This window comes from Falco rusticolus, chromosome 18 (genome assembly GCF_015220075.1).
Source record: "Falco rusticolus isolate bFalRus1 chromosome 18, bFalRus1.pri, whole genome shotgun sequence".
Taxonomy (NCBI): domain Eukaryota; kingdom Metazoa; phylum Chordata; class Aves; order Falconiformes; family Falconidae; genus Falco; species Falco rusticolus.
The window spans coordinates 4457405-4526508 of record NC_051204.1 but is presented as its reverse complement, the minus strand read 5'-3'; the positions used below and the strand labels follow the sequence as shown (position 1 = coordinate 4526508).

At 51.2% G+C, this 69104-nt stretch overlaps 1 protein-coding gene across 4 annotated transcripts; it reads left to right on the top strand.

Moving 5' to 3' along the window:
- The first annotated feature begins 20328 nt into the window (after nt 1-20328).
- MLLT6 (MLLT6, PHD finger containing) lies at nt 20329-67710 on the top strand. Of its 4 annotated transcripts, none has more exons than XM_037411114.1 (20): nt 20329-20471; nt 24960-25039; nt 29893-29947; nt 31529-31638; nt 32115-32218; nt 32907-33000; nt 34215-34322; nt 43469-43567; nt 51403-51577; nt 52367-52957; nt 54444-54625; nt 55370-55487; nt 59159-59225; nt 59597-59739; nt 60031-60219; nt 60420-60508; nt 60928-61283; nt 61420-61528; nt 63042-63419; nt 64257-67710. In XM_037411114.1, the coding sequence occupies exons 4-20, from the start codon at nt 31591-31593 to the stop codon at nt 64299-64301; spliced, it is 2895 nt and encodes a 964-aa protein (XP_037267011.1). In that variant the 5' UTR covers nt 20329-20471; nt 24960-25039; nt 29893-29947; nt 31529-31590; the 3' UTR covers nt 64302-67710. The 4 variants fall into 4 exon arrangements, with proteins under 4 accessions (XP_037267011.1, XP_037267009.1, XP_037267007.1 ...); XM_037411112.1 differs by lacking the exon at nt 20329-20471 and adding an exon at nt 21018-21170 and having other exon boundaries at nt 34218-34322; XM_037411110.1 differs by lacking the exon at nt 20329-20471 and adding an exon at nt 21018-21170.
- The last annotated feature ends 1394 nt before the right edge of the window (nt 67711-69104 follow it).

The window sequence follows — 69104 nt, the reverse complement described above, 5'->3', positions numbered from 1 at the left end:
TTTGGGATGGGTGTGTGTACGTATATATTTAATAAAGCGTGAAAGATATTACTCTAAGCGAGTTGTTCAAAACGATTGACTCCGCCACAATTCATCCTTCAACCCGGAGTGGAATGCTTATTAATTGCCAATTACTGTATTTATTATCTGGAATGAGCACGGGCTGGAGCGCGCTATCAGCAATAACATCGGCAATATGTGCAAATAAAAGCAATGCAAAGATATTTATATTCCTTTTTACTCACACACGTTCTTTATTCACTTCTCATCTTTTCCTTCCGAACTCTTGCTTTTAAAAAAGGAAAAAAAAAGAAGAAAAAAAAAAAAAGAAGGAAAAAAAAGGAAATTCTTTTGCATGCCTTTGCGCTGCTTAACTTTATTGCAAACTTTTTAAGTCCCGAGATTTCTTCGGTATTTGGTGGCTCGCTCCTGACTTACAGACCAGGCGATGTTTTCCCAAAAGCAGGGTTGCAAATTCCTGTCTCCAAGGGGGGGTGGGGGGGGGGTGTTAAGGAAAAAGCCCCCAAAAGCCCCTACCCAGCCCGCAGCTCCATTGTCCCGTCCCCTCTATTTCTTTCTAAACCTGAAGCTACTTGAGCGAAGTGAGCTTCGAGAGAGGCTGGACCGAGGGATTTTAACTCCCTGCTCAGGAGGCTAATTTTGGGGAAACAGTTACCTCGGAAACCTTCCTGGGGGAAGGGAAGCTGCAGCCCTGCAGCGCATGCTGCTCCCTTTCAAGCTTCGTCTGTCTCCCACATGAAAAAGTTGCTTTTAGCCTTCCTCTGCCTTTTTTTTTTTTTTTTTTTTTTGTGGTTCAAATGGCAAAATCTGAGTAATTTGATAATAATAATTTGTTAAACTCTATGTACGATCAACCGCAAATGATCCCGATTTAGAAACAATCCCAGAGGAGGAGGAGGAGGAAGCGCATTCCTGAGTGTGCGTGTAAAAAAATTTAAAATAACTCCAACATCGCCTTGAATTCGGGAGCGGGGATCACCTGATGTGATCACCGGATCACCCGGCCGACAGGAGGGGGGGCTCCCGGTGCCAGCACCGGTTCTGCTGGGGGCAGGATTGCTGCCGGGGTTCCCCCCTCCCCAGCACCCATGGGCGCACAGCCCCCCGCCCACGCTTGGCCTTGCTGCGGGGGGGGAACACCCCGTTTTCTCCATCTGGCTGCACGAAACCACCACATTTCACCCTCGTTTTCCACAGGCGAGAGTTTCCTGTGAGTAAAGGTCTGCGGCCAACACAAACACCAAATTCCTCTTTGTTTGGGCAGAGGGGAGGGGGGGGGTGTTGCATCGCGATGGACGGAAAGTGGCTACTACAGCTTGTTGCGGTGGCTACCGGCGTGGCTCGCTGCGAGGGACCACTACAAGCCCTTGCCTGCGAGCCAGCCGGGAGTTTCCCTTCGCAAATCGGAGGGAGATCCTGGATATTTCGCTTTCCACATCGAGCCAGAGCCATTTTACCTATAGGCTGAGCTTTGCTCCGTGCCAGACTGGAGGAGGGGAGCGAGGGGTGGAGGGAAGGGGCTGGCAGGGAATAGCCCCGGCCGATGTGGCTGATGCAGCCGCGGAGCTTATTGTGGGGGGGGGGGGGGGGTTAGGGGGTGTGTGTAGGGGGGTCCGGTAAAGAAAATATAAGTTCGAGCAGCGGAATAAACTGTTCCCGATCGCTTGTGGGGCTTTAGAGAGGAGCCGGAGCCCCCTGATCGTCGGCCAGGAGGAAACAGGGCTCAGCAGCCGCGTACAGGGGAATGTATGGATACGTCATTTCCCAGGAAATCTCTGTCAATAGGAGCACAAATAGGCAATATTTTGCCCTATGGATAAAGTTCAATATGGAATAGGCGTGTGTGTGCCTTGACGTCCCCATACGGACGCAGCCAGCTCGACGCAGGACATACAGATACTTTACAAATATATATATATATATATATATATATATATATATCGGTGTCAGGATCCTGGCGGCCAGGGTGGCGGTTCAGAAATGCATTTTAGTGGCACCATAAGCGCTCTGTGTTTCTGCTGTAGGCGCCCTTGCTGCTATAGGGCCCCCCCCGCCAGGCAGGGCGCTGGGCAGGGGGTCTCCGCAGCCCCCCCCCCCGCCTGCCCAATGATGTATAGGCGAGCCGGGTGTTAGTGTCCGGGGGGCTTTACACCTCGGGATGTTTGTTGTTAGGGTGGCTGCAGGCCTGAGGGGGGAATAACAACGGAATGGGACGCTCCATGGGTCCCACGTGAGGGCTGGGGGGCAGGGGGGCTCGCGGGGGGGGGGGAGAGGAGAGGGGCTGCGCCGGTCCCTAGGGATGCTGTGTCAGAAAAGGAGCGCAGCCGAGGGACCTGGCAGAGGCTGGATCTGTATTTCTGTATATTTGTGTATTTGTATATCTGTAGATTTTTGTATTTGTAGATTTGTGTCTTTGTATATTTGTATATCTATACATTTGTGTATTTGTATATCTGTAGATTTTTGTATTTGTAGATTTGTGTATTTGTACATCTATAGATTTGTGTATTTGTATATCTGTACATTTGTGTATTTGTATATCTGTACATTTGTGTATCTGTACATCTGTGTATTTGTATATCTGCATATTCGTGTACTTGTATGTCTTTATATCAGTACATTTGCATATTTCTTTATTTCCCCCTCAGCCCAGCTCCTGCTCCCCAGGGCAGGGGGCGCTTTGCAGCCCCCCCCGGGCGAGAGGACAATAACCCCGGGGTCCCCGCTGCACCCTTCACCCCTGAGGCATCCCCAGGAGTTTTTTCCCTCGTACCTGTCAGAGCTGGTTGTTTCCGCAGGAAGCAATAAAAGTTGTCAGTTATAGGGATATCCCCGTTTCCAGGGGATCCTGGAAGCGCAGGACATACCCCACCCCCCCTTCCTCCTTCCCTCCCCTCTCTGGGGCAGCGGAGGGAGGGGGGTGAGGGCAGCTGGGAGCGAAATAAAAGCCGGGGGGGTTGGGGGGAAGGGGGCACATACTTCTCAGGTTAACCCCCCCCACGCAGTCCTCGAGTGGGCTCAGCTCTAGCGAAGGGGCGGCTTGTGCCTGGCACGGGAGCGCCCACGGGTGCAGGAGGAGGAAGGGGATCCACGCGTGTCTGTGGGATCGGGTGGGACGGGATGGGGGGGTCTGTCTTGCACGGGTCGGGGTCGGATCCGCACCTCCCTGCTGGAGCTGCGGAGATGGAGCGGGAGCCGCTGCAAAACTCCACCGTGGCCATGGGGAGCAGAGCAGATCCCACAGACTCCAGCTGGGGCTTCCCGTGGGATTTCCACATTGGTTTCTCGATGCCTCATTTTTTTGGGGGAGAGGAAAATAAAATAAAGAAAAAAAAATCCAAATAATTTTGGGTTGAGCCATTTAGGAAGAAGCTTTAGGGGCTGGGGGTCCTCTGAGTGGGGCGTACATGAAGGGGGGAGGGGGGGGGCTGGTTTTGCTCCGACACCTCAGATCCCACCGGTGGCTCTTGCCCAAGTTCAGGATCCCTCACAGATAGTGGGCGAGGGGGTATCCGTGAGGAAAAAACAGGTGCCAGCAGGAAAACGGGAGAGATGCTGCTGGTGGGAGCTGGGGCGAGGGCAGGGGGTGAGCAGGGAGGATTCACAGAGCAATCAGCACTTCGGGCGGGTGGGGGGTGGGCATCAGATTTACCATGAAAAAAAGGATCAGATATTGACCCAACTGAATTATTTCGGTTGCAAGGAATCGTTTTATTTAGATTTTTTTCTTGTGAGAAACAAATCCTGGACAATGAGGTGGCCAAAATGATGCTGAGGTCTCTCCGCGCAGAGATCCCTAAAGCAAGGGGCAGCCTGGCCGTGCCCCCACAGAGCAGCCCCCCTTCAGTAAATGCTCCCACAGTAATTCCCATCGGGAAACCTGCGTGGAAAGGCTGCTATTTCCCACCTTCCCACTGTTTGCTGGGGCAGAATGGGCCTAGTGCTCCCACCGGGAGACCCAGGCCCACAGGGGGGATGGAAAAGCCCTTTGGCTCCAGATACACGGGGTGTTTTCAAGGAAAAGAGTGAAATTTTGAAAATTTTTTTTAGTTTGTCAAAGAGCTGCAGGCGGTCCACCGCACTGGGGGGAGCTGAAAGCCACCCAGCACCAGGCACTGGTTAAAACCCCGAATATTTTGATCAGAGGCAGTCGCTCCTGACAGGCACTTAAGCTGTCCGGCACGAAAATATTTCTACAAATCACTCAGTCCACTGACTTTTAAAATGGCTCTGGTACATTTTACAGACAGGGAACTGGAGCAGCAGACCCAAACCCCACCGACCCGGCCTGCAGGACAGATGGATGGACAAGCCAGAGCCAGCCCAGTGGAAAAAAAAATACTTTTTTCACTTTGGGGTGGTGGGTGGCTTTGTAACTGCCCCCTGACCCACCTTTCCACTGCCAGCAGCCAGGGGCTGAGAAAACGTGCTCAAAACCAGAGATATTCCCCATCATTCACATGGGATAGGGTTATTTTTCAGGATTTCTTCCTTATTTTCCAGGATTTCTCTCTTATTTCCCAGGATTTCTGTCTTATTTTCCAGGATTTCCCTCCTTTCTTCTCCATGAGCAATCTGTGGATAATATTCAATGAAACCACTGGAAAATGTCTCTCTGCTCTCAATCTAAACTTCGGGCACAGTGCATCACTAATTAGTAATATTTCAATAAATGCTACTATTCCTAAAATTATTTTTGAATGTATCTATTTATTATTTTTCATATTTATAAGCAGCTTCTGGAAAACCAGTGGCTGGGAAGCAGAGTGGAGCTGTGTATGTGCATGCCCGGGGTTGGGGTAATTTGGAGTGAATCTGTGCTGGGATGCACAGGCCGTTATTAATAGTTATTTGGTTCTTTTTGGATTTTTTGATTCAGGTACTACTCGGGTGCAAACCACAGCGGTATTTAGTGACAATTTATAAAGATGCAAATCCCGCTGCCCCCTCTTTTGTTTCAAAGTACAAAGGCAGATAAGTGGGTTTAGTTTGCAAATAGGTTGGGGCCATGCCTGAGGCTGCTGTGGTTCCCTGTAAAACAACATGGGGTTGGGGGGAAAGAACCACTGAAAAGAACAAACCAACAAACCCAAAAAAACGGAAAATGTGCAATCTGATGAAAACTGCAGGGTTTAAGCTGCCACAGAGGCCTAGGAAGAGCAATAGATTGCATCAGACCAAATGGTGCTGCTCAGAGCACACTTAAAGCGTTTCGAGCCTTGTTTGGGGTAAACCCCAGGGATTTAAAGCAAAGTCAGGGCAGGTCCGAGGGAGCAGATCCCGAAAGGATGGAGGATGAGCGGGTATTTCTTTCTGCAGCTGAGCTGTGCTTGCTCTGGAGCTCCTTTGCGGGGTTTTACTGGTGCGGGAGGAGGGTCCCAGCTCAGGGCATGAAACACGCACCCATCCTTCCACTGCCTTCAACCCCTGCAAAGGTCCCTCATTCAAACTTTCTGCTTTATTTCTCTCTTTCTTAATAAACAGCCTTTCACCATCCTCTAACAAAGAAACCACACTTTCTAGAGAGCAGCTGAAGGAAATTATACAGTCATAAACACTGCCGATTGGGGAAAAAAAATAAAATGTTTGTTTGTTTTCCTAAGCAAATAGAGCTAAATATTTCCAAGAGGGTTTCTTCTCCTGGAGAAATCCTGGCGAAGAGGCTTGGAGGAGTGTCCTGGTAAAGCCGGCAACTTTGAGGGATGCGATGGGAGGCTGGAAGGGGAGAACCTCCATTTTCCTGAGGTCTTCAAACGAGCCTATTTTCCACCCGATTATTGAAAAGATTATTTTTGTGGTGACTGAGAGAAGCGTACGTCTTTAAAACAAAACCCCAAAAAACAACAGACTTCCAACAAAGAGGAAAAACGACTTTGTAGATGGAAGATTTCATGCCTCAGTCTTAAAGCCAGCAGAGAATTTGCATTATTCTTCTGTCGCCTTTTGATGTTTCCCATATTACATTGTGATTTGGTTGTTTTTCCTCTTCTTGCTTAATCCAGGCTCTTACTCCTTTTATACGGGAACAACTACCAATAAAAAAAAAATTGCAGATCGATAAGTGATAAGCTCAGAACATTTTCTCTTTAACAAATTTCATCTGAAGAAATCTTAATTTGTGGTGGTTTATTTCCCCTCTTAAAATCTACCCCAGCTAAACCAGGGGAAAGTCTTTTATTATGTCTAACCCATTGATTTACTACTAACACAGGATTTTGCTCGCTAGTTCGGTTTAGAATTAAAAGAATGCTGGAGAATATTTTTGTTGCTAAGATAAGCTTAAACCAAAACTCTTTCTTGCTGTTCAATAAGCGCTGGTATCAGGAGAAATTAAAGGCAATGCAAGAAAGCCGCAATCTTTCAGCCTTTTTATAAGACAGAGAATGGTCTTGGATATTGCCTTTTCCCTCAAAGAGCATTTTATATTCTTTGGGAAACATTTATCAATTCTTATTTAAATTGCATTCATACCTACAACACTTATTCCTTAACTTTTAAGTGTTATATTTAAAGCAAGTATGATTTAAAGTTCCTCCGTGACAGACAAATACCCTTGGAGCATTTTTAAACTGTGTAAACTTTTATGTTGTCAAACTTTAAAAGGAAAAAAAAATGCTGCTTTTTTTTTTTTTTTTTTACCTTTTACAAAGTATTTCTCCTGCCTGTTATTGATTGACAAGTTTATTATTATTATGAATGGATTCTCCCATTTCCCAGTCCTCTTCAAGGCCTGATGTGGATTGAGAGCCTGACCAGTTGCTTATTGACCCATGATGGCTATACAATGACCCTGCTGCCCCCAGCCTGACCCTGGGACCCCCGAAGGACCCAGCCCAACAGAACAGGGCTCAGATATGCAAAGTTGGAGCTTTATGGGCTTTGGGGAGGGGAGGGGGAGATTGCAAAGTGGGCGAGGGTTTCATTAACAAAAATGTGTTTATCGTAAATAAAAAAGGCCAAGGGGCTGTTTAAAGGGACATGGCCGAAAGGATCCTGGCTACCTCCTGGATGGGGGTTGCTGGAAGCCTTGAAGCCCTTTTTAGACCAACACATGCCTAATTGGCGACAATAAAAGGGGAAAGGCTGACACTCGCTCTGCCGAGTTCCCTGGCTGCCTGGGTGATACTCAGTAAGTACAGCTCGATTCCAAAAAGTAACCGAATTTGCTCAATTCCAAGTTGCTCATTTGAAGTGGCAACATCCTGAAGGGAGGAAAATAGGGAAAGCCGGAGAAAAATAAGGAAAGCCAGCGGAAAGGCCTGCTCCGCCTCGGCTGTTTTCTCTTCCCTCCCTAGGAGCATCCCTGCGTGCGGGGGGCTGCCTGCTGCTGCCATGGGAAGCCGGACCCTGGTTTTGTGCCGAGGTCTGGTGCTCGTACAATGAGAGGAAGCAAGGCCTTCAAGAAGGTAATCAGCAGGGACGAATGAAATAAAAAAAGGGTTAGCGTGGCTATCAGCATTAATATTCCCCTTCGGTCTTTTTTACCCGCTAAGTGAGGAAAGGAAGGGGAAAGGCATCTCCTCCTACGCCTGAAACGCAGCTCCTCTGCTTCCTTACTGTACAGAGGTGGTGGGCGAGCTAATAATTATTGGTGAGAGATGGTATGTGGCCCAGAAAGGGTATGTTTTGTGAAACAGCACTTCGCTTCATTTCAGAAAGTAAGGAGATCTGCTCCCTACCCTCACTCCCCTCATTTAATGGAGATACAGTTGTTTAAATAATTTCCCTCTTCCCAAAACAAATGCAGGAGAATGAGAGCTCATTTTTTATCCTAATTGATGGATAGCTGAAGACAAGCCTTTGAAGAAAACGGCTGTCAACAGTGGGAGATACCCGGAGCATCTGGGTTAGATAGGTATAAAGCAAAGAGTAACCTGCATTCTTTGCGAGGCTGGATGCTCTCAGATTATAAACCACGGCGATTGCTTTTGATTTCACCATAAAAAACAACAGCAGCAGCAGCAGCAAGTTGTTCTGACACTCTCAAAACATCTGGATTGTAAAGTTTGCTGGTTTCTGGCAACAGCAACAATAATAATAAAATCTCATGCCGTACGGGCAGATCCCCAGGGTTTTTTGCCAGGGTTTCGGCAAGACCCGGCCGAGATGTTTGTTCTGCTGCACACAGAAAATGTACATTTATGTGCACATCCCAAACACCACCCCGGCGGTGGCTGCGGGGGATAACACCCCAGAGCTCTGCCAATCCACTGAGAAAAAGCTCTTGCAATTCCTTGTCACGGGGCCCGTGCACCTCAAGGCAAGAAATAGCAGTTCGAGGGGTGGTTATACCCTGTGTGCGTGTTTAAATAGTCTGAATTTTGATTAAAATCTTGGGTTAGGGGAGTGATTTTCACAAACCCTGGGATACAGGGCTACATGGGTGCATCAAACGCTCAAGGGGGACAAGGAGCCGTGCGGAGGTGGCTGTGTGTCCTTGCATGTCCTGGGGCATGGCATGGTCTGTGCACACAGGGGCAGAGGTGTGGGGTCTCCATGCCCAGCACGACCCCGGTAGGAGCTGCTTTACCTGCCACCGAGCTGGATTAAACCCTGGAATTTGTGATAAGAAAAGTCACTGAAGGACTGCGAGTTGTTCCCAAGTACTTTCCGCACCTCGCTCCACGTGCAGGGGAGCAGGTTGCATCTGTTTGTCTCGATTTCATTTTTCTTATTATTTTTTTAACACCGTGGTATGTCCCAGCTGCCAAATGGTTCTTGGTTTGGGAGACGCTGAGACCTAAAGGGAGGAAGGCACCGAGCTGGGAAACGGGAGAAAATATTTGGCATTTCACTCCAAAATGAACATTTCAGCTTCGGTTCCACTTTCGAGGAAGCGCCTGGCAGAAATGTCCCGCTCCGCGGGGAAGGGACAGCAGAGCCGGTGGCTGTCCCTGTGTCCCGTCCACGTCCCGTCGTCCCCCCCCCCCGTCGTCCCCCCCCCAGGCAGCCCCTGCGGCCCCCAGCGCTTCGGGGGCCCCGGGGGGTCTCTCATCCCCAGATAAAGATGAGACAAAGAGATGCCTTCGGGGCCGCTCGCAGGTTGTCATCTGAAAATCGAGGGAACGGATACCGGCAGGGGGGACGGGCACCGGGCCTGGGGGGGGCACAGCGGGCACCGGGGGAGGTGGCTGCACCGGCCGGGGTGAGCGGCGATCGCTCTCGAGCCGCGGGGATGCGCAGGTCAGCGGTGGGGCCGGTGGGTACCGCGGCGGGGGCTGTCAGCGGGGGGGCCGGCTGCCGGGGGTGTGTGTGGGGGTGGCTGCCCGGCTTCAGCCTGGGGGGGGCCGGCGACCGGGGGTGCTGCTGTGGCTGCGGCATCCCAGGATCCGGCTCTGCTCGCCCCGGCTATTCCGCCTCCTTGCACTGAATTTTCCCTTTGGTGCTGGTCAGAAGGGACCCCTTAAAACGCGCCCCCCCCCCTCGCCCCCCGGTTGCTCCAAACACCGTGGCAGGAGGGTGCCAGCCGCCGAGCTCTGGGTGCCGCAGCCCCCTCCTGCCCTCCAGAGCTGGGCGTGAAAAAGGGGTGACAGCGGCGGTCCCCTTCCCCTGGCTCCATCCCTTCGTCCCAGCGCCCCCCTGTCACCCCCCACCCCCGGGCCACCCCCTCCCCAGCCCCGTCCCACGCTCGCACGTCCCGGCACCGGCTCCCGAGCTCAGCCTCGCTGGCAGTTTTCGCCTTTGCCTCCGGCGATGCTTTTTTAATTGCCCCAATAAATAATCAGAGGAGCCCCTGGGCTGTCCCTGTCCTGGGGAGGGTCTGTGCCCGCGGCTGCCCCCGCTCCCGGGGGTGGGAGGCTGAGGGGGCTTTGAGGTGGGAGGATGCGGTGCCGGCGGGTTCTTCCCACGCCGCTGCCGGGCTCCGGCAGCCGGGCACTCCGGGGGACCCCTGCCCCTCTCTTCCCGGGGGATTTGGGGTGGAAGGACCCCAGGGAGCCTCAGCTCCGAGCCGCCCCCTGAGGCAGAGCGAGGTCCCGGGGCGGGTTTTCTCTCCTAAACCCGGAGACCCCCAGGGGAAGCTCCGCTCAGCTCCGGCTGCCGGGATGGAGGGAGACCGGGATGGGGCGGGGGGATTGGACGGGCAGGGGACCCGAGCGGCGGATGGCTGGCAGGATGGCTGGCAGGATGGTTGGCAGGACACACAGCTGAGGAACAGCTCAGCCCCTTCCAGTCATTCCCATTTCCCAGCGGTTTCACACCCCCCCCCGACACAGCGGCCCCCAGCCCTGAGCCCCCCCGCTCGGTCCAGAGCCTGCCCGGGGCTGGTCCCCGTCCCTGCCCGTTCCCCCCGGACGATGCGGGTTTCCGGGCTGGGGGTCGCCCGGCCCAGGGCTCAGCCCCCCACCCTCCCCGGGGGCAGCCTAGGTGGGTGGGGGGCGCCCGGCCCGGCGGAGAAAGGCGGGATGCGGGCGCCGCCCGGAGGTCTCCCCCCGCCAGCCCGGCCGCAGGGCACGCGTTTGGGGGAAAAAAGGGTATTTTTAGGCTTCGCCCAGCAGAGGTCCCCGGCTGCCTTCCCACGAGCAGCCGGGCACCCCGGCCCGGTGCCGCTGCTTGCACCCACCCCGCAACGCCGTGATCCCCCCCTGGCATCTCCCGAGCATCCCCCCCCCCTCCCCCCCCAGCCCTGAGCATCACCGCCCGCCAGCCTCAGACCCTTGGGACCCCGCGGGCTGGCACAGACCCCCCTGCCGGGGCGGGGTTCTCCTCCTCGGGCTTCAGTGGCAAAGCTGCCCGGCAGGAAAACTCCTGGCAAGGGAGAGAGCAACAGAAAATCCCTTTTCCCTCGTGCTCCACGCACAGGTGTGTTGTTATCTCCTGCATCCCAGGGTGCACAGCAACAGCCGGACTTTACACAGATCCTTGGGAGATGATATGACTGAAGTGGGCAGCAAAATTCAGGGCAGGGACCTGGAAACACAGCCGCTCAGCTGGGCAGAGGGTGTTGAAGCCATGCAGGGGACAACGCACTCACCCCGCCACCACAATTCCCCCCGCAGAAAGGGGCCTGGAGGAAAAAGCATCGCTCAAACCTGCCACGTCAGAGCTGACGCTTAGAGAGTCACGTTAGCCCAAGTCTTTCTGCCTCCCTAAGTGACACAGTTCTGTTCAGTGAGTCTCATTTTCAATTTCAGGTCTTCTCACTATTTTTGTAAACCCACTGTCAACGTGCCAAAACCGAGCGAAAGAAAGAAAGAGAACAGAGTGGGTTTGTCTATATTAGGAAATTACTCTAAATATACTCCTGGGTTTGTGCAAAGCTCTCATGTAGACCCACTACTACTTTATACCACGCTTCTGAAAGATTATTTTAATTTAGCAATTAACTAGGTGGAATTAAATTAATACAAGTCTTAATTAAAGCTGGATTTAGTGCACCTGAATAGGTTTTGCACCTGTGAAATTCCTCAGCACAGTCCAGCCAGCACAGCACCAGCCACCTACAGACTTGTTCCAACGTACCCTGTGATGGCCTCACCCTCACAGAGCTTTACGCACCCATTTTTGACTGGTTTGGAAATCATTCCCGTTCCTGTGTCTCTAAAGTTAAGGGCAAAAATATTTGAGCATCAAGATAGATAAATATGAATCAGGGCTAAGCTGATTTATTTCAAATATTACTCATTAATTAGGCTGAGAACATCAGCCTAATTTTGATCCTTTCACTCTCGTCGGGAAGCATTGTGCAGAAGTGGTGCAGGTGACTTTACACATTACTTTGGAGGTAAGCCTCAAGGCTGTCAGAATTTGGCCACCTTTTATTTTCCAAGGGATAAGCTATGACTCACCAGTGACTGTCTAACAGGTTACAGCCTCAAAATTTCTGATGACTAATAGAGTGTGCAAGATCTAACCCATTCCGTAAGTCACTAAATAGGCACATGATTAATAGGATGACCCGAATAACGAGGCAGATTGGCAGAGTCGATGATAAATCACCAAAAGTATCAGTGAAGGAAACAGTTGCTTCCTTTGACAAATACTTAGGACATTTATAGTAAACAGGCATCTCAGAACATCCATGCAAATCTCCTAAGAGCAGTGACGAAGGGCTGAAGGTTTGATTATGTTTTCTTTTCCGTCCTTACAGCTCTTACTAAGAACCAGAGCTACTCACTGGTTTATAAACGTGTGAAGTGCAGCTTGCAGCCGCTCAGCCCCGCAGGCCTGCAGCCACCCTGTCCCCAGGCACCCACCATCCCCAGTCCCACCAGTCCTGTGGGGCGTTCGGGAGGGGCTCAAAGGACATTGTAGGTTTTGTAGTTTTGAGTATGAAGAGATGATAGAATAGCTTGGGTGGGAAGAGGCATTTAAGGGCCATCTGGTCCAGTCCCCCTGCCACAAGCAGGGACATCTCCAGCCAGACCAGGTTGCTCAGACCTCCGTTGAATCTGATCTTGAATGTGCCCAGGGATGGGGCATCAACCACCTCCCCGGGCAACTGTGCCAGGGTCTCACCACCCTCAGCATAAAGAATTTCTTCCTTACACCTAGTCTGAACCTTCCCTCTTCTAGTTTAAAACCATCTCCCCTTGTCCTATGGCTACAGGTCCTACTAAAAAGTCTGTCCCCACCTTCCTGCGAAGCCCCCTTTCCATACCAAAGGGCCGCAGTAAACTCTGCCCCCAGCGTGAACAACCCCAAGTCTCTGAACATTTCCTCAGAGCAGAGGTGTTCCACCTCCCCCATCATTTTTGTGGCTTCCTCCAGACCCGCTCCAACAGGTCTGTGTCTTTCCTGTGCTGAGGACCCCAGAGCTGGGCGCAGTGCCCCAAGGGCAGAATCACCTCCCTTGACCTGCTGGCCACGCTGCTTTGGATGTAGCCCAAGACGACGGGTGGCTTTCTGGGCTGCAAGCACATGTTGCCAGCTCATGGGTGGCTTTTCAACCACCGACGTGCTCAAGTCCTTCTCTGCTCTCGACAGGTAGGTGTGGATGAAGGAAGGGATGCAGGGAGGGATGGAGTGATAGATGCAGAGAGGGATGCAGGGGGATGGATGGAGCTATAGATGCAGGGAGGGATGCAGGGAGGGATGGAGTGATAGATGCAGGGAGGGATGGAGGAAGGGATGCAAGGATGGTTGCAGGGATGGATGCAAGGATGAATGAAGGGATGGATGCAGGGAGGGATGCAGGGATTCAGGGAGGGATGCAAAGAGAGATGGAGGTATGGATGCAGAGAGGGATGGAGGGAGGGCTGCAAGGGTGGATGCAGGGAGGGGTGCAAGGAGGGAGGGATGGAGGGATGGATGCAGAGAGGGATGGTTGGGGTATAGATGCAAGGAGGGCTGGAGGAGGATTTGCAAGGATGGATGGAGGTATAGATGCAGGGAGGGATGGAGGGAGGGATGCAAGGATGGATGGAGGTATAGATGCAGGAAGGGGTGCAAGGATGGACACAGGGATAGATGAAAAGAGGGATGCAAGGAGAGATGGAGGGATGTATGTATGTATAGATGCAAGGAGGGATGCAAGGATGGATGAAGGGAGGGATGCAGGCACAGGCATGCTCCAAGGATGTGCATCACCTCTGCCGTCTGTAGGGTGAGTGAGGGTTGACACAGGGCCCCCTGTGCTCAGGGCTGTCCTGTCCCGGTCCCGGCCCCGGGCTGCTGGCGGCCCCCCCGCGGCCCCCGCTTCCTGCCCGGTTCCCGGGGGGGGGGGGGGGGGGGGGGGGCGGCAGGATGTCGGTGCCTGAACCTCAGCGCTGCAGCTCGCAACCAAAAAAGCCACCGATCGTTTCCTGTCGCTATTCACGGGGCTGTCTCCTCAGCCCCGGGCGGTTCCCAGCCCCGCAGCCCCGGGCATGGTCCGGGCTGGCTCACCGGAGCCGGGCACCGGGCAGCTCCGCCACCAAGCCCCGGTCCCTGCACCGGGGATCCCGGCAGCCCCTCCCGGACCTGCAGCCACCAGCACATCCCCTGGGCTGTCGGTAAAGATTTCTTTTGTAGAAATCTGGGGGAGCAGGAGGGATTTGGGTGGGAGCTGACACCTCTCCCAGCCCTGGGTGCTGTGCCGGGAGGGATGTGCAGCAGCGGCAGAGCTTGTGCAGCTCCGTGAATTACTTTTTCTGTGGCGCTCCGTAATGGATTCTTTTGCACGCTGCAAACCAGCTTGAGAAGTCATTACAGACATATATAAAAAAGTATATATAAAGGCAATTTGGGAAGAAGGGAGAAGAAAGCCTGACCCTGCGCACGTTTAGCACCCTGGACCATTGCTGGCTTGGCAATGGGGCGGTGAGGGATGGTGGCCTTTGCCCACCAGCTACCCCATGCCTTGCAGTGCCGTGTTTTCACCCGTGCTCAGGGTGTTTTCATCCCTGGGGAGATAGCTTCGGCCTGGAACAGCTACTTGGTTTTGTGCAGTCGCTGCAGGGCTGTTACCTTCAGGCTTTTACCTCAGGTTTCCTGTCTTAAAGGCAGTTTCCGACAGCGTAGCCAAGAACTGAACATACAATTGCAAACGAAGCTGCTGCAATGCTCTAAACCAATACAAGGACATCAGAACAAAGCGTTTAATTAAACTGGTTTGTACACCAATTAAATGAGAGCAACCGGTGGGTACAGGCAAAGCTTCAATTACTGCCAAGTGTTTTTTAAAGGCGCTAAAAAAGCAGGAATGTGAGGAAAAAGTCCCAAGGCACAAAGGGAAACAGGTGCCTAACTCCCATTAAAAAAAATCTGTTTGTGGTTATTAATCCCCCCTTTCACATCAAGACCAAGGCTGAAGGCTCAAGGCCTGACTTGATGAAGTACCTAACGCTCTGCCCTGCCAAAGCACCCCAGGAGAGTTTAAACGCTCTCAAAATCCTTGGTCCTGCTTCGTGCACATCAGCAGAGGTTTGGGCACACTGAGGGATGGCAGCAGCTCCAAAAGTTGTTTTGGTTTTAAAGGCAGGGCATCTGTTTAGGTTCCTAAGAATGAACTTGAAAGCCTAAGTAGAGGCTCCTTAAAAATACTCTTGGTTTCTGGACATAGACCACATCACTTACTTCTCTGGTAATTGCTATGTACTTTCACTGCCTAATGTAAATAATAACAACAAAAAAACCAAACAACCCAAACCCCAAAAAACACCAAACACTATTAAGTCCTTGGTTCTGCCTCCCTGTAGGGAATTAGCCTAATTGGTCTCTTGAAGTTCCTTCCAAAGCGATGTTTATGTGATTTTATGACTATCCCATTAGGTTTGTTAAACTGGACTTGTTTTAGAGATGTTCCCCAACTCCACGGTCTGTAGCACATTCTACCTTTTACAGGAAGAAGTGAATAAACGGCTAAAAACTACTTCAACTACCCGACCCATAGGAATCCCTGTTACCCCAGTGGGAGAGGACAGTCAGGTAAGTGGGCTGGAAACTGGTCATAAATATGGGAATGTCACGAAAACGTGGGAGTTTTGGCTTTTAGGGAGAAAAGAGAAATATTCCCACTCTTAAAGCACTAATTTAGTACTAAAATTTGTCATCTTCCTGTACAATGACCTACTATATTCAACAATTTTACTGTTTTGACTGCATCAAACCCATGAAGACAAATATGATCTACTGTCTCGTTTGATTTAAGCTGCTAAAGGAAAAAAAAAAGACAGGCATAGAAGATGTTTCAATCACTACTTTTTTCCTTTATAAGTCATTAATAGCACTGTTTCCTTTTAAAGTTGTTAATGACATCATTTCCTTTCAAAGTCCTTAATAACATTGTTTGATGAATAATAACTTGCACTTCTATAGTGCTTTTTCAGACAAACAACCCAAAAGCGCTCGGCAGTAGGGAACTGGTTGGGCAAAGAGGGAAAATGAGGCACAAAGGGAGGAAGTGACTTGTCCAAGGCCAGAAAATTACTGACAAAGCAAAGCTGGGGCTGTGCGTGTGCTTGGCTCTTGGCTTTCTTTACTCTCCGACTCTTTCTCTGGGTGTTTGCACATCAGAAATGCAGCATTTTGCCCGTAACAGAGCAAGCATGAAGTCACCCGTTGAATAAACTATAAGCCCTGATTCAACAATCTGTTCTGAAAGCTGGTTGTTCCTTTTTCTTTCACAAATATCTGCCCCCAACACAGTTGTTTCTTAAGAAAAGACACCCTGATGAAATCCTTTTCGTGAGGATATGAGCAGGGCAGGGGAAAGACAAAAACTGTGGGGTTTTTTGGTAGGTGTGGTTAATGAAGAAGAGGGGCAAAGGTCTCACTTTCTCTCCCTTGGGAACGACGCGCTGAAGCTCCTGTTTAAACAGGGACTTTGCCTTTGCAGGTCACAGTCCAGACACCCAGCTGCAGGGTACAAGAAGCCTTTGCAGACCTCAGTGGGATTTTTCCTTCCCCAACGATAGGAAAAGAGAGCTAAGAGGCCCTATGTACTGTAAGGAAAATGTGCACCACGGTGCTGACTGATGGCAATTGAGATTTCATTGGATTGGAAGACATGTCCTCTGTCTACGGTGTAGAGAAATATCAAGACCTTGACCCCTTGTCCCTGCTGGCCTGTGAATATGGACCTTTTGTTGCTAGGTAATAAAATCAATTTTTGGTGGAGAGAAAGGGAAAAAGCTTATATCCTTTATAAACCCAGCGCAAAGGCAGCAATGCTCCTGAACTATCTGGTTAGCAGCGTTGTATGTAGGAGAGGCAAAAAATACATTTGGGGAACGTTTTGTGTGTACTGCTGAATCACATTTGATGACTTGTCACTGTCATTACCATCATTCTCATTTTTATTCCTATTACAATTACTATTAATTACAATGGCGGAACATGCAGAGACTCTGAGCACCATCAAGACCCTACTGAACCTGGAACAGTGCAGAAGGTGCGATGCGATGGCATTGCCTCCTCGAAGGTTTAATAATCCAAACAGAGGAGAAGGGAAAAGCAAAATAATTGACCTAAGGTCTTGCAACAGGCCGGTGGCAGAGCTGGGGTCCATCTTTTAAGATTTGCAGAAAAATCCTCTGCCATAGATTATTTACCTCTTCAAAGAGGGACACTTGTTGCCCTTGAATTTTGACAGCTAACATAACCTTTCCCAATGTTTTGAGACGCTATGGATTCCAAAACAAAGGATACAGAGAAAAACATCACAAGAAAAGCTTTAAAGAAAGCTGAACTAAATTATTTTGTTTAAATAATGTGTATAAATAATGTGTGTAGTCTTCTCGCTGTGCTAGTAAGTGTTTACAGAGAGTTGAAGGAGCTCAACGTATATGCGTCGGTGAGAAGGGTGAAAAGTTTGGTCTAAAATGAGAAAACAACTTTCTAAAAGCGATATGGTTTGGAGAGTTCTCCGATTATGTCACATTCTCCCTGCTGACTGCTGCTAACAGAGGATAAGACTTTGCTGCTGCTATCTGTGGAACCGATCCCGCACTTCCAGCCGAGAGATTTATACTTTAAAGTAGCAGTTCTTGCTGGTGACTCGAAGGAATTTGGCTGCCTAGCGAGGATTAGATAGATCTTAAAGGTCTTTTCCAATCTAAATGATTCTCTGATTCTATGGTTACTGCTCTTATCTGTACAATTCCCTCTTCCTCCAGCCTGCCCAAGAGGAATGAGATAAAATCTGATAGAGCAACCAGGTTCATTAAACAGAGGTGCAGATTTGCCTGTCCACAAATAGGCAAGTTTTAGCCCTGCTTGGTCCCAGATAAATTACAGTCTTATTCATGATAATCTCAAGTGACAGTTTCCCCATAAATGAAGGAACGAAGAGACTTCGGTCCCAGGAGAAGCTGTTGGAAAAGGCTGGGATACTGTGCAGAGAGGCAATCTATCACTGCAAGCCATTAAGTATGTACATCCCAGCGTTTCCTTGCATCGACCCTTTGTGTAGGCTAGGCTGTAAGCGCTTCCCTAATAGAAATCAGACTTTAAATTTCCTAAGAGCATGTGGAGTTATCATAAAGCAAGATAAATGTTCCTGCCTTCTTTTGTTGTTGTTGTTCTTTTCTTTAACCTGGGACATATTTATTTTATAGATAAAATAGCTGAAATACGAATAATCTGGGAAATGCAATGATAGGGTCTTACACCCTAGTAAGAGTATTCTATTTATTACGTCTCAAGAATTTCCATGCCAGGCACTGAGATGATAACTAACTTTACGTTCTTTTTAAATACTAATCAAGTAACTGCAAAGGATTCCCTTGAAAATCAAAGATCATCTGTAACAAAGACTCTGCAGACAGCGATAAGGCTAACAGCACCATTCAGGACGTGTGAGCCTGTGGAGAAGCCAGCTCCCTTATCCACAGTTTTCTAGATACAGTAGTAAACAACTAAGTTTAGTAACAAGTTCTGGAAGTTCTGACTGAGACATACAAGGATGGTGGTTCCCATGAGTCAGTAGATATCACTTTAATTTTGCCCGCTTCCTACGAATGGCCACATTTTAAAAACGCAGACTGATAAAATAACACATGAAGGCTATTAATTAAGTATCTCCATGTCTCCGTTTTCACAGTTGTAACTTTCCCCTAAATTTTTCTCAAGAAACCGTAGTGCCCTTTCCTCCCTGGCCTCGTCTTTCCTCACCGCAGGGATTAGTTATGTAAATTGGAACTTAATCCCCTAAAGGCAAATTTGCAGTTCAAGTCCAAGTGTCGGCTAGCACGGCCAACTGGAACCACAGCCGTCAGGGGGATGGCGGATGTTTTGCATTTTGTCCTAGAGCCTAAGACAATCTTAAACCACAAGGATCTCCTTCAGGTTACAAAGGCAACCAGCCAGATTTTCCCTCTTTTCTTTTAAACAAGTTCAAAACATAATAGATAAAAGAAAAAAAAAAAAGGGGGGGGGGGGGAGAGGAGGGGAAACCCTCCCAGAAAAGTGAGCTAAGGCTGAGTGAACTTCCAGCAATGTGGTGAACGTATTGTCTGCCCCTGTGACTCTCAAAGGAATGTAATAAAAGGAAGACAGCAACCCAGCAGGCAGCTTCTCAGGGAGCCGTCTGCCTTCCAGCCCCTTGATGTAACGCTTGAACAGGTGCAGTCTAAAGGATGCTAAACTGGTGATTATTAGGGCTGTTGGAATGGGTTTCCTCTCCGCTCTCTGATGAGAAGATTTTTATTTTTTTTTAAAGAAACTATATGATGGGGTACGCCAACCTTTCAAAGACTACCTGTCGCAAGGGAAAGACTTTGAGCAGGAAGAGGGTCACCGGTCTAAGAGGCATTGACACTGTTTCTGGTCTTATTTAAGTTGCTGGGAACCAGGACTGGTTCCTGCGGAGTCCCTGCAGCAGCAAGGCGCTTGCAGGCGGGAGAGCGGGACCACTGAGCTGGTGTTCCAGGGAGGGCATCTTTCCGCAGAAACTGCGATGGCTTTGAAGACTGGCTTTTGAGTAAAGATACAACCCCCTGGCTACTCATACGTGGCAGCATCTGAAAACAATGTGAAGTGCCTACTCCTGGAAGCAGAGAGAAGAGCTTTTGACTTTTTTTCCCCTCGATGTTTCCTTCACTGCCACGACCATCCCTCTCCAGCACCCGCAACCCATAAAGATTCCAGATAGCTCAGGGATTCCAGGATCCCTGTACATTTTCCCAGCAAGATCAAATGTTCTCTCCTTTTGCTTTAACTTACAGCACTTCTTTTTGAAAACATGAAGGATTTACAGGAACAGAATTGCAAAGCAGTACTGCAAACCAGGCACCTTTAGACACACCTTTTCATCAAAGTTGCTGTGTACCATTCCTCCACCAGCCCCACAAAAAGCCCTCCTTAACAGCACAGAGACTTAAGAGGACATACTTTTCTTTACCAGTGCAGGCCAAAAAGTCTTTGGTGTCACATCTTCTTTGCCCAGTCTGGCATCAGGCACTAGCTTGTTCTCATGAGGACAGCGGGGGGGACTGGGTGAGGACCTCCACGGGAGATCAGGAGACCTGGGCTCTGTCCCTCCGGAGCTGCTCTGTGTCAGGTAGAGCTGGAAGCCATAGGAAAGCATTACATGAATCCTTTGGCTTCCCCCTAGGCCTTTTTTCTAAGATTTAATTATTTTTGTGAGCCATGCTTGGGGTTTCCTCATTTCTCCTTGTCTGTTCTGGGTGAGCCGTCCAAGAAAGGGCTGTTCCTCGAGCAGCCCCACGACACCACAGGGAGTTACGGGACTTGCAGGTGCAATCCCACACACAGAATTACTCCCTGTACTTTAGAATCATTCCTTTGGACTGGTTTCCAGCCGATTTCTGGCCCTTGTCTTGCTGGGCATCAACCTCCAAGGGAGCATTTTTTCCTCCTTCCATGCAAAGACAACAAAACGGGTGTCAAGGGGTTAAAACCTGCTCCCGAGGAGCCCGGGGGAGCGGGACAGGCGGTGGCGCTCGCGGAGCCCCGAGCTGTCAGAGAGGAATTGCGGAGATAATGGGATTTGCGGAACGGTCCCAACTCATCCCTCCGAAGCGATCCATGTTGACTGGCTCGGGCAAGCATCCAGCGGTTTGCACACACGGGTGCACACTCGGATTCCTGCTCGGTTTGCTGGGGAGGGGAACGGGAAAAGGGGAAGGGGGGGGGAAGCGAACAAAACCATCGAGCAAGATGCAGCATAAAGCAGCCGGAGGGGGGGTAAAAAAAAAAAAAAAATTAATCTCACACGCACGGAGAAATGCACCCGACCCAGCCAGCCTGCAATCCTTGAACCTCAAATTTTATAGGAGAGTGCGGGCGGCGCAGCCATGATTGTGTGTGTGTGGGGGGGGGGGGGGGGGGGGGGGCTGGGGGGGGGGGGCTCTGTGTGTGTCTGTGTGTGTGCGTGTGCGTGTGCATGGGCGCGGGGTGAGCGTGCGGGGCGGGGGCGCGCCGCCCCCGGCCCCCCCTCCCCGAGCACCGCCCGGCTCCGCGCCGCCGCCCCGGGGGGTCGGACCCCCCGAGCCCCTTTCGGGGCGGCCGTGTGAAAGGCAGGCTGCGAGCGGGGAGGGGGGAGCGCGGAGGAGGAGAGGAGGAGGAGGAGGAGGAGGAGGGAGGAGGGAGGAGGAGGAGGGAGGAGGGAGGAGTGTGTGCGTAGAGGGAGGCGGGGGGGGAAGGAAACCCTCATGGAAGTATGAAGGAGATGGTGGGAGGCTGCTGTGTCTGTTCTGATGAGCGGGGCTGGGCGGAGAACCCGCTGGTGTACTGCGACGGGCACGGCTGCAATGTGGCGGTGCACCAAGGTAAGCCCCGGCCCGGCCCCGCCGCCAGCCCCGGGGCAGCGCCGGGCCGGGCCCCCCCCCCCCACCCCAGCCGGGAGCCCCGGGGAGGCCGGGGGGGTGCGGGGGCGGCGGGGCTTTGTTTTATCCCTATTGTTCAAAATAACGGTGTCGCCGCTGGCCTGGCTCGGCGGAGGAACCGGGGAGGGGGAGCGGCGCCGGGTGCCGGGGGCGAGGGGGGGGAGCGGAGTTGGCCATCAGCTGCACCCCCCGGGGCGGGGGGGAGGGCACGCACCTCCCGGGGCTCGGGGGGGGGGTGCCCGTTACCGGCAGTCGGTAGGGACCGTCGGCTGCTTCCTTCCGCGGCGGGGACGGGGGAGGGTCGCCCGTTTGCCACCCCCCCACACACTCCGGTGGCCCGGGAAGGGCGGGCTGGCGAGCCCCGGGCCGAGCTGAGGACCCCGTAACCGCCCCCGGGGGTCCGGTGCCCTCGGCTCGGCCCGGCGCCGCACATGGCCCCGGGTAACCCCCCGGGGGCGGCGGGGCCCGAAGCTGCCCCCCCGGCGGGGAGGAAGGCAGCCTTCGCCTCCCAGAGAGACGGGCTATTTACATTTTAAATGACTTGGAGCACGCCCCTACCGCACGGTATCGGGCTGGAAAGTTTGTCCTCGGGTCTTCGAACAACAAGAAAAAATTAAAAAAAAAATTAAAAAAAAATTAAAGATGTATTTGCTTTCATTCGCATCCAGCAGAAGGGCCCGGTGGTTATCCTGGTTGGTTTGTTTTGAATAACACGAAGGTTTCTGGTCTCATCTGGCATGTCTGTTTTTCCATCTATTATTATCCCTCCATCTCCCAGCACATCTCCAGCCTCTTCCTGCACAATCCCTCCCTCGGTGTCTCCATCCACACTCCCGGCTCCAGCTGCCAATGTCCCCGCTCTGCCTGCTGTCAGGCGCAGGGCTGGCTTTTTGCTTTTCGGATGTTCGGTGTCTCCGTACTCAGTTTTAGTAAGGAGTCGCTTCCAACCAGGTGACTAAAGGGGAGTTACAGTGAGGAGGTGAAGCTCGCAGGGGGGTTCTCTTCGGTGGAGGTGATGCTTGGGTGGCTCCTGTCATCAGGCAACCTCTCCAGTGTGCCTTGGAGGGACCTGGCAGGGTGAGGGTCTCTCTGGAAGGATGCTGCTCGCTATTTTAATTTTCCTGCTTGATGTCTTCCCTTCTTCCCATTATCTATCAACCCCCATGCTCGAGAATCGGTTTCTTCATCGCTCTCTTGTTTGGAGAGAAAGGGCATAGGCATCCGTATGCTCGCTCCCAAGATTATTATAAACACTTCTGTTTGCTGGCAAGAACAATTTCAAACGTGGATTGCTTTTATTCTTTTAGGGTGCCTCGTTTTAGACCCGGGCAGGTACGGAGGCTGGATGTGTTTGCTGCAGCAACCGGGAAGCGGGCGTGTAGCGTTGTTTTGGTAGAGCTGGAATATGTTATCAAAGTCTCCAAGAGGGCACTGCTCGTGTGTTTGGAAAACACAACTGTCTATTTAGGTCTTGTAAGAGTCCTTTGGGATGTAATAATTCATAAGGAGCGTAGCAGTGTGTAGTAGATGTTCTTCACCCCGCTTTTTAAAGCCTGCTCAGAAACCTAGCACTAGTGTGGTGCTTTGGTAGGCTTTTATTTCTTAAATAGAAACAAACCACTGTAGGGGATCATCTGGGTCATCTAGGCTCATTCTGTGCAATCACACACTGGGTTTGGTATCTCTTTGCACTGCTTGAATATCCACAAAACCAAAGTTACCTTTTGAAATGATTGTACAGGTGAACAAACCCTGTATTTTTTTTGAAGTTACATTACAGCTGCACATTAGGGCTGGTGCTTAGGAATATCAGTACCGTTACTGTGACGATGCTTAGAAATCTTACCTTTCCAGTAAAAACCTCAAAATGTTAACCAAGACATCTAGTTGGGAATGGAGAGTCTGATAACATAGTTAAGAACATTTACAAATCATGTTTTCAACTCTGCCATGCTTATGTTCTGTTTTCTTCCTTGTTTTCTTCCTTGTTTTCTTCCTTGTTTTCTTCCTTGTTTTCTTCCTTGTTTTCTTCCTTGTTTTCTTCCTTGTTTTCTTCCTTGTTTTCTTCCTTGTTTTCTTCCTTGTTTTCTTCCTTGTTTTCTTCCTTGTTTTCTTCCTTGTTTTCTTCCTTGTTTTTCCTTGTTTTCCCTTTCTTCCTGTTTTCTCCTTGTTTTCTTCCTTGTTTTCTTCCTTGTTTCTTCCTTGTTTTCTTTCTTCCTTGTTTTCTTCCTTGTTTTCTTCCTTGTTTTCTTCCTTGTTTTCTTTTTCTTCCTTGTTTTCTTCCTTGTTTTCTTCCTTGTTTTCTTCCTTGTTTTCTTCCTTGTTTTCTTCCTTGTTTTCTTCCTTGTTTTCTTCCTTGTTTTCTTCCTTGTTTTCTTCCTTGTTTTCTTCCTTGTTTTCTTCCTTGTTTTCTTCCTTGTTTTCTTCCTTGTTTTCTTCCTTGTTTCTCCTTGTTTCTTCCTTGTTTCTTCCATGTTTCCCTTGTTTTCTTCCTTGTTTTCTTCCTTGTTTTCTTCCTTGTTTTCTTCCTTGTTTTCTTCCTTGTTTTCTTCCTTGTTTTCTTCCTTGTTTTCTTCCTTGTTTTCTTCCTTGTTTTCTTCCTTGTTTTCTTCCTTTTTGAAGCAGTGGGCACAGGAGCTCGCGCTGGCTCCAGCTGAGTGCTTGCTTTTGGCCCTAAGCCCACTGCTAAAGATGGACCCAAGGCAGGCTCCTCAGTCATTGCTTTCATGTAGTTTCTATTTTCTTATGCGTATGCCTTGGCTCATCTTGCAGTCAGCTCTTTCCGTTTAACTCTACAATTGCTTTTGTTTTCCTGGCTGATGTGGAATAATAGACATTAGAGAGATGGAAAGAACCTATTGCGGGTCGTGTCTGGTCCATCCCCCAGGGAACATCACAGGATTGCTTCCAGCAGGATATTTTCAGATGCTTTGTCCAACCTAGTTTCAAATGTCTGGAGTGACTGGGATTCCATTCCAACCGCCAGCTTGCATTTGAAGGTGGAATTAGGAAGATACAATTTGTTCTTTCCTAGGAGACTCCTATACCCTCATCTGAGATGCATAGTGTTACTTCTTACCCCTATCTTTACCATCCTCTGTTGTTTTAAAGCTGCCTGCATGGTGGCTAAGAGCCCTTTCAGGGTCAGAAGTGCTTCATTTGGAGCTCACAAAGACTATCCTTGGACAGTTAGAGGGAGAATATTGCCGAAGGTGGTGAATAGTCTTCAAGCAATATTGCCCCATCAGAGAAGGAGGCTAATTTTTAAGAAGTGGGAGCTTCAGCTTGCAGAGGGAGACCCTGAGAGCATCAGTAGTGATGTAGAAAGTAAGAGGGATGCAGGGGATAGCTGGATAAACCCAGCAGTTTTGTTGGGTTATCAGCTGGAGATTTGTATTAACACAGAAACTGTTCCCAGGACTAGTCCAAAAAAGCCTGAATTCACTGGTCTTGGAAGCTTTTCTTCCAGATTTTCACAGCAATTTTTCATACCAGGCATGAGCTTGTTTGAAAACTTGAGTAAATACGTCACACCAGACCTCTTGTGAAAGGCTGTCTGCTGTTGCTAGTTATGGAAACTAGAAAGGGGAATAAAATGCGGTGTAGATGTAATTTTTGGTTTTGTCACCTGTCTCTAACCGACAACAGCTCTGGCAAACTTCTATATATACCTGAGAAGTGAAACAGTCGATTTAAGGATGGTCTAATGAACTCTCTTTGCTTTTCTTCCAGCTTGCTATGGAATTGTCCAGGTTCCCACCGGACCCTGGTTCTGTCGGAAATGTGAATCCCAAGAGAGAGCCGCCAGGGTGGTGAGTACGCAGCACACTTGTGTTTACACTAGATAGGTTTGTTGGATGCCCTTTGTGCCTGTGCTGGAACCAGTGTCATCCCCTGTCAAAAGTGACAGAACCTGGCATTTCAGCACTACTGTGATTGCAGTCCCAGCTCTGCCTGTAACCTGCTGTATCTTGTTTATACAATAGGAATAATTGTACCAAATAGCATTTTATACAATGCTAGTAGCATTCGATGAGAATGCTGCCAGAGGTGCTTTTAAGCAAGTTATCAGTGTGAAAATTTTTGAGTCTAGAGACCTCAATCTTCTTAAAAAAACCTTGGCATTCTTCTAAGAGGTGGTTTCCCTGCTGCTTTTTCTATTCAGCTCCTCGGGAAGTTTTGGAGTGGGGGAAAGCTGGCATCACCTGAGATGCTGCTGTGCTGTCAAACTCCCCGTGCTGACTGACAGGATGGATTGGCATTCGTACCTCGCTGGCAGCAGCAGCCTCCTGCATAAAGTCCTCTGAGTTTATAAAATGGCAGAGAAAATGACAGGAAGGTGGATCAGGGTTTAGTTTCTGTCTAAGTAGGAATTTAGCGGTATAGAACACTTTACAAATGTTCTTAATTAATTCTGGCATTTCCCGGTGAAGCAGGAAAGTGGAAACAAGCAGGCCAGCACTGCCTCTTAGGTCTGTGTGGCAGCGTTATTTGTGCAGTAAACTAGGCTGTGAGTTTATAGCACACTAGCTACTCTGCAGTAACTTCCCAGGTCAGCCCTTATCAGATAGGGCTGCACCAACCAGCTGCTGAGGCACTGGGGTGTAGATCCTTAATGTGTTAGTTATGCCATGAATGCCGCTTTTACTGTGCGGTAAATCTGGGATAGCTTCCCCCCCCCTTTTGCTTCTTTAAAGATGGGTTTAAATTAAACTTGGGCTTTCTTTACATGCAGGTGACCTCAGGCAGCACAAACAATATCTATTAGTGCCTGCACCGCCTTCTGAACTGGTTTAGCTAAACCTTTTGTAAAGTACACACCTAGCAAAGCTGGTGTAGGTGACCTCTGAATCTGCAGATCTGTGCAGGCCTGAGCAAATGGCGTGCTCCTTCTCAGCTGGGCGCTCCGCGTGCGGCAGTACAAAAGTTTAATCTGTTTCACAGATGGGCGAAGAGCTTGGCAAAGATGAGCGAATGGGGGAATTAGGTATCTGTACCATGCTTTCTACATTGCATTAACTCATTCCTCCTTGGAAGTGGGAGTGTAAACAAGACCAGACTTTCAGACCTGAGCTCTTTTCCCATTGTACGATGCTGCTTTTATGTGCACTGCAGTAAAGAAGATCAAATGTGTCTTTGAGCAGTTTTACATCCTGCAGATAGTTTTGTAGCAAAGACAGGAATTTGGATTTCATGGGCCTCCTTCCCCCGGCTCTCCCAACCATGCAGGCAGAGAGAAACTCTTCAGCCTCAGCTACGGTTCAGTGTAAGCTGTAGTAATACATGTACGCACAAGTCCTCCTCACCTGTGCTCCTTGCAAGGACTGTAGCTTTTCACTTGCACATTTCATGCTCCAAACTGCCTCCAAGGTATCAAGAAAACAATACCCCCGCAGGTGGCTCCGTACTTAACTCGCCTTCAGTGAAATCTGGTAGACAATGCGTGGTGGGCTTCAGTCATGCCATTCAGTTCTGTGGCATTCAGCCCTGCTACTATAATAACTGAACAGTGATAATCTTCCTTCCTAAGCAGAGCTGGGGGTGATTTCCTATCTAAATCCCTCACCTTTTCAGTTAAACACCAGCAGTCATAGCAACAGACACGCAGATGGGTAAATACTTAAAAAGAATCTAGTTCTTTGATGTAGGGAACAGCATGATCAGAGTAAGGGAAATGAGTCAGGTCTTGCGAGATCTGTGCATGGCTCTGCTACTAAAGCACTTTGGATTTGGGGTCTCTGGTCCAGTGAGGCTGGAGGGTATGACTCTTCCACTGCCCTGGGGTTTCACTGCACCTCTCTGCCTGGCTTTCTCCAGCTGTAAAAAGGGCATTATCAGCCTGCAGACACTGTCTTGAGGATCTTGGAAGGAGAGATGCTGCTATTTGAGTTCAAAATACATTGACAACAGCAGCAGGATGAATTGATATTTGTATTTCTTTCATAATGACTGCGTGGCAAACTCCTTTGAAAAACAGCAATGCTTCCCACATCTGCCTTCACAGAAGAATCTTAAACCAGTTTGCAAGCTTTGTCCATAACAAATATATTTGTTGGCTAAATATTGATAGTTTTGCTTTGAAAGTGAGATTTGGAGGCACGGAGCTTACAGCGCTCCTTAGTGGGTGCTTTAAAACACGGTTTCCTGATTTCTGTGCCTCTTCTCTGGAGAAATGGACTCCATCCCCTCTTCAGCGATGGAAAGAGAGCTCAGGACTCCTCGCTTTCAGTCGGCAGGTGTAGTCACTTGGTGGTGGATCCTGAAGTTAGAAGCCCCAGGAGGTCAGGAGCTCTAACCTTACCCATCACAACCTGGTTTAAATCAACCGAGCTCTGCTGTTTTTCCAGAGTTGAAATAAAAATCCTGGAGACTGCCTGGGCCCGTGCAGGTTGAATAAAAGGCAGAGGTAGGGCTAATCCCTGCTCTAACCCCTCCTCAGATGCTCAGGTCCCTAAAGGATGCTGTGGACGCTATTGTGCTTAGAGTAAGCAACTGAAAGCCCCTCCACTTTGTAATCAAATTGTCTAGGAAGCCCGGTGAGCTGCAATGGCCAGAGGGCACTCATGTGAGGGATCATGTGAAGGCTTTAGCTGTCATTTCGAGGCAGGGCTATTAAAAGTCTTGTGTGGGGCCGATGGAGCTGTTAACCCCTCTTGTTACAATCAGAGCTTTGCTAATCGCATGGTGGGAGAGCCGCTTTGATCTGAGGGGTGGAGGGGAGAGCGGAGGGGCCTTTTCAAGTGCAAATTTCTTATTACAGTGTCTGGGTTAACCCAGTTCTTCTGTCTCGGCTCTGCCGGGCTTTCCACAGTAATTGGGAGAGCAGCTCTCCAGCCCTCCGGCAGCTTGGACCTAACCAGGAGCAGTGGGAAACCTCCTGCGGTCGTCCATCCGTATTTCCAACGAAGTTGCCGGGAAAGTGAGATGGGCTTTGTCCCCTCATCTCTTATTTATACGTTATCACAGGGATTTTGTGCTTGCCGAAGGTGCCCGTTTGACAGCCCGGCACGCTCGACTCCCAGGAAAAGCTCCGGAGCATCGGGCCGAGCCTCCCTGCTGCCCGTGGCATTGCAATCCTATTTATTAAGCCCGTTGGCCCAGGAGGCAACATTTCAGCAGAGGAAATCTTGCTGGAGGAAAACCGCCTTTGTTGGAAGGTCCTGGGGGGCTGTTTGGTGGCAGGCGCTTTTGCTTGTGGCCAGTTTTTGCTCGATACGTCGGTGTTTTTCACAGCGTGGGGCACCTGCCCCTGAAGTGCAGGCTCATGGCAGCGCATCTTGCTTTCACACCAGGCACCTCATCTCAAAACTTTCTGGCGAAGCAGGTTTTTCACAGAAAATCAGGGGGTGGGGGTGTTGGTTTTTTGTTTTGTTGTTTGGGGTTTTTAACAAAACAGTAGTTTCCACCAGGGAGGGAAAAGGATTGTGCCTCCTGGATTCTCAGGCCTTTTTTAAAATCAAAGAAAACAAAAAGCATGTAGATGTTTTTCCCTGAGTGATGCTATGAGAAGGCAGCGACTGTTTTTGGGCAGCTGGGCCCGGGGGGAGCCCTTGGGGCTGGAGTGTGTTCCCCCACGTGTGAGGTGCCCCCGCGCCCACACCCCATCTTTCCCCAGCACTTCACAAGGGCGTTGTGGCCAGGGCAGAGCCGGTGAGGCTGGGCAAGGCTGACATTAGGTGACATTTGTGAGGTGAGGAACGGCACCAAGGGCCATTCTGTGTTACCCCGGCTCTTGCCGCCCTGCCTGGCCAGACCCTCCGCATGCCTCTCCCTCCCCGGGTGTCATGGCGGGGGGTAAGGCCTGTTCCCGCCATGAGGGAGGCCCCTTGGCAGGTTTGGGCTGCCGCTGGCCTTGCAGGCCTCGCTGCCCTTGGGCCCTGGCGTGAGAGGGCTTGTCTCCCATTGCCCTGTGGCCGCTGGCCCCCGCTGGAGGAGGCAGCGTGTCCCCCCTCATGGTTTTCCCCAAAAGCAGCCATTAGTGACTGGGCATGGCAAGGCCCATCATGGCACCAGGCCTGCAGCCTCCTGCCCAACATGATGGTGCTGAGGGAGCTTCTCCATCCTTCTGGATGGCAGGGGCTTGCCGGTGCAAATGCTCCCCTCATGCCTTCTCCATCATACCTCAGCCACCCCCAAGCTGGGGCTGGGAGCAGGCAGGGTGCCCACTGACCAGTGCCGGCCATTAGGGCCAGGCTAGCCATGACCCCACACGCCCCACCAGCAAAAACGTCACGGCAGCCTCACCTGCCTCTCATGAGACTGGAAAAAATATCGCAAGAGAAAAAGAGAAGGAAGGACGGAAAGAGGCAAAGATAGATAATGGCTTCATTTTATTTGCCTTCTGCTCTCTGAGTCATGGTTTTCAGTCTTACTCCCCAACCGCAAAGTCTAAAACTTTTATCTTAAAAAGCCCCGTGAAAGTCAAAGTTCGCTTGTAGTCCTGTGGCTCTTGGGCTGAGGCTTTAAATACATCCCCTCAAACAGGACGATATTGAGCTGTGTCAGAGTATCTTTTTTGCACCCAAGCCGCTCTCAGCCCTTCTTCCACTTCCTCTCTTTGAACGCAGCTCCATCTTTCATAACCATGTTGTAAATGAATCATCTCTTTTCTGGCCCTGTGCCCCTGGGAATTAGATTAAACTTGTTGTTTCTGCTTAATTTCAAGAGATGTGAACTGTGTCCCCACAAAGATGGAGCCCTGAAACGGACCGACAACGGAGGTGAGTACCTCTGCGCAGAGCCGGGTATGTCATGCAGAGCCTCTGGGGACTCGGCAACCGTCCCAGGAGTAAAATAATTCATTTCTGAGCCTATGTCACCAGAAAGGGAAGGCTGGAGGCTCCAGAGGAATGAAAACACTTTGCCTGTTTCTTAGAAAACTTCACTCTCTGCACCCCCCGTGGTGAGAAGACCTTTCCTTGTGAGGGGGGAACCTGCCTGTCCTCTGGCTGGCATCAAAGCAGCCCCTGAAATGTGCAGTTTCTTGAGTTTAACCTCGCAGCAGTTGGTGCATGATCTGGCATTGTTTACAGAAATGTGGAAGTTGCAGAGTTACTTGCTGCGCGCTTGCACAGCAGCAGTGTGATCCTCAAGTTAACAGAGCCTCAGCCTTGTGATCTCATCTGAGGGCAGGGACCAGGATGCAGTCAAGATGTTTTTCTCTGCAGGACTTATCTGCTCATCATTGATGGTTCTCAGCCTCTGGTGCTGTGAAGTACTGTGGAGGCTGATTTCAGTTGTCAGAGCCTGTAGCTATTGATGCTGCTGGCTGTATAGATCAAAACCTTATTTTTCATAAAGGCTTCTGTACCTACCTGCCACTTACCTTAATACAGAAAGAGTTAAATTAGGCAAGGAGGTCTTTATTCTGATAGATCCCCTGTCTAGAGAAGATACACTAAGTCCAGGATATTTTGTAGAAGCATCTGTTAGAGCTGGTCTTAAAGTGCCAAGAGCCTTAGTGCAATATGGGCAAACATTGTGTTGGGGGATTGTTTTATAATAACATAGCATTTTTCCAGACGTGTTATTACATGGTTTGGTCAGGTCTGTGTAGACAAGCACAAGAAATGTTACAGCCAAGCCACTGTACAGAATTACATGGCCCAAGCACTAACAATGCTGCATCATTCTGTAAGCACAGAGTTTGGTTCTGCCTGCCCAGGTGAATCCATCCTAATTCTAGCTAAATCCTTCCAGTGCAGTATCTTTACCGGTATGGATCAGCACCCAAAGGCTCCTGACCTTCAAACTTTCTCAGTTCTGTCCTGACCAGATGGAATTTCAACTTACACATTTGATTTGGGAAGTGTCTTGGTGGACTTAGATTTTAATCTAACTTGGCTTGCTGAAAAAGAGCCCTCTTTAGCCGTTGATAACAGCCAATAAAGGGAGCTTTGTTTCCAGTGGCATGGGACTACACGTCAAACCTGTCCCATCAGCATCATTTACTGCTTGGATGTTTTTCATGGGCTTGGTTAGGTCTTCAACTCTGGGTCTCAAGTCCTGAGGGGGTGCTTTTAAGAGCAGTGAGCGTTGTACAGTTCTCTTCCCAAAGAACTATCTGCTTTCTTATTTAATGTGGAGGTGGTATCTGTCTATCTTTCACCCACAAAGGATTTGATTCCTAACCAAGTTACAACAAGCAGTATTTCAAATCTAAGATCTACCTTAAGTTGGCTCCCTTCCTGTGCTCTCTTCCTTCTCTCCCTCCCATGCTTGCCTGCAGCCCTGTCTGAGTTTAAGACTCTTTTGGGTCGCACCATGTGAATATCCACTCTCTGTCTGGTTTGCTTCCCCAGGGTGGGCCCATGTCGTCTGTGCTTTATACATCCCAGAGGTGCAGTTTGCCAACGTGCTCACCATGGAGCCAATTGTCCTGCAGTATGTACCCCATGACCGCTTCAACAAGGTGAGGCCACGTCTTTCTCATGCTGTCACTTGCCTTGGCTTTTTTGGGTCATCTTATTCTACCACATCTCCTGTTGAAATTATTTTAATGTTCAGGTACTCGGGTTCCTTTAAAAATAACTAACAAAGTACATCCCTGTTCTTGCAAATAACTTTTTGGTCCTCCGTTTCTCTCTTCCCCAACTCCCTGCAACTTGGGCAATCTCCACCTTGGAGCTGCATGTCGATTACTGCACATTTTGATCTGGCACAGTTGTTATTTGGGGAGAAAAACAAGATGTATGAGTTCTGTGCATGCCACTGAGAAATAACCCAGAGCTCTTGTTATAGGAGGGAGATGACTGGACACAGAGTTATTAGTTCTTGAAGGCTTTGCCTCCTGGTGAACAGTGAAAGCAAAGTAGATATTTTGTCTGCCTCTTTGAGTGAGCACTTTCCCTTTTGTGTTTTTGTTGTTGTTTTTTTTTTATTTTGCAGACCTGCTACATCTGTGAAGAGCAGGGCAGGGAGAGCAAAGCAGCCTCTGGAGCATGCATGGCCTGTAACCGACACGGCTGCCGACAAGCTTTCCATGTCACCTGGTGAGTTCCCCACAGCATCACCCCAAGAATAACCCCCGCTGTTGGTTTTTGTGCTATGGTTTTGAGATTGCATTAAATGGGTGATGTGGGGAGTTGGGCTAATCACCCTGGTTTTATTTTGTGCAAGGGGTATCTCATCCTTGCTCAGTTTGTGGGGGGAACTTCCCCAGCAGTGAGCCTTCCCTGCTGGGAACTAAGGCTGGGGATTTCCCTAAGACTGTGTGGAATCCAAGAAGAGAAGAGATGAGTCACAACCCAGGAATGTTCCTTCTCCAGCAGAGCACAAGCAAGAGTATCATCTAGATGATGTGTTTTTAAGGGCTGATATCCTTGCAGCCTGAAAACAACATCACCTATTGGCACAACAGGGAGATTCCCAGCTTCACATAGGTTCCTTGCTCATGATACATCTTTTGTGGGAATTGTTACTCGTCTCTCAGGCCTCCCTTAATTAAAATAAAAATTGCAAGACAATCTGGGAGAAAAGTACTGACAATTTTATAGATCTTAATGTGATTTAAAAATAGTCTGAACTTTTTTCCTCTCTCTGTGCATACTATGTGCCAAGCAGAATAGGAAACTTCAAGACCCTGCCTGGGTATCCTGAACTATTCTTTTTCCCTTCGATGGGATATGTGGTCTGGCTGTACAGTTTGCTTTATCCTCCTTCTAATTGCATGTATTTCAGTGCCCAGATGGCCGGCCTCTTATGTGAAGAGGAAGTCCTAGAAGTTGACAATGTCAAATACTGTGGCTACTGCAAGTACCACTTCAATAAAATGGTGAGTTTCTTCATCCCTGCAATGGAGATTTTTTGTCACATGAAAGGCGTTGTCTTCATCCTAGGCTGTGCCTGTGCTCAGAGCGGTAAGAAATGCCAAGAAGACAAAATCAAGGTCTGCAGCCTGATTCCGTTTTCAGCCATTCGGTCAGAGTCACTTAGAAATAAAGATTCATTTCTATTTTGCATTTCTGTAGCATCTTTTTTTTTTCATTTTCAAAACTAGGGGTTGAATTCTTCCCATCTGTTTTGGCTTCCCTGTACAGCTGAAAGATAAGTCCCAAGAAAGGGGAGCAGCCATGGTGTTCAGTGCTCCAGGGAGTCAGGGGTATAGCTCAGGCACCCTGGGGAGCAGGGTAACACAGAGCAGCCAGACCTTCTGCCTGAGGACAGAGGTAGCCCAGAAGAGACATGGAGTCATTCACTGTTTGAGGAATATTTGGGGCAAAGGACTTCCCCCTATTAATTACAGTACTGAGAGGAAAGAGAGGAACCCTTTTCCTGTTCTGCATAATTAGTAGACACCTGCTCTCCCCCCTCCAGCAAAAAGGAAACTTGATCCTCTAGCTACAGCTTTATGTCTCAGTGGCTCCTTTGTTGCTGGCCTTTTCCACTTTCCTTCCTGCTTATCAGTGCTGTCACATACAGTGACTGATGTCTTGAGCTTCCCATCAAAGTCAAACTGGAGGACACCTTCCCTGCCCTTCAGGTACCCTCAGTATCTGACACAAGCGTAGCTCTGTATCAAGTTTTACTGATGCTGAGATAAATAGCAGGACTTCTGCTGGTGCCTGGAGCCTGAGAACAGGGCATCCTTCCACGCCCCACGCAGAACTGAGAGCTGGACAGTGCTGTTCAGGAGGACTGAACCACATTGCTGCTACCATTTATCTTGTGTACAGAATGATCTCTTAGCAGCTGTGCCTTTCTTGTACAAGTGTCAGTAAGCATGGGCCACCAAGAGCCAAGGATTTGGGGAGTTAGATCTACATGCTGTTCGTAAGCCCACTCATACGGTATCCACTGGGGTTGGCATGTTAGGAATCAGGCTGGGCATCGGGTACAAGAAGTGTTTGGTTCTGCATGTGGTAGACAAACTATTTACTGTTAACTTTGCTCACTGTAACAGTGAAAGCTGAACTCTGTAACACTGTTTCCTCTCTCTCTTTCTCTCTCCGGTTCTCCAACTACTGTCCCCTTCCCCACTTACCTCAGAAGACCTCACGTCACTCTGGAGGTAGCTCCTTCATCGCTGGAAGAAGGAGTCGATCCACATCCCCTGCTCAAGAGAAGCATGTATCCCACCACGAAAGGCCAAAGAAGGTAAGATTTGCGCAGAGTTTGTCAATCCAGAGAGGCACAGTCATGTGGGATGGAGGTGAGAGGGGGAAGAGTGTGCAGAGAGCACCGATGGCTCTTCAGGTGAGCCCTGACTCTGCAAAGAGTTTCGCAGTCAGAGATCTGAATAGCAGCTGCGTTTGTAGCCAGGCCTGTGGAAACGTGTATGCAAATAGAGCAGCACAGCCATGGGGAGCGTGAGGCCAAGTTTGCATGTTCAGCTTATGCCAGAGGAGTCCTGGCAGGACATGCCTGTGAAACGTGCAACTTTCCCCTTTCTGTCCTGTGGCAAGCCCACTCTGAGGATGACATTGTGCTACAGTTTCCAGCTCCTGACTTGAGCTGTGTGAAAGTAGTTTGAGCTGTAGTTTTAAGCGCAGCAGCTCAAGAACATAAACTGAAGGTCGTTGTCCTCAGATCCCAGAGTCCAAGTTTTAAAAGGCAAAAAGATTCTGATTAGTAATCTGCATTGTGGCCAGCAGGTTAATTGTAGGCAAGAACAGTAATTGGTATAAATTAAGTAATATTACTTTGTTAGGCAGATTAACCAGCCACAGGGATTCCACCTGCTTCAAGTCTACCTGTGAAAATAGTTTATCTTCATTAAACAATTCTTTAGAAGAACATTGCATGCCAGATCTGACTGGTACGGTAGTTATTTATCTAACTCTGCTGGCTAAGATGTACTCATCAAAACTGCTGCAGTGTTACAGGACATGTTAACAGCACACCAAGGTTCATAATTAACTAATTGACTCACGTGACAAATGCTCATATTTCACGGAAAAGCAGCAGTGAACCTGTAAGGCAGAATCCCAGCAGACTCCTGGGTTCTGACAGGGGTGCATGTGCCAGTGGGAAGGGTCTGTACCAAAAGAAATGAGGAGGCCAGGGGCTTGTGAAGTACTTGTTGTTTATAACAGTAAATAGCCCTAAAAGGCAGGAAACGCTTGTTCTGGAGGATTCAGGTTCTAAGGCAAGTGGCAGGAGAATAAGAAATCTTTCCTACCCCTTGATGGATACAGCTTCTGCAATACCAGGAATCCACAACAGCGTACTGCCAGCCTCCTTTGCACCCTGTCCAAAGCAGTGGAGTAGGTTTGGAAGCAGAAATAACTTATATAGGGATACTGTCAGCATGGTCAGATAGTTTTTAAGACTTTATGGGCCACATCCTGGTTTTTGTTAGCAGAAATCCAGAATTACTCTACCAAGCAACCTCTGGATATATTCCAGTGTAGTCAAAAGCTAAATTGACCTTGTTGTATAAACACAATTGATGATACCCCTGCAAATTGTGGCGTGAGTCTTTTAAGTCTTGCCATAGGTGTTTGGCTGTTTACTTCTTTTTTGTTTGTTTTTGCCTTGTTGCAGTAGGCATCCTCACAATGCATAAATGAATTTGCATGGTTAATGATAGTGACCCATATCCAGAAACAGCCTGATGACACTCCGGTGGGTTATGTGGCCTAAGTCTGATGGACCTCAGCCCAGTCTCCAGAGGACAAGGGCATCCAGGCGTTCAAAAGCAGTATGGCCATCAGTTAATACTGACTGACACCCTCCTGGCATGCCCAGCTGAGAGTCCATAAATTCTGTGGGCAGGAAAGACATCTCCTTCTTTATTTAAGGAGGTTATCCCGCAATATCCAGTTTGGAACGCTGCCCGCCGTGTCCGTTAGGTGTTTGGGAAGCTTGCCTAAACCATACCTGATACATGGGCAAACAAGGCAAACCTCGCTCACAAAGTGGTGCCTACCCAGCTGCCGGCACCAAGGCAGTAAATTTCCTACTGCCGACAAGGCTGAAGTGTCCGGGGAGTATTTACGCCTCTTGTGTGTTCAGCTGCTGCGAGCAGAGGAGGTGGCGGGAGGGAGAAAGAGCATCTGTGCCATGGACGGGGGAGCGAGCGCTTGGCACAAGGTGAAGGGCTGTACTGGAACGTGCTATTTTTAGCCAACAAGCAGGCAAAGGGGGTGGGGGAGAGGGCAGGATCGGGGTGATTGACGGCAGCTTTGGAGAGCTCAGCTGTAATTATAACTGACAGACTGCGCGAGTCCAAGGCTGGGGACTGTACGAGGGTTTCTGTATTTGTACAGCTTTTTTGGGGGCAGGGGGGGGGGAGCGTCATGTGCCTGGCAGGTAGGAGCCGGGGTGGTGCTGCTTCCCAGCTTTGGTTGGGAAAGCAGGTCAGCACCAGGGGGAGAGCGAAAACAGAAGGAATATGGATTTATTTATAGCCCTCTCAGTGGCACTTGCCACTATTGTTAGCCTCTGGGTTCCTCAGAAACGTGCAGGGACTCCGTCTCGCTGCTGCCTCACCACTCTCCCCTCCTGATGGCTCATCGGGTTTACAAGCAGCAGATCCGATGGAGGCCCCTTCCAGGGCCGGGATCGCTTGGCACAGCCGCAGCACAAGTGCAAAATCAAGTCCTTCCACTTAGAGAGCACGGAAAGGGGGCCGAGGTGTGCAAAGCAGCTGAGAAGGGCAGGGTTAAGAAAGGCACTCCAGGCTTCCAGGGGTGTTCCCTAGTTTACAGGCCTGGGAGCAGCTGTGAAGTGCCAGGAGGAAGGACTGGGTTTGGGGTGGTGTGGGAGCAGAGACTTTTCGAAGGGGTACCCGAAGAGGGGGTTGATCTGTTCCTTCCCACATGGTTTTGGAGTACGTGACTAGCAGTGCATGATCTAACTGCACATGTTTCAGAGGAACTGGGTGTGCTGCTGCGCTGACCTGAAGTAGAACAGCTTTTTTTTGAGCCTGTCCAGCTGTGCAGCTGGCTGGTCCCTTCCTCCCAGAGCCGGAGGCGTTGCAGGGGAGCTGATCACTCGGCGGCAGAGTGGAGCGTGTGTGAGTCCCTGGGTTGCAGGTGCTCCTGGCTCTCCGCTCCAGAAGGAGCTCAGTGCCTGACAGCTCCCTTCCAGTGCAGGGCTGTGGCTGTTTACTTAGGCTTTACAGAGCAAAACTCTGGCTGAGTTAACGACTAAGTGAGGGGCACAGGCTTTAACCCAGTGGCTTCAGTAAGACAGCAAAGACTTGGGATTTGGATTCCTAAGCCCTGCTGTAAAACAGTTCAGCATTTGTGAAGAGTCTTGTTCTCTGTGGAACAAGGGACAATTGTGATGTGGACTGCAAGCCAGCATCGGCATCCCCTGCCTCTTGCAGGCACAAATGATACCAGCCCAAGCATTTCCTTCGGTGCTGTCCTGAAAATGGGAAAGCTCCAGGCTTTGGTTTTTCCTCAGAACATACCAGGCCTTAGCAAAACCGGCCCCATTTATTTCTTTGGGGTTGGTATAGCAATGTGTGTGCTCTACCCTGTGGGAGCCTTTGCGGGGTTTGTTTGTTTAAAAAAAGAAAGAAAAAAGAAAGAAAGAAAACAATAGCTAAATACCAAGAAAATGCTGGATGACGCACAGGGGTTGAATGAAGTACAGATGTTCTGTCACCTATATTGTCTGCTTGAAATGCATAGAAAAAAATTACCATGCTCTGTGGAATGAAATTTGTCACACCAGGAGCAGACAGGAGCACATGCACTACAACATTTTTAGGCGTATACACCATGGAGGGAGATGCTTGTCCAGTGTTACTTTTAGTGAACACCTGGAACCCATAAGCAAGATCAGGGAACTTTTAATTTGGATATGGGACGTTGTTCTGAGAGGCACGGTCCCTGCCCTGTGACACAGGAAAGTGAGGCAGGCACTTGGAGCAAATAAGCCTACCTGCAGCTGTTCCTCCAGTCTAGGTACAGAGGCAGTTCTCCACAATCCTAACACACCTTTGGCTCCCGAACTGCTTCCCTAGGCATGGCAGGGGACAGCTTTATTGGGGTACAGGGACTGTGTGTGTCCTGTCCCCCTGAGCACCAGCCAGGGTAGTGTACGAGCCCCCGGTCCCGTGACGTCTGAGCAGATGCATGGCAGAGCCTGCCTCCAAGCTGCCATTGCCTGTCCATCTAGACCTGGTGCCAGTGGAGGAAACGAGCCAGGGATCCGGCCTGGCAGATCCAGCACACTGGACAAATTGTACTGGGCTGAAATACAAACCCGGTGGGTCTGTGTGGGGCTTTGTGTTTGCATTCGAGTTGGTGATGGCGGTGTGCATCTTGGAGTTTTGTGTCCACGCAGGCATCGATGGGCAAAGTGGAAGTTTTTTTCAAGTGATATGCAGGTGGCTGCTTGCAAGACCAGCACAGATTTATTTTTTTGGGAGGGGAAGGCGTACTGAGTCTAAATCTCCTCTAATCTAGCCAGAATAGCCTTGTTTCACAGCATCCTTGGCTGGCATTCTGTGGCCTCTTGTTACGTGGGTGTTTAACCGCCCCCAGCAAATCCTTCCATTAGCAGGGGGTGCAGCAATAATTTGAGAGCGCACAAAGCCCAGCCAGGGCTCTCTGTCTGTCCTTGTGTAAAAACCCTCCTGCGCTCAGAGGGTGTCTCAAGGCAAACCCACGAAATCCCCAGCACGGCCCCGGTGTGAGTGAGGTTGCAGGCAGGGACTCAGTGTCCCTCTGTCCGGTGCTGCCTTCCTCCTCGCTGCGGCTGCCATGGCTGCAGCCCAAAGCCAGGCCTCCTTCTCCGGGTGAGGGAGTTCAGAGAGCCTGGGAAAGAGGGAGGGAGCAGCAGAGCCCACTTGGCTCTTCCCAGCTCTTCCCTCCCTCCTTCCCCTGCCCAATCTACTTTTAATGATCCAATTGCTGGTGTCCAGCAGATTAAAAGAGGGGGCTCGTGGAAGGGGAGATGGCAGTGGGGGGGAACAGGAGGAGCTGTGTACAACCCTTTTTGGCAGCGAGAGATCCCGTTTCGTTCCTCCAGCGCTGGGGAGCTCGAAGGGAGATTGTGTCGCCGGCACGCCCCCCCTGGTGCAGCCGCGCTCCCCCCCGCCGCAGGCCTGGCCTGCTCCGTGCCCACATGCCAAGCCCCAGCTGCTCAGTCCTGCATGGAGAGAGTTTGTTTTCCGTGAAGTTTGTTGCTGGGGGCAGGTTCACGTTCCCTGCAGACCAAGCCAGCCAGCCTGCTGCAGGGAGCGCCGAGCGGCTGCAAGGTAGGGCTCGGCTTTTGCTTGCAAAGATGGGATGGGGGTGTTGAAAGCTTTCCGGCTCTCACAGTGCATCCTCCCTCCCTCCCCTTCCCCTGACTCCAGCTTCGTGGCACAGCCAGGGAGGTCTCTGTGGGCAGGCTGGGCCGGTGGTAGCAGCTATATTGGCTGTGAAGTTTCCTGGAAGGAGGCTCTGCAGAGGAGAGTGCCTCTGTGCTGGGGAGATGAAGTGCTGGATGCAGAAGAGCCAGGTGGGGAGGGGACATTTCAGAGACAGGGGACCAAGTGCTGTTTTCCCCCTCTCCCCTTGCCCTGCCCTCCCTTTGCACCCTGCGGCTCTTGCAGGAAGCATTTGGAGCCTTCCGGTTCCTGGAGAGAACCCACACGTTTAAAAAGCCTGTGGTGCAAGTTGGGGAACGCCCTGGGTTGTCTGAGGGCCTGTCAACACAGGCAAGATAGCCAGGAGTGACTGAGCACCCTGACTCTCTCAGGACCTTGGTCTCTGCGGGCAGTCGGCATAACCTTGCCAGCAGTGCCTTGATGTGGGGGCAGCCTGCCCCATCTGCAAAGTGTCCGTGGGGTAACCTAGTTAATCGTCCTGCCTGTTTAGCGCAGGGCACCGCATTTCCCCCGTAATATTGAAGAAGATGTCAGATCCTATTGCCTTTTTGCGTACCCAGAAGTATTAGAGAGTAACTGGAGGGTGGGGAGGTGGGAGAGGTGGGAAGGCGGCAAACACCCAGGCTGTGCAAAGCTGAAGGGCTGCAGCCCAGAGAGCTCCTGGGCGTCCTGTCCTGTGGGCTTCTGCTCTGCCTGGGCAGAAGCAGCACAGAGAGCATGTAGAGGATGTGTGGGACAGGCAGACGTTCTTGGTGAGCACACCGGAGGAGCAAGGTGTGCTTGTGGGCATGGCCTGGCACTGTGCGCAGGGACACGGAGCACAAGTGCAGCTGAGCTCCTTGTCAGGCTGTGGTGGTTCTGGTTTCAATGCAGTCCTGGTCTGTGCGGGACAGATTTTCTAAATAGTTAAAAGAGTGCAGTTGCTCAGCACATGTAGTCAGGGCCAGATCTTCAAAAGAGCTCAATACCCAGTGTTTAGCTTTTTGGAAAACCTGACCGTTTATTCAAGCATCTAAATAGGATCTGAAACATTCCAGAAATCTGGTCCCTATTGTGCAGGCAGGGTTCTTGCTGAATATGTACATATGTATGCACTCCTACATATAACCAGAGGACTGCTCAGTTAGCTGTTGTAGTCTCTGCGCTGCCGACAGCAAAGGGAGATTTTTCCGACAGGAGACAGCCAGGATGTTGAAGCTGGAGGATGTGAGTTTGGTGGTTGCCATCGCAATGCAGTTGTGGGAGGTTTTGTGGTTTACTGTGGCAATAGTCAGGACATTTCTGCCTTTCCCCACGCATGTGCATGTGTGTATGTATGTAGGTGTGTAGGTTCATTGTCATTAGCCAAAATGACTTGGCTCTGCCTTGTCTCGTCTTGACCATGATACATGAAATTAAATCATTATAGTGCTGTCTCACTGGCATTTGCAGCAGTGTATCTTATTCCCTCTTGTTGCAACTTGATGATTGAAATGCATTTGGGATCTGAAAATGAGAGAACAAGCGTTGTGGTATTCAGAAAGTGTAAGGAACAGGGTTTGTGCAGTTATTTGGCAAAATGTATTGTAATGAGGTGTCTGGCCCCTGTTTTCCATTTCTGGCTTCCGTGAGTGGCACTCGCAGCATCTGTAAGTAGGTGAGTGTGTGTCCAGGTAGGGTGGAGATTCCTGACTTTTCTTTCTGAATTTATGGATGACTTTCTGTGAAATATCAGCACGTTCTCATCCTGTGTGCCCTGGTTTCCCCATTTGTAAAATGAGATGTAGATATTAAAAACCTCTCTTCAGCTCGTTGAAACTCTCTGCTGTGTGCTATTGAGTGCGAAGTGTTACTACTATTGCAATAATGAACACTGATGTGCACATGGTCTGTGACAAGCTACTTAGCTAACTGGGCCACGGTTTCCACATCTTCCTGTCCTAGAAGACCCATGAGACTTAGAATTTATAGCACGAGAAGCCCCCAAGTATTTAAAACATTATGAGATTTAGTAAAGATTTAATTTTAATTTGTCTTTCGGCACTTAGTCTGTAGAAATAACATTTTCAAGTTTTCCTTGTTCACTGCCAAAGCTGGAAATGTGTGTTAAAGAAAGGGGAAAAAAAGAAAACAGAGATTCTTGTAAAATCCTGTAGCTCTAGGAACAGAGAGGCTTTAACAGATATGCCAAATGCCAGGAGTCTTGTGATAAAATGATGGATGTTGGCAGTGTTGGTTGGGCACTCAGCAACTGCAGTGAAACCCTAGGCTGGATTTGCCTCCTTTCTTCACCAGCTCATCCCAGTGGAAACTTCTGTGGCATTGTGGCAGGTTTACATTGGCAGGGTCCCTGGTGGCTGCAGCGTGGGCCGCCTTCTCAAGTGCAATGAAAATTCAGCCAAACCCACACTGGAAGGTGCTGGTTTCTGGAGCACTTTTGCTTCACCTCTGCTTTGCTTCATGCCTGCCTTCTCCAGCCTTTTCCTCCCACCCTGCCTTCTTCCTGCCCCTTTTTTTCCCCATTTAATGTGTTGTTTCCTAAGCTAATTATTCCACTCTCTTCTCTCCTCCCCCAAAACACACAGTGAAGCTCATATATTTGCTGCAATTGCATCTTCCCCTGACAGCATCCCAACTTTGGCATGTGCTGGCAGCTGTAGCCTCAGGGCTTTGCCTGCATGAGGAAGCAGTCGGCATCTTTCTGGAGAGTCAATGAATTTTGATGTGACTGTTCTGTTCTCAACACACCTTTGGTCCAGACTGAGGACTTCAGCTTCTAGAATAAAATGCCTATGCAATGGGGTTGTACCAGCACAGGCATTCTCTCCCACAAAAAGGTCTCGGAGAAAGGAGGATGGATTTTTCTAAGCCCTGCACACATCTGACAGCAGCTCTCAGTCCACACACCAGTGATGACACTGGGAAGTTTGGAACAGAGCAAAGTTTCTGCAGCTTCAGTGAAGAAGGCCTCATCTTTAGCTGACATCAGTAGCATGGAGAAGCTCCTGTAGTCAGCTGAGTCTGTTCCCATGGGAGCATGCACCTGAGGAAGACAAGGAGGAAGCAGGAGTGTGTAATGGAGCATGATCTTCTGTCTGTCCATCCATCTATCCTGTATCCCAGCTGGCCTGCGCATCCTCCAGCCCCCCTGACTTGGTGTCGCGTAGGCCTACATTTTCAGTCCTTTCGCTGAAAACGTGTCTGGTTTAGCATAAACATCCAGATAACACTATGTAAGAGTAACCTCCTTGGTTACAGTCCATTCCCCAAGAGAATATAAAATCAGGGTAGGCAGGACTCAGTGTTTCTCAGGACATGATTTTTCCTTGGTTTGCAATTTGAAGAATCCCGTGTTTCTGGGGTTTTAGTGAGGGCAAGAAACAGGATGAAGAAATCAGTCTGAAGAAAAATGGTCTGTCTCCTGTTAGCAGAGATGGACCCAGACCAGCTGTCTCTGTTGGGAGGGGAGATGTGAGGGACCTCTAGGTTAGGTTCAAGCCTAGGCTCTGAGATCTCCACGGACTGTTCTCTTTACCTGTGTGTCTGCAACACGTGCTGAAATCAAGATTCTCTCATTGTCTGTGCAGGGTGGATTTGAGAAACCCTTGAAGGAGGTAGAGAGTGAGGGGAAGGGGGCACAGAGTCCCTTTGGGGAAATAGCAAGAGGAAAGCTCACGTTTCTTGAAATCAGCCAGAGCTTGTTAAGTCCTTCCCTATCATCTTACCATAAACTGATTTGGGGGCTTCTGTTGATACTCTGCACTCCAGATGTTGGCTGCAGCTGGGGTAGAGATAGCAGGACGCTCCCAGCCAGGAGCTGGGATGTGGGGGAAGGAATACTGGGCTTGTGTGGATGGGTGGAGAAGGAAAGAGGAATATGAATGTATGGTTGTAAATCCACCCCTACACACCCTCCTTTCTTTTCCCTTACAACTGCTATTCTCAGCAGAAGAAAAGTTAGCCTTCCAGTACTCTCTGATTTCTTTTGCAGAGTCGGAAGGACAAAGAAAGACCTAAACAGAAGCACAAAAAACGTCCGGAGTCTCCCACCAGCCTTACCCCATCCTCGGTGTCCGTCGCTGCAGAGAAGGTACCAAACAACAGGGTGTGAGTGTGTGAATGCAGACCTGGGCCGGGGGGGGGGGGGGGGGGGGGGCGCGCAGTGGGAAACCATTGACTCTGACTTTCCTGGGAAGTGGGGAGGACAGGGCAGAAGAGCAGAGAAAGGGCTTTTGTCCATTTATTTCGATTCCTGATTCGTCACATTCTCGTTCTCTCTGCCTGCCTCCCCACCTTGATGCCCACCTTGGGAATTTTAACATGGCAGCTGTCTTGATTTCTGTCAGCACTGACGACACTATCATGGAGCTAAACTCCCAGGTGACTGAGCTGTAAGTGCCAGCCTGGTTTGCAGCAGATGTTCAGATTTGAAGCTCTTGCAGAATAGATAAATATCCACACTTTGGCCTTTGCTGCTGCCACATCGTAAAAAGCTCAGGCAGGTAGATAAGCAAGGTAAAGCTTGTGGGAGGTGTTATCCTTTATTAGGCAAACTGATGCAGCTGAGGGGAAAAAAAAATAGACAATCTTAGAAGCTCGTAAGATCTTCAAAGTGCATAATAGAGGCAGCTTTTCTATGTGAGACAATGGGAGGCTGGTTTCTATTTAGTTTCTCCATTTCAGGAAAATTCAGGCAGAGGGGCACAGTGTGGTGGCCTGTTTTGCACCTGAGGTGTAGAAGCAGTCTAGTTTCCTGCTGGGAAGATGTCACTTGTGTGGGTTTATCTTCTCAGCACCCAGGGCTGGTGGGGCGCAGTCAGGATGTCGGTGTATTTCTGCTCTTCGCTGCTGAAGTCGTGCTGCTGACATGGACTCTTGCACCTGGCTGTAAATCAGGATAGCCCTGAGTTTTCTGTAATTTGTGCCAGCCCCAAACACCAGTAATGCAGAGTAGACAAAGTTGAACTTGCCTCGAGCTTGCATGCAACAAGGTGAAGGCCAAGTTTGCAGTTGTTTAGGGTCGGGGAACAAGTGAGGTTACTCTAGCGCCTGGACCTTTGGAGTTGCGCTCTCCTCTGTAGTGGGAATGTAAATTAATGCAATTCCTTAGCAGGGCTGTTCTGGTATAAGTGAGAGTAGGACTAGGGCCAAGCTCCTGCTAGAACAAATAAACAACATGTTGCAGGAATGTCCTTTTGCGCACAGAAATGCTACTTGGAAAGGCTTGGGTGTCCTTTACGTGGCAGGACTGCCTTGTGAAAATGAAAATTCACAGGCTAGCAGTGTCTGCATATGTGACAAGCACTGCAGGGGCAGTCTGGAAGAGCGAAAGCTCCTGCCAGTCAGCCCAGGGTTGCTTTGGGTTAGGGCTGAAGAGGATTTTCTATGTTCTGTGCAAGGCCGAGCCTGGAAGCAGGGAGTAGATGTAGGTCAGAGCTGAAATGGCAAAGCTGGTCTCATGGTTCTCAGGCTGGGAGAAGCAGAAAGTTACAGCGGGACGGAGCGGAGGAACAGCCTCTGAGTGGCAATCACTCTTGATTCACCTGTACTCATGTTAGGGCAGCGCAGCTCTGGCTTTTGGGAACAGCAGATTCACCCAGTTAACAGAGCTGTCAGGACCTGATGGCCTAAGAAGATTATTTTCAAGCTGAACTGAAATCCAAAACCTGACTCTTGGCCAGCTAGAGTGGTTGTTAGACAATTACCCACTGTCTCCTCCAAAGCCCTGCCAGACCTTTATAAATAAGGAGGGAAGGGTGCAATTCAGTTTTACAGGCAGCTTTCAACTCTTTGTAAGCTAAAATTCAGGAGATCCTAATTACTGTAGCTGTAGTTGAGTGACAGGGTTTTAGTGTTTCCCTAGGGAGTTATTATTAATCCTCATAACAGAGAGTATATTTCCCTTGCTTTTTTGTGCATAGATCCCAAAGCATTGTTCAGACTCTGTTACCGGAGGTACTCGCTCCAGATCACATTTAAGAGTGGCTTAGCAGCCTGCTACAACCCTGCAGAAACCCCTCAGGGGTGGTTGTATGAGGCTGTCTGGATAGTTGCACCAGTGTAACATTGCACAGGCCAGACTAGTGTAAAACCTTGAGACCCATTAATGTAGCATGTCCAAACAGGTTTCCTCTTGGAAGCCAAAACCATCTTTGTCCTTTCTGGATCTTAGATTAGTACAGCTTATCCCAGTAGAGTGTACTGGGGAGCAGGTAGGGTAGATGCAGCAAGCCAAACGCTAACGGTGTGGCTACACAGAAGAGCATTGCTGGTCCCTGATGGGCCATGGCTAGAGTCTGAAGAGCCCTGGGGTCTCTTCCTCTCTACCATTTGCATGATCTTGGGCAAATAGTTATTGCCTCCGTTGTCTTCTCCAAGTTACCCAATGAACAGAGCATAAAATCCCGAGGGATAATCCCTGCAGGTGACACAGCTCCTAGTCTTTCGTGGGGAGCAGCTGGGTGAGAGCAGATCTTAATGACATGCAGCAGTGAGGGCAGATGGTCATGTCCAGGCTCCTGGGAGAAGGACAGTGGTCCCGAGCAGCCGTGCAGAGCCGCAGGAGGCTGGTGCAGCCCTTGATGTCCACGCCAGACCTGTGCTGCCGGCTCACTGCGCTGCTTGCACCGTAGCCAAAGCGGCACCACACGCGGTGAGTCCCAGGCTCCCGTCATGGTGCGCAGGCTGGGCTGGAACAGGGTTGGGACTGGAGGCACTGAGCATCGCCAGTGGTTTGGAGCCAGCAATGAAGAGCAGGAGCATGAGTCAGGCGAATCAGCAGAAGGGTCCTGGCACTGTTTGCCCCTTGGGCACCGGGGCTGTGGGCAGACCTTAGCGTGGCACCAGCCACCAGGCCAGGGAGAGGTGTTACTAGTACCTGAAGCCATGCTCCAGTCTGCACCCGGTTTGCTTAGCCTAAATGGAGCCTGGGGCAACAGACATCTGAGCCCCAGCATCTGATGTTGCCACCAAAGTCCTCTGGAACTTTCAGCAACCCTTTAAAAATGGATTTTGAGAGCTATAGTTCTCTATAGTAGCACTTTTTAAGCTACTTCACCACGTTAGGCTGACAGCACTGTAACTATGTTTTGGAGGAACGGTGGTATATTCTACTTCCTTGTTCCCTCAGGCAGCCTGGCCTCTGGCTTCACATTTTTCTTTAATTTTGCAATCCAGATTTATTTTTCAGTTCCAATTTTCACCTAATATATAGTCCACCATGTGCTCCCCTCTTGAACCATTTAGTTATGAAGAGGATCCTTTGATGTGGTTTCAGTCTTCCTCTGGAAATCAATTGTGCTAGACCTCTGACTTCTGCCAGATTTTTTAACATCTTACTGAGTGCTTCCCTGCATCTCCTAGGAATCTGAACACCATTAATATCTGACACTTGGACTCTGCCAGTCCTCTGTGTCCTGTCTGTGCAGTGACAAGCTCTCACTGCCTCACTCCGGTTTAGCGGATAAACATACTGAAAACACAGTGGTGGCCTCAGCTCCCATCTACACCGGAAAGTGAAACTAGGGTGTGAATTCACAGCATGCAAATGACTCTTCATAATACCTCTTCCGAGCTCATCTCCTGCCTCTGAAAAGTGTCTTTGGGCGATGCAATTCTCATCGCTCTTGAAGAGGGGCAGGAGACCTTGCTCGTGGGGCACAGGAGTATTCCTGCCAGAGAGCCGGCGGAGCAGCTGACCTGGTGAAAATCCCCCGGTGGGGCTCCAGAGCTTTTGGGTGGATTGGGGGGGATTGTAGAGAGTGAATTTGTGCTGGATATAGGCTCTCATTCATTGTCATGCTGGCTACTTGGAGCTCCTACAGACTTTTGGGGGAGTGGGAAGGAGGCAGAAAACATCCCCTCTGGGTCAGGGTTTCTGGTTGTAACAGTTTCTGGCTATTTCACGGGGTCTATCCAAAACTACCAAAATGCTGCCAACCAGTAACGCTTTTGAACAGCCTGTTGGAAAGATGGCATTCATGGAGCGGGCCTGCAGTAGGGGAGGGTTTCTTGCCAGGGCAGGAGCAATGAGTCTCACCAGTAAGTCTTGGCAGCCAGGGCTGCTCCGTCTCTGTCATCACACACACCGCCAGACAAATTCAGGAGGCAGTTTCTGTGCTCGGGATCTCTCCGTGTAGCTGGTGCCTGGTGCTGGGCTCTTGGTTTGTGAGCAGCCGAACAGCAAGCAGCCTGCCTCTCCCCTCCCCCTGCAAATGCCCCTGGGGAGCCATCCTGCCACTCTCTGTTGCACTTGCAGTAAATCTGCAGGATTGCAAGCCACCCCAGCTGCCTTCTTCTGCCAGCTGCAGACATCATGATCACTTGTTGACACACACTCACACATGCTACGTGTTTTGGGCTGCAACATCTGGCTTGCTCTGGGTTTTGTAATCTAAACCGTAGATGCCAAGGCCTCCCCGCACCCACCCGCTCCTGGTCAGGTGCTGGAGAGGGAGCGCAGCAGAGCAAAGAGCTCACGATTGCAGACGCCACCGGAGGCAGGGAGACTTTCCAGGTTTCCCACTGTTATTTGAGCTCTCGGCATCTACCCAGGACTGGCCTAGAGCTGACAGATCCTGGGAACCTCTGCACTGTGCCTGGCTCAGGCAGATTCACAGTCACTGCGATGGGGTAGGGGTTTGTGGGAGAAGGCTGATGATTATTACCCTTTTTAATCAAAGCATGTCTCAGCATGGATATTTGTGGTAAGAATCCCTGAGCGTTTTAGCATCCCTTGTCCTGACCCGAGTGGGAATTTGCCAGTGACATCAGGGACTTAAAAAGATGGTCTTCAGCCCATCTCTGTGTCCTATCCCCACCTAGAAAGAACAGCAGCACAGTGCTGCCTGATCTTGAGGTTGAGGGAAGGGACGTGGTGAAGGCTGAGAGTGGCTCAGACGCAGACGTGCTGTAGCCTGTGCCCAGAGCTCCTGATGGAGACGGGTCTGACCTGGCGTGGAGAGGCAGCTGATGCTTACAGCTTGCCTGGGTGGCTGCTTCAGCACATCACTCTGTGGTGCGTGGGCTGGAGGAGCTCCTGCTCCCCTTGCATTGTTCCTCATTCGCATCCTCCCTGCTTCCCCTCACCAGTAGTTTAATCCAGGGCAAAGCTGCTCCGTGTTTCTGACGCGGAGGCACCAGCCTCCCCCACCCCTTCTGTATTTTGTCAGTGGTTCCCTCTAGGAGCTCGTCCCGCCAATCAGGAGGCAAAGTGATGCTCTTCTGATTTCCCATAAATAAATTAATGAATGAAGAGCTTGGGTGCTGCACAGTGTCACAGAGGGGCCAGGAAACAGGTACAGCCCCTTGGGGGATGGCGAGTGCGGGGGGCGGGGGGGGGGGGGAGCGGCGGGGGGGGGGAGAAGAGATGCATGCCTACCCGTGCTTGGGTGCCTGCGCGACTTCGTCTCACTTCTCCTGGCTCCAGGTTTGAGGCAGGAGTTTCCCCATCAGACTGTCACCTCCAGCTGGGGCAGCAGATTTATTCTGGTGACATTTTTCACTTGGTTGCTTTAAATAGACCTTCAAAATGTAGCTGCTGCCTCATTTTGAAAGAGAGCTCTCACTTCCTCGGTGGTTCCCTATGTTTTTTTTCCTCTGCAGCATGCCCTCCCCCCCTACACCTGTTTGCAGCACACAAAATATCAGTGTTTCTGCACACACACACACACACACACACACACGTGGATTTCCATGCTAGAGAAAAGCCGATGATCCAGAGATTGAAACCTCTGTTTATGCACAAGCGGCAGACATGCAGCTTTCTCCAGTCCTGCTCCCTCTAGGCAGCAGCCCTGCGCTGGAGAATCTCCTTCGTTAGGGAGGCAATGGGACTGCAGCTCTCATTACTGTTATTAATATTGGCATTATGATAGGAGACCCCTCCCCTTTCAGATCAAGGCCGTGTTGTGCTTGGCAGTCCACGTGTGTCTCCTGGAAGGCTCCGCTGCCACACAGAGCTTGCAGGCTCCATGGAGCAGAGTGGGAAAGAAATAGAGGCTCAGAGAGGGGAAGTGATTTTGTGTGGTTTCAGTTTCCCTCTCTTTGCTCCTCGGCTGCAATGCTTGGGCCTTTGCCCCAAATTCAGGCTCTCTGGAATGGCTGCTAGAGAAGGGCCTTTTGTGGTGGGGAAGGAGGGCTTGTGGTAGTGCCATACAGATCTGTCTGCCATGACCTGTTTGGCAAGCAGTATCTGGGATAGCATTTGGCAGGAGGTGGGAAAAGCCTGCTCTGAAAATCTCTGGGAGTCTCTCAGGGAGGTCTGTGGGGTCAGATCAGCCCCACAGGTGAGTGTCTGTCCGTTCACTGCCTTCAACTGAGCCAGCTCAGCCTCTCTTACCTTCTTTTTTTTAATTTTTTTTCCTTTAATTTTGCAATTAAGATTTATTTGCCAGCTCAGATTTCCCTCTTCCACCCTGCACTAATTCATTACTTGCCCTGCACTCCCTTCCTGACACTCTGGATTTAGAACAGGTCTTCTCATGTGGTTTCCCCCTGCCCTTCTGTGGCCTCGTGCACCTTGTGCGGAGCTCCGAAGAGGTGAATTTATGGGAGGAAAACTCGGGGTTTTGCATTTCTGCTGAGACATGAGCCATCTCGTTCCTGCGACTTTGTGAGCAGTCTCAGGACTTCCCATAGCCCCCAGACACTGCTCTCCTTTCCCTCCCCAGGCAGATGTGGAAAGTCGGAAAGATTTTCATGCTCCCTCTGAGCTCATAAATCAAGAAGGCTTAATCTCCTACATCCAGGAGTCTGTGATGAGAAAATACAGATTCCCCCTCCTCTCCCCCCTAATTTCCACCACTCCCTTCCTCCTGTCTTTCATATTCCCAGCACATCTGGTGTGTGTTAGGCTGCCAGCTGTTGCATTGTGCAGAGTGATTAAACCATGTGGGAGGAATGGGGAAAGATTTTTATCTGGGCATTCATGAGTCTGCATTACAAGCCCTTTTTTCTTTAGCTCTCCCCAAGAAGAGGTCATCTGGAGTCAGGGATAGTGGAATGTAAGAAAGGTATTGTGCTTCTCTGTGTCTTCCTTGTATCTACTCAGTAAGAAATACAAGGTGTTTGCACTAACGTACAGGTGTTATATTTTGGGCTGTAGCCATCACGTTAGAGTTATATCTATAATATTGATTGGTTGCAGTAATACCTCGCAAGAAGCGATCTTTGAACACTGCTAGTTTGGCTTTGAAGTGACTTGAAGGTGAAGGTTTCATATCCTAGCACGGGTGCCCCGGGGGATCTGGTTTTCAGTTCATTCCACTCTCCCCCTGCTAAACTCCCACACTTCTCTCTCTCGTCCCAGGCTCCTGGATTTCCTAGCATCTGGCCAGCCTCTTCATCCCGCTTGCTCTCCCTGTCTCCTGCAGGCTTATATGGGGTTTGGATAGCATCTGTCGCTGCATGGGCAGATGCTGCTTTAACAGTGTCACTGTGAAATATTTACTGCAGTAGATTTGGAAAGCCCTGGGCTGGCAGTGGAGCTGCTTTAGGGAACCCGGGGAAGCTCCTGCCACAGCACAAGGATGAGCAAGTTCCCCCAGGTGGATTGACCTTGCTGAGAACAGCACACCTGAGAGATGCAGCTGAAATAGATGTTTGAATCACAGCCAAAATCAGATTTTACTTGGGCTGAATAACCCTCTGAGGTGCTCACCTCTGCTGATGATGCGGGGAATCTCTGTCTGTGCCCTGTTTAATTTCCTGCGGTTAGATGGGATGAGTATAATCCCCAAGAGTATAAAGCCCGGTGCCACCAAGCAGCAGTAGAAGAAAATGTTGCTTTTCTCTCCTGAGTAACATGACCTGGCCATCGCTTTGTGGGCAGAGGGGGCAATTACTTCTCTTAAGGGGAAATTGGTAAAAAGAGCCCCTGCTGTGGCCACATCTGGCCTGAGTCACCTTTGTGTTTGCTGCTGCCAGGGCTCTACCAGCCACCATGAGGGGAGCAAAGAGGCCTCGGAGGTCGGCAGGTCGGAGGTGAAAGGCAGGAAGTCCTCAAGCCATGGCAGCAGCCACAAGGGGAAAAAGACAGGGAGCGGGAAAAGCTCAGTTGGCTTCAGCTCAGCTTCATCCAGCGGGACCTTCCAGCCTGCAGGTAAGGGGTGAAGGAGGAGGAAGAGAGGCGGGGAGAAGGGGGGTGGTGTTTTGCTTTGCCCCTCGTTGATGCCTCTGTGTCTGTAAAGGTACCCATTCAGCAGCTAGTGCTGGGAAAGTTTTGCTCATGGCTATTTCTTTAACCCCTTGAAGAGAAAAGGAAAGGTCTTATTGCTACTAACTGCAGGCACGGAGGGAAGAACTGAGTTGGATGAGTGTTACAGATCCCCTCCTGTGCAGGCCTGCTGCACTGCAAGGAAAAACAGATCCAGATGTCTGAGGGGAGGGAGGAGGGAAAGGATACGGTGCACAAGCAATATGGGCAGCACCTGCCCTCTCCTCCGTAGGTGGTACTGTCTGCAGCAGTGTTTTAAGGAGTACTAGTGGAGAGACCCGAGCCAAAACCTGATATCCAGGCTCCCCTGAGCTTTGAGTCAAAGCCTTGCAGGGCTCCCATCTGCTCCGACCTTGCTCAGTTCTTTTTTGAGCGGTTGTCTTGATGGCTAGCACGTTCCATCTCCTAGGAGCCTGAGCAGGGCTGGGGGGGCAGCGGTGATGCAGGGCCTGGGGGAGCAGGCACGTGCACGTTTTTGGGGGGTGTGAAGCTGCTGGTTGTGTGCACATCTCGTGCTTGCTAGAGAGCATCAAAGCAACGGGCTGGGAGGTGACAGGGATGGCCTTTGGCTCCATAACGAGCCTGTGCTAGAGGACCTGTGTTGTGACTGTGCTCCAGTTGCCTTATGGGCTGCAGCACTGCTATCACGAGCTTTCCTATATCTGCTTTCCCCAGGTACCTCCTGCAGCAACTTGCAGTGCTCCCAGGACTTTGTGACATTCCCCAAGCTTGAGCAGGACGACGAGAAGTATCGGAAGCCTGTCTCTTCCTCTTCTTCTTCCCACTGCTCCCCTCTGTATGAAGGCCAGAAGGGGGACATCTTTGAGCAGAAGGTGATCTTCTCGGGCTTTGGGTCTATCATGCGCTTCTCCACCTCCACGGTGAGCCAGCAGAGAGGCCGTGATGCTTCCCCCGTGGACTATAAGGCCTCGAACCCTGTCAGCGGTCCTTCGGTGGGGACCAGTGGAACCAGCGGAGGCAGCAGCAGCCACAAGCGCATGCCATCCCTCAGCATGGAGGAGGGAGAGGTGCTGAAGGAGAAGAAGCACAAGGGTAGCAAGAAAAACAAGCATGGGCCCGGAAGGCCAAAAGGGGGCAAAAGCAAAGAGATTTTGGGTGCCCAGCTGGCTGGGTCCACGTCAACTTCCTCGTCACCCTTCTCCGGGGGCTCCCTTGTTAGCTCCAGCATCGGCAGCTCTTCACGGTCCTTCAGCCACACGGGGAATCTGCCCAGCCTCAGCATGGAGTCGCCGCTGCTGGGTTCAGGTATGTTCCCCCTTAGGGCTCCAGGTGTGCACGGTTCCTCCCAGCTGTGCTGTCTTTTTCATCACATTTGGCTGGTGTCTGGACCTGTCTGCACAGAGTCCAGTCCCTTTAATTTAGTCCCAGGAGCTATAAAAATCCACATCTGGGTCTCCCCTTCCCATCTTGGCCTTCATCCTAGAATCTCCTCCAGCTCAGCTTCTTTATCATTGGTGCTGGGCTACAGATCTGAGCTGGGGGGCATTTCAAACCCTTTTTGCCCAAGTGCTGGAAAACCTCAGCTAGCCAGAGCTTAATTTCCAAAGCTATAGAGAGGGATATTCACAAATGAAACTGCAACAATCACAATCTGACCCTAAATGAGGGACTCTCACAAGTAGTCCGAGTTTAACCCCTCTTTTAAAAGCAGAACCTCTCATCCTGATTTTACCACATCCATGTAGGGTTGGGAGACTGGCATGCCACTAACTCTGCTGAGAGGCTTACAGCTGTTCCCAGCCCGAGTCCTCTTCCTTGGCCTGGCAGGGATGAGGGCAGCCGGGCCATGTGGCAGGAAAGGGTTAAGGCAGCAGGCAGAGGAGGGGCCTGCTGCTCTGGGCTGAGGTTTGACACTGTTCTGGCAGCAGAACTTGTCATCGGTCTATTGTGGGTTGTTTGCAGATGCTCCAATTTAGGTCAGATTGCAAGGGAGGGAGGGGGAGGAAGGTATAATTTTGTGTGTGCCTGGGAGCCCTGGCCCATTTGTCTGTGCTGCCTGAGAGGGGAGGGGAGCTGCAAGAATTGATGCAACTTCCATAATCACAACCTTAGGCCAATTTTTTTTTTTTTTTGCCTCCCCTCTGGAACAACAAAGGGATGTTTCAAAGAGGAGGAGGCTGCCAGGCCCCGCTCTCCTGCCTGCTTGTTCTCCCATTCTTTTCTTGCGGAGAGATGTTGGCAGGGCTCTGAAGGACCCAGCTTTGAGCACTGTCTCTGCTGTGTGCATGAGCCAAGGGGAAGTCAGATGGGTTCCCTCCCTCAGCAGCAGTTCTCTCCTCACCCTTTCTTCCTCATGTATCTGTCCATGCCCCACCGTGGTCCCTGGGCATCACAGAAGCAGACAGGTTAGCTCAGGAAGAGTTTGGTCTCTTGGCTAGCAAGGGCAGCAGAGAGTGTGACTCTTTTGAGTCTACCACCCGCTTCTGCCACTGACTCGTGCCTTCGGTGAGTCACTATATGCTGTTATTTCTCTGTCAAGATTGCGTTGGGGTGCGAGGAGCAAAGGAGGGGGGAGGAGGCAAGGCTGGAAAACTCGGTGCTACCTTTTGGTAGAAGGATTGTGGCCACCCTTGCTGCATGCCAGGCCATGAGAAGCTGGAAGTGCATGTTATACTTGGTCTTGTGCATTGGTGCCACCCTCCCTTCCTGAGATGGAGCCCTGCAGAAAGCCAGCTGCTTCCAGGCCATCGGAGGGGAGTGTGGCTCTCTAACACGTCTCCTCCCCTTGCAGGGATCTACACCAGTAACAAGGACCCTATTTCCCACGGGGGCGGAGTGCTCCGAGCTGTGTGCAGTACACCCCTCTCCTCCAGCCTGCTGGCACACCAGGGTACGTCGTCTCTCCCACAGCTCAACCGGTCTCCCTTTGCTAGCACCATCCCAGCTTCCTCCTCCTCGGTCTCCACCACGCAGGTAAGAACATCAGGACCAGGAGAGGGACTGTAGTTCAGGAGATCGTTGGACAGAGCAGGGCCAGTTTGTGGGCACAGAGGAGTTGCTTTTTCCACTTGGGAACAGCTACTCTTCCTTCACTTTGGAGAGGAGCTGCCAACTGCAGCTTCCCTTCGAGTCAGTAGAAAGAAGTAGACAATTTTGTGTCGCAGCCCACGCGGCTTCTTTTGGGGTGGGAGGAATTGCAACCTAAAAGGACACATTGCTTTTCCTTGACCGTAAGGGGAGCACAGACGGTGCCCAGGTAGCGGAGGCCTGGCTGTTGGCGTGTGCTGTGTCCGTGCTGCTCATCCCCTGCTGCTCGACTGGATCGTGCCGCCAGTGCCAGCCCTACCTTTGCTCTGCAGCACAGATAACTTGGTGGGAGGGCTCGCACGTCCCAGCTGGGTGGGCTGAGCGTGTGCCAGGAGACGGAGCCATGGCCTTTGTCGGGAGCTCACTGTGAGAGGTGTTTTGCAGGGAGAAGAGAGTTAGTTTTACAGCCTCCGTGTTAACATGGCTCAGTCAGACCTCTTGGCTCTGAGATGGGGCTGGGAAGATTTCAACTGTCTAGTGAGACTTCCAAGGAGATATTTTTAACACTCTCTCTCATGAGCAAGCTGGGTTCAGCAGTCAGGAAGAGATGGAATAATGAAGTTACTTTCCTCTTGCCTTTTTCAGAAGTCGTTTTTCTCTCTCCCCACCCCTCCTTGTTTTGCCGTGTAGGTGTTCTCACTGGCAGGTTCAACATTTAGCCTCCCTTCCTCACATATTTTTGGAAGCCCCCTCACATCTGGGCTATCAATCAACCCGCTCTTAAATCAGTCGGAAAGCAGCCGGGCAGGTACGTGAATCAGAAGGTATGTGAGTTTGGACTTCCAAAGGGGTCTCCCTGGAAGAGTCGAGACAACTGCATCCATAGTTCTCCAGCTGCCCTTCCTGCTTGCTCCCATCCTATGCGTGTGAGAGCCAGGGGCTAGGAGAGAGGGACAGTGGCTTTTTCCCCAGGGCAGGGGGTGCTTGTGTTTGCCTTAATGAAGCGCTGGCTTGCAATCCTGTAAAAGCACATCTGCTGGTGCGTCCGCTGGATAACGTGTGTCCCTGGATGTGCACTAGAAAAGTGCAAGGATATTAAGTCCTTCCCTGCAGAGAGCTGTTGTCTTTTTACACACTAAAGCTGTACAAAGCGAGCAAAAACTACTGTGAGCTTTTGCTTGCTCAAAATTAGTTAAAAGTATTTCTTGGGGTTTTGTTTTCTGTGTTTCTTTTTAAATGAGAGAGAACCCACACTCTTAATTTTCATCTTCCATTTCTGTTTTGAGTTACTTTCTGCCCTTCCCCTTTGGCTTTGTCATGAATGCAACAAAATCTACTGTTTTCAACTTCCAAACGTGAATGTGCCAACACTGAATTACTTACAACTGCTCATTTTTTCCCACCAAGGCAAATTCATTTTTCTTGGAAAATTGCCTGGTTAATAAGCAGGAAACTTGAAGTATCGTACAATTTCTTTTTTCCCCAAACAGAGTGGGCCTGATTTTTGATTTGCACCAGTAGTTAAACAAAAGCACCCTCCTGATTTTCAGATGTTGCAGTTAGCGGTGCAACTGTCTCATGCTCCCCTAGCCCAGAAATGCTGGCAGCTCAGCATGCTGGATGCTGAACTCCTGGGAGGTGAAACTCTGCCCAGCGTCACACTGAGTGACAAGCACTTTAAAACACACAGTCCTCGTTCGAGGCGGCTCTGAGTTTTCCAGATAATCTGACACCAGTGTGCCCTTACTTGCCTTAACAAGTGTGCATGCCTGCATGTAAAGCATGAATGACCACGTATGCTTATTTAGGACCTTTGCAAGCTCATGGAAGGTGCCTGTCTGTCTCTCCGTGTGTCCCTGGCAGTATTTTGTCTGTGTGCCCCCCACAGCAGTTTGCGTCTGCTTGAGTGCGATGGGAAGGGAACTGCGCCGCTGACCCCAGTGGGAGTCAAGGCCGTTGCACGGGAGCTGTGAGTCAGGAGTGATTCAGTCACCTGAAATTAAGGAAAGAATGGGACGATTCAAAGAGTTATTCTTTCCTCGTGGCAATCAGCAAGAGAGATGACCCACTGCCACTTCCCCTTGGCTGTTATTTTGGCAAGGTGCTGACAAGGGAAGGAAGAGAGTGAACTGTCAGGAATAGCCCTGTGGTTCAGGCACAACACGGAGGCTTGGCAGTCTGGGTGCTGTTCCAGCCCTGCGGCTACTAATGGATGAATCATGGAGGCAAAATCCAACATCCAAAGTGCTCAAAAAAGCTTGATCCTTAGTTTCCATTTCCAAGATTGCTCTTTTTGTTTGACTGGGATCTTCTAAGCTTCAGGACATGGGGGTTTTTTTCCCGTTCCAGGCAGCCTTCACAACAGCTTCTGGGTTTTGTCACGTTTAAGGTTTGTCCATCACTATCTCCTGCTGGAGCTGGTGGCCCAGAGGGTGTTAAGCCAAATTCACTTTTTTTTTTTTTCCAGGGGGATTAATTAAGATGCATTAAACTTCCTGCGTGGGGCCATTTTCACTTAAAAGCCTGGTAACTGTTTTAATCCCAGGTCATTAACGGGGCGTTGTGAAGTTTTAAGTAATCCTGCCTTTTCTGTAATTCAGATTACTTTTCCTGAGAGTGTCTGTGTAGACAGATCCCATGGAGACATAGCTTTCATTGCAGTAATATTTGAGCTTTTCACAATTTTAACGTGATCCAGGGAAATGGTGTTACCCTGTCTTACAGGTGGGGGAACTGAGAAACTGTTATCACTGATGCAGGTTGATACCAGGGTGCCTTTGGCAGTACGAAAAGTCTGATTCTTATCTTCCCACTCCCTTGGCTACTGTCTAGTTCTTCCTCCCACAGCTTGTCCTGGATCCTGCCTCATTATGATGACAGACCAAATGTATTTATCTTCTCTAGTTGTCTTCAAGCCTCTTTTTTCATACTTGCTGCCTTGGAAAGTGCTGTCTCTGTGTGATAACTCAGTCGTCTCCCCGTTCTGTAGACAACAGGGTGGTGTTGGCCAGGAGATAACTGAATACGGAGCCTGGTACTGTTTCAAAAAGCCAGAATTGTATAGATGTGTGCAGTCTCCCTGGGCTGCAGGCGAACAACGTGACGGTAACAAGCAGGCGGTCAAAGCTTAACTGAATGTTTATTGGGTTGCAAGTTCAAACAGTTGCGGCAGAGCTGCACACGGTGGGCTGCGAATGTTTTTCAAAGGGTTTAGGTGGTCTTTGGGTGGAAACGATGCTGAGAAGCAGTGCTGTGGTCTGACCGTTCCCAGCCTTCTGGTAGCTTGATCCTGGTTGGAGAACTTAGGAAGATTTCATGCCTTGTGGTGTTCCCTGAAATCAAGATTTGTCTCCACGTGGCATCTTATATTGGGAGGCTGCTGTTGACTGGCAACCACTGGTCACCTCCAGAAAGCAGTGGCTTCTCCCCAGAGGGGTGGACCGGTTGTAATTGATGGTCAGAAGGATGTCCCCGTGGGGATGAAGGAGTGAGGATCCCACTCGTACCTGTCTGTAGGAGCTGCCGAACAACAGCTGCGTTTGCTTGTTCTCAGCAGTAGAAAATACCCTGCTCGGGGCATTACACTGTAAATCACAGCGTTCCCTGCAGGAGACTTCCTGGATTCTTGCACATAAGAAATGTCTCTTATTGTGTGAAGAAGAGGAGGGGCAAGTCAGCCAGCTGGTGCAGGCTGTAGTCACAACATCTGACATGTCCCAGAGCGAGGGGAACGTGTGTTTATGGCCTGGCAGGCTCTGGGGGTGGAAAGCAAATGGCAGATAAATATACTTCCCTTCTTGATTACTCTTTGGACGGGAGATCTCCGCACGTGTGCACGCGCGCAGCGGCTCTGTCGCCAGCACTGTCGTGTCCCAGCTCCCTGGGACAGAGGGATGGGGGGGGGGGGGGGGGGGGGGGGGGGGGGGGGCGCCGCTTCTGGACACTGAAGTTTTTTAGAAAGGAGCTGAGAATCTGGAAACTTTGGAGGACCCCAGCTGGGTTTCGGGAAAGATCCTGGAAGCACAGGGGTGCAGCGGGGCTGTGTGCGGGGTTGGTTCATCCCCGCAGGCTCAGCAGAGCGCCTTCCACCCCCGCAGCTTTACAGCTGAAGGCGAACCCGCTTTCTGCGGCTGGGGGTGGGGGGGCGCGGGTCCGGGGCTGCCCCTCGCCCCACGGCCCCGCGTTGCCCCTTCGCCCGGCCGCTGCCGAGAGTGGGGGGTGGGGGGTGGCGGGGGTGACCTTGCCAGGGTGACATCCCCCCCCCCCCCCCCCCGCTCCCAGCGGCGGTGTGACACAGGGTGACACGCAGTGCCACCAGCCCCTCCCCCGGCGGGCGGGGCCCTCCGCAGTGGCGGGGCGCTGCGCTGCTCGGTGCTGCCATCTAGCGGGGAGCGGCGCCGCCGCCCCCGGGGACACCGGGGCACCTGCCGGGGCTGGCGCCTATGAACACGGGGCCTCTCTGTCCCTCTCCCCACCCAGAGCCGGACCTGGAGGACTGCAGTTTTGGCTGCCGAGGGACGTCGCCCCAGGAGAGCCTCTCATCCATGTGAGTGTCCTTCAGGAGCCCTCCCCTGCTGCCTCCGCACCCGCGGGGGCACGGCGGTACCCCGGGAAGCGTTGGGATGACATAGCAAGGAAAGGGAAGAAGACCGGGGGGCTGGGGGGGGGAAAGCAGGGCCAGCTGCTTCCCTCCTCTTTGGGGCTGGGAATGGGGTGGGATGAGGCAGGTTTGCTTTTTAATACCAGCCAGGGCTGCTAACAGGAGCAGAGGGCTCTCCTGACGTGCAGCGGAGGAGGCTGAAGCTGGGAGGGATGCAGGCGCTCCCGGTGTGAGGCAGAGATGTGGGGAGAAGGGAGCAGAGGAGCGCAGGTGGAGACTGGGGAAGCATCTCTGACGTCTCCTCAACCCTTCCCCAGGTCCCCCATCAGCAGCCTGCCGACCCTCTTTGACCAGACGGTGTCCTGTAGCAGCAGTGGGCAGCTGGAGAATGTTCCCCAGGCTACTCCAAACATTGAGCAGCTCCTGGAGAAGCAGGGCAACGGGGAAGCCGGCGTAAACAGTGAGTCACTTGGGGCTCACTCGGGGCACGGGCTGTGGGAAGAGGTCCTTGTGCATGTTTCTTTGGGAGCCAGCTGGGATTTTGCCCACAGGCAAAGGAGCCGGGTGGGGTACAAAGCACTAGTCTGTGCAGTGGGGGAGTAGCTGGCAGTGGGACTGTGACCTGGGGCCAGTCTCCATCCCCAGTGTGGTCTGATTGTGGTACCTCCTGTGGATCCCCTTCTCCTCTTTCCTCCATCCCCCATTCTCTCCTCCAACCCTGTCCCCCTTCCCCTCCTTCCGTTCCCTGCAGTTGTAGAAATGCTCAAAGCCCTGCACTCGCTGCAGAAGGAGAATCAGCGGCTCCAGGAGCAGATCATGACACTGACAGCCAAGAAGGAGCGTTTGCAGCTCCTCAATGTCCAGCTCTCCGTCCCTTTCCCCGTGGTGACCAGCAGCAACGGCTCAGGCAGCCAGGCCCAGTACATCCTGCCTCCCAACGGTGAGGGGACCGGTGGGATGCATCGCCCTGCGCCCTTTCATGGTGGTGCCCTGGGGTGGGCAGGAGGGGGTCACAGTGGGGAGGATCTGACCCATTTATCTCTCTGTAGCCACTGGCAGTATGCACTGTCCCCTGCTATTGCTGTGGCAACATCAGGCTCCACCCCTGACTCTGCATCCTTACTTCTTTCCTCTGTACAGTCTGCAACAACGATTCCCTGAGCATCAGCAAGAGCCCCCCGTGCAAGAACAGCTTCGGGATCGAGAACTCGCTCTCCACTTCCTCTGAGGTACACTGGCCACCGCATCCGCCAGCCAGCTGGGGAAGGGACCTGGGGAGGGAACAGAGCAGTGCAGTCCCAGTACTTGTGACTTGATAGCCAGCTCCTAAAGCTTTGTAGTCCAGGCCCAGAAATCAGGTTTCTTTCCCTGGAGTTCCCGTTCTTCAGTTCATCTCAGTGCTGAGGGTCTGAGTAGAGTAGCTGAGTCTGCGGGCGTGAGATGAGAATGCTTCTAGGTTATTCTGGCTGCACTTCTAGACATCCAGCAAAGCCTGGCTGAGTTCTGGGACCCCTCTGAGCGTACACCTGCACTTGCACTTACAGTCCCCCTTCCCACCTCCAGCTCCTGCCCAAAGCACCCTCAGAGCTGAGCTGACCTTTCACAAGCTGCCCCAAGTCCGATGCTCTTATGTCCGTTTCTCCCCCAGGACCCTCATTCAGGTTGCCCCAGCAGGAGCAGCTCTTCCCTGTCCTTCCACAGCACTCCTCCACCCCTGCCCATGCTGCAGCAGAGTCCTGCCTCGCTACCCCTGCCCGGGGTGCAGCAGGTGAATGGCCTGGCCAGGGTGGCAGGCAGCGGGCTGGGGGGAGGCACCACTGCCAGCCACAGCCTCTCCACGGTGCCCATGGTGGACGGCCTGATGGGGACCCTGGCAGGAGGCCAGCAGATGCCCATCAACGGGATCCTGGGGAATCTGAACGGAGCTCAGGCCGCCCAGCCTCCAAGCGCGCTGACGCAGGCGAGCGGGCCTCCGACCTTGCAGCTCTCCACCAGCCTGAGCAGGTGAGGATGGGGAGCCCGCGGGGACAGCCCTGCCCTCTCCAGCAGAAGCCTAGCACCGGGAGGGAGGGAGGGAGGCCCTGTGCATGCAGGACCAAGACGGGCTGTGCTGACATTCCCTGCCCTGCTCCCCTTGCAGCATGCCCAGCCTGAGTCCCCTGACAGAGCAGCAGCGGCACGTCTTGCACCAACACGAACAGCAGCTCCAACAGCTTCAGCAGCTCCTAACTTCCCAGCCGCTTAATCCGGTAAGCGTGCCTGCTGGCACCTTTTATCTGATGAACTGTTTAATGGGAAAGCCTCAGAGCAGAGACCAAAACACCGGGCTCGCTCCTTCACATGAATCCCCTGCCCACAGGGCTGCAGAGCCATGTGCCTTTTCCGTGGTTCCCGGCTGCTGTGGGTGGAGTGAGGAGAAAGGCTTTAGGCAGGAAGGTGCGGCACCTCCTGGAGGAGAGGAGATGGGGATTTGAACTTCTTTGTACAAAGGAAAAAATTTAATCTGCGTTTCCCACATCCTGAGGGTGTGAGAACATGGTAACGCTAAGCCACTGTAAAATCGGGAGTGCTGTTACCTCCTCCAGCCATCTTTGAATGCAAATCGTGTCTGCTCCTGCTGCCGCGAGCACCCTGGTCTCTGGGCTTGCAGATGTGCTGAGGCCCACAGAAGAAGAGGAACTCGCTTGAAGCCACTGCTTGAGGTTAGAAAGAGATAAGCACCAAATTGTTCAGTCCTGAGGCAAGTGAGCTGTGTCTGGGCACATTGACACGGAGAACTGGAGATGCCAGGGGGACTGTGTGGGTGGCTGAGGACTTCGGGGTCAGAAAAAGGATCAGGCAGCTGTTCTGAGGATCTTGGCTCTCTGCCTGCATCCTCTTGGGTAAAACAGCAGCCCCGTCCCAGGCTGTTGTGGGAATGGCTGCGTGGATCGATGGTAAACAAGCCCCCGAGTGTGTAAGAACCACATTCATTTGCCCAGCAGAAGCCTGTTTGGTGTCCCTCCCCTGCGGTGAGTTGCACGGGAGCGCTAACAGTTCCCGTCAATGAAGCTGTGTTCGTTTATGTCTCCCATGAACTTGGCCCGTTGCTTTGGATAGATTTCTGGGTCAGGCTATTTATAACCCAGGAAAAGCAAATTTCAAAGGGCTGCTTTTTACAGCAGCTGATGTCACCGTGTCATCAGCTGCATCCCTGTGGGTACGGGCACAATGTCAGCTCTCAGCCTGCCGCATTGGTCGATGGTTGCTATAGTGATTTCCGCAGTTTGCTTGGATTCGAGGGCATCCCTCGGGGTGCAGGTGAGCTGTGGCCCTCATCCCCCCCGAGGCCGAGGCCGGCTCACCTACGCTGACCCTGCGGGTCAGGGCTGAGCTGTGAAGCAGGACGGGCTGGGGAAGGAAATGAGCAGCCGGTCTCGACGTTCAGGACGGTGAACGCCGCAGATTTAAAATCCATGGGTCGATTGAGTGGAAAGAGCTGAGCAGATTTGTGTGCCTGTAGGTGTCTTAGGGAGGGTTAGTTAATCCTGCGCTTCAGGAAACGACGGGATTGGAAAGGTCCTAAGCGCAGGCTGTGAATGAACACGGGACTGTTCCTCTCTGCGTGTAGAGGTGGGATCAAGGGGACTTTCTCCGTGTCCCCAGTAGCGTTGCCTGGGGTGGACTGTGCCCGTGTGGCTCCTGGCTCCTTTGTGTTAGGTGTCACCTCTTCCTGTGCCCTTTGCCCCTCCTTTGACTTCTCTTCCTCACCCTTCCCTGCAGGAGCAGCAGGCCCTGGTGTTCCAGATGATGCAGCAAATCCAGCAGAAGAGGGAGCTGCAGCGGCTGCAGATGACAAGCTCGTCCCAGCTGTCCATGACCAGCCTCCTGGCAGCCACCTCCGCCCCCCTGCACTCCAGCACCAGCGCCCTGATGACCTCGGCCCCTCAGCCGCCCCCCAGCAGCAGCTCCCTCATGGCCTCCCTCTCCCCGCAGCAGCTCAACCCTAGCAATGCCCTCATGGCCCCCCAGGCCACCCCACCGCTCAACGCTCCTGGGAACAGCCTCCTGGCTTCGGGGACAGGCATCCCTCCCGTCCTTACAGCACAGACTAACCCGTTTCTCAACCTGCAGGCTGATGGCAACACCCCGAAAGGAACGGTGCGTATGCTGCTAGCACTACCCTAACCCCACTGAGCTCGTGGTGCTAGGCGCTGTACAGACCTGGGGAGAGACAGTCTGCGCTACAGTTAACGTGGGGGACCGAGGGCGCCGCTTAGGCAACAGGGCCAGAACGCTCGGCTGGCTTTGCTGCATCCCTGACTAGCCAGAGTCACATCCTGATCCTACCTCCAAGGACTTCTGTAGGGCCCAGGCAGGGTCGTGGGTAGGCACAGAGCCTCCCGAGGTGCCCTTCTGTGTCTGCGTGCAGACAGGCGCCAGACCTGCTGCAGGAGCAAGGCAGAGAGAGGCCATAGATTTGTCTCCGTTCACCCTGAGACTTGGATGGGACAATGTCCCCCTGGCAGTGCCGGCCCTACGGGAGCCGCGTGAGGAAATGCGAAGGTGACTGCATGTTGAAACCCAGGGTTTAGGAGGAATCTTGCACCCGAGAGCAGAGGTTGTGAAGAGGTTTACAGCCTCTCTGTAATGCAGCCTTGTACTGGAACACCAGTGTCTAGGGACTGATGGTGTGATACTTTCATCTCTCCTCCATCCCTCCCCTGGCCTGTTCCTGTACCCAGAAGGTCCAGCCCTGGTTGGAGACATTTGGGAGCCAAAGGCCAGGGTTGAGGGGCCAGTTCGGCCTGAACTGGGCACAGGGGAAACCCGGGGCTCCCGTGTCTCCATTGATCTCGGAGGAGCCTGAGCGGTGGCGGTGAGCAGGGCCAGGTCCGCAGCACAGCAGGGCTCTCTGCTTCTGCCCCCTTGGGTTGCTGCCCGTCCGGTACTGATACCTGTCTCCTCTGCGTCTCTTTTTCTGTTTGTTTTTTAAAGAGCATGAATGAAAAGGGAGCTCCTCTTACCCAGGACAAGGGCTAAGCTCCCCCCTCACCCCGAACAAACCAGCAGCCAACTCCTCTCAGCCAGGGGAATGTGGCTTTCCAGTCAACTTTGATACTGTTAGAGCAATGAGCACAAGGCTTCCAAGAAGCATTTCCTGCCGCTGGGCAATGCCAAGAGGTGCTTTGGAAGACAGTACGTCTCTGACCGAGCCCTGGTATCGCGAGGAGTGAAGGTGGGGGGCTGCCTGCCACCCTGGTCCGTGCCACACATGCTCAAAGCGAAGCTGTGTTTCCACGCAGGCTGGAGGAGTGAGTTACCACCAGATGCCTGCCAGTCTCGAGCGTGTTGACGTGTGTGTAGCCCCGCAGGCCAAGGCGCTAGAGACCATCGAGCATCCTTGGCCAAGACCTTGGTGGAGGGAGGCCCCTCTGCTGAGGGCTCCTTTCTGCACGGTGCCGAGGAATCTGGCAGTGCCCTCGGAGGCAGCATGGGATGTGACACAGCTGGGGAAGTGGGACGTGGTGGCAGTGCCTACGTGGTCTGCTTCGTCCAGATGGGGAGGTTAAGAAGAAGTCCTGTAGCTGAGATTTCTCACCTGCTTTTCATCTGCTGGGCTCTTGGGATGCTCTTCTTTCTATAGCCATCGTACGAAGCCCCGACACCTCAGCTGGATCCAAACCCAGCCTGAACAGACATGAGTGGTGGAGCGATGGGTAAGGACCGGTGCTGGGGGAGGAGGTGAAAGCCACCTACTTCTGTCAAGGACGTTGCCACATCTGCTCTGCCAGCTGCTGTCGGTTCGGTGCTGTACTTTTCACGTGAAAAGCACACTCCTGCTCCTTGTGCCATCTCTCACTCTTTCCTTCCAAGATTTCCAAAGGCTAAAATTCCAGCTTGCAAAAAGGGGCTGTAGCTAGCATTACCCCTGTTGTTAGCCAGCTTCAGGAGGTGCATTTGAACCCGGCAGCTGTTTCCCAGGGCTGAGCTGGGAGGTAGGAATGTGTGTGGGGAAGAGAGAGTCCCCGATCTGGTCCCTGTTCTTTCTTACCCACCGCAAATCGCTCCGGTCTGGCAAAACCACGTTCTTCCACTGGTCTTGGGCACTTGTGAAAAGGGATCTCCAAGCAATGGGACAATGACCAGTCTCCTGAGCTAGGACATTGGACCCTTCGTTGTTTTCCACCTTTTGACCTTAACTCCGTCTTGCAGCCTGGAACCTCAGCAAAGAAATCTGCTTCCTCTGAGCTTGGATGCGATGGATTGATTGAAGGACAGGTGGGGCAGCTCCGAGGGAAGGGGAACATCTACGTCAAACGTACAAATGCCCCTTCTTTTCCTCATCCCCTGGTTAAATCCAGAGCTTCTGGGGGCAGGCGGGAAGACTCCAGCTAATAGCAACTCTGAGGGTCTTAAAAAAGAAAAAAAAAGGAAAAAAAAAAAAGAAGCTGTCAGACCTTAACGGATATTTTTCAGCACATTCCCACTGCCTCTTACACTAGTTTGCACTATTCAAATTCGTCAGCAGTGGGTCTGTGCTGATAGTACTAGAAAAGCTTGTTATAGGCAAAACTCATCTGCTAAATATCTTTTTTCCATTTTATTTTATTTTATTTCTTTTGGTTTGGTTTTGTTTGTTTGGAAGATTGTCACCACAATGGTTGAATAAGGCTAAAAGGAGAGAAAATACCTTTCTGATTTCAGCCTCCAGTTCTGTGAACTGGGCAGAACACTGCTGTCTGCTCAGAAATATATATATATTATATATATATATAGGGTTTTTTTTATAAAGAAAAGCTAATGTTTTAACAAGGTTAAGAAGCTATTGGAAAGATGGAGATGGCAGCTAAAAGTAGAAAAATGGGGGGGGGGGGGGGGGAAGTCCCTTTTTTGCAGCCTCTGCAGCACAGCCTAGAGAGAAGCACCGAACGCGGCTCTTGCTGACACGTCCCCTGTCCCCAGCCGCCCCCCGAGGAGGGCACGGGCTGAGCGGTGCCACCTTCCATCCACCTGGGACTTACTCTGAACCGAGATCTTTCCGTTGCAAACGCTTTGACTCATTTTGCCTCCCTGTCCCCGAAATTGCTCTTGGCACAATTGTGTGCTTGCACTTTTTTTTTTTTCCCCCCCCATTTCATTTTCTCCCCCGCCTCCCCCCCACCCCAGCTGTGGTGCTCCCGCTCCCCTCTGCGAGCAGAGGTGCCACCCAAACCCTCTGCTCCGTGCGGGGTCTCTTTTCTGCAGCGGGGGTCCCGCCTTGCTGCCCCCTCTGCAACTGAGGAGCGTTGGGCACGAGAGCAACACGCCGAACGGCTGTTTCGGGGCTGCCACACTAAATCCAGCCCTGAAGTGCCCCGTTTGTGTGTGTGATGCCCCGTAAAGGCTGTACCTACCGCCCTCTGGCCAGCAGCAGGTCCTTGGGTGCTGGGAACAAGCGTTCCTTATCCCTGGGTTGGGGGCAGCATGTGATGGACAGAAGTGTCAGGGGTAAAACAGCGGCTGTTGAATGTGCAAAGGTGGTCTTTGCCGGCTGCTTGCCCAGCTGCGTTTGTCTGGGGTTTTTTTTTTTTGTTTTTTTTTTTTCCTTTTTTTTTTTTTTTTTTTTTTTTTTTTTTTTTTTTGACTCTTTTAAGAGACCATCAGCATGGCCAGCAGACCAGTCCGTAACCACAAGGGGTGACAGCCTGCCCAGACCTGGGCAAACTCTTCCACAATTTAACCACATTTCACGCCCTGGAATTAGAAACATGCCAGTACCAGGAAGAGAGGGGATGGGAAGGAGGGAAGGCTGGTTAGCAGGTATCTATCCCTTAGGAGCGTTGTCTTCCAGGAGAAACAAACCCCATGCTCAGATCAGTGTGTTGGTGCCCAAAATCCTTGGGCAACGACAGAAACCTTGCAGGGGGCCGGTGAGAGGTACGTAACGGTGAGTTTGCAGTCAGGAGGCTGAAATGTGCTGTACAGGGCTCCGCACTGCTACTGGGAAAAATATTTGGGAGCCCACGCGTCAGGAGAGGTTGGAAATCAGAATTCAAGGACTTAGTTTTGTCGGCAGGATCGCTGTTAAAAGCAGGGAGGGCTGAGCTACGCTGCATCCCTGGTTCCCCCTGCTCTGTGCTGGCCACGCCATTGATTTTTGTTGGTGGCAGTAGTTGGAGCATGAAGCCCGTCCGCTCTCCGGGGCTCTCCGGAGCAGGGGGGGACAAGGACGAGTAGGGGAAGAGACATAGAGCACTTACACATTTCTCTGACATCTTCCAAAGGCGCCCGGTCCCTTTGAACCGTGCTCCTTCTCCGATCTCCTCGACCTGTCCTAGAGCCAAAGGTCCCTTTGGCAGGTTGAGGGGAGGAGAAGGGGGCACTGCTGGAAGGTCGAGATTAAACATTTGTATCTCTGTGAAAAAGAGGGAGAGCAGGGGAAAGAGGAAAAAAAAAAAAAAAAAAAAAAGCTAAAGATTATCTGTGTTTCAGTTGCACTGGGGTATGTTTCTTTACCCGTTTTGATGCTAATGTCTCATTTAGTATGTTGCATGTGTCTTTTTCGTTTTGATTTTTTTTAATTAAATAAAAGAGAAAAATGTGTATATTTTTGGCAATTTAAGGTAATGTAGCTAAGATATATTTTTTTCACGCTGCTTGACTGTTCTTTATTATAATAAATAATATTAATATTAATATCAAAGACTTTTTTAATACAGCTAGGCTTTCAAAATGGCCAGGAGAGTAGGGGCTGTGTGATTACCTTCCTGCGTATGTGCTGAGGTCCCGTTGTCTGCAGGGCGCGCGGAGGCACGCGTGGCGCCGTCCCAGGCAGCGATGCATCCCAGGGCGATGTTCTCAGCCTGGCTCCTTCCTTGGCACCTGGGGGGCAAAGGGGGGCCAGGGCAAGCGGGGACCCGTTGGTGGCTGTTCCCCCCAGAGAAGAGCGCTAGCCCCTGCTGATCCGCAGAGCTGCCCAAAACCGAACTCACCAACCTTTTCAGCCTTCCAGCCGGCTCCTCCGGCCTCCCCTCTCCCAAGAGTTTGTTTCTCCTCAACAGCAAAGGGAAGGACTCGTGCTGGTCCTGCTTTGTTCTGGTTTCCGCTCCCCCAGACAGCCCTGCATAGCTGGGGGATGAGGTCTCTGCGGAAAATCTGGTTTGGAAACGTGTCCTGCTCTGGAGAAAACCAACTCCCGCTCCAGGCTCCGCAGTTCTATCTGGCTGGGCACTTGCGTGGGTCTTGTTCCAAAACTGCGTAGTTTTCTGTCTTTTAGCCCACAGGCTCCAGGGTTCCGCCGTCTCCTCCTGCTTCTTCCTCAGAAGCTGGTTTTACCAACCCTTTTTTTTTTTTTTCCCAGTCACAGCCCATCAGCGAGGTGGACCCTGTTTGCCCTCTGGGTTCACAGGGCTCCTTGAAATTCTCCCCCGGCACCTGATTCTCCCACAAGTGCTTTTCTGTCTCATGGACCAACAGTCAGCGCTGCCGCCCCGGGGCGGGGGAAAATCGGAGGCCAAAGAATTTGCCCAGGTTTCTCCAGACAGCCCAAGATCTGCCAGGAGGGGAGCGCAGAGTGAACTGGAGACCCAGGAGTTGACGGTTTTATCTCGACAAGTTGATTTTGGTCAGTTAAAGGGTCATTCAGAGGAGACGGAGTTTGGCAGGCGAGGGCGGCTCTTGCAGAGTCGGGTCATCGGGTGCTCGGGGTCGTTGGGGGAAACTTGCAGCTGGTTTTTGGAAGGGGCAGGGGGTTTGGTGCCTGGTGCCGAGGGCTCGGGCGCGCTCTGCGGTAGCTGGGAGCTGCAAGTGTCTGTTGGTGGTCGGCGCTGCGGCACAGGCTGGCAGGGAGGAGCAGGGGATGCC

Coding starts and splice junctions, on each gene's coding strand:
- MLLT6 (XM_037411110.1), top strand. CDS start 21,062: ATGAAGGAGATGGTGGGAGGCTGCTGTGTCTGTTCTGATGAGCGGGGC. Junction 32,219..32,906: donor CAAGCTTTCCATGTCACCTG/GTGAGTTCCCCA, acceptor CATGTATTTCAG/TGCCCAGATGGCCGGCCTCT. Junction 51,578..52,366: donor CGGGACCTTCCAGCCTGCAG/GTAAGGGGTGAA, acceptor TGCTTTCCCCAG/GTACCTCCTGCAGCAACTTG.